Below are 60,948 nucleotides of genomic sequence, written 5' to 3'. Positions count from 1 at the left end.
TGGACAGGCTTTAATTATCACTTCAGAAAATCTTTACCAATCTGTACTTTTGTACGAGATCTGTAATCTGTACCGTACAGAATATGTACCAAAAATTCTGTAAATCTGTACGTGTGAGAGCGATTTTCCATCTGTCCTACAGTCAGTTCACACTACATTTTATTATGAAACACATTGGAAAAGTTATTTTTCCATTAAAATTTCACTCATGTAGACGATTCAAAGATACGCTTGGCATCCAAGTCATCATTTGCATCTAATAACGCCAGCAATTTTCCGGAGCATTGTTATCTAAGTATCGAAAATAATGGTACTGGAACGTGGAAACCCATTTTCTTGCAGATTTAGACAAAACACGAGGCTTCCCATAAATACTCTGTATTTGAAATTCGCTAGGAAATTTTTTTTGCGTTGCGTGTGTTACGATTCGCTTTCGTTTGACAGACTCCAAGCTGAACCCCGTAGCTTATTAAGTAAAATGAGGTTCGGATCATAAGATGGCGATACCATCCAGAAAAGAAAGTTTAATCATGATTAAAATTGGTTTATTCCATGCCATTTGAGAATCGGAACTTTGAATTCGTCCCCGCTTGTCTTTTCTTAATAATTTTATATTTTTGCTAGTACATCATTTGTTCGGTAGTTTTTCGCTTACATGCTACGAGTTTAGGTATACATTGATTCCTTAAAGGTTAGACATAAGTTATTCATTATTTTATGCGATTCTTATTTCTCCGCGCTGTTTTTCGTTTTCAACACAAATTGTCGTGTAAGTATACTGAGTAGGTTATAATTTAGGACTTGAACTAGTACGAAACACTCGATCTCTCTTTCTCTCTTTCGCTCACTCATTCGTGTAGTATTTTGACTTGTTTGGAGGCAACCCCTCCGAGGAAACCGGGGACCCGCCTTTACAGTTCCTCGAGACACCGCGAGTTGGTGAGCATAATCCTAGTCAGTCGCCAGACCTGCTTGGAGGCATTCTCCAGCGCACCCGGCGATTTGCCCTTGAACAGGTCCATATTGGGCAGGAAGTAGTGCGGACAGCGACGGCACTGCAGACACGATATCAGCTGCAGGAAGATACCGTTGATGCGGTCGCCCATACAGTTCTCGTCCCATTCCATCTCGCGCGGGTGCTTCTCGCACTCGTACAGCAGCAGGGTTTTCATGATGTAGGACGTGACCGGATTGCCGGGCAGGTCCAGGTGCCGATCGCGCAGGGTTTTCAGGATGCTGAGACAGCGCCGCCGGCAGCCACCTGCGGGAGAGGACAAAGAGGACAGGTTAATCATTTGTAGCTGATTGTGTAAAATTAAAAAGGCTGCCGAAATTGGGAACGCTTCGTTGAATATTGATTCTTCTTAGAAAGTCATGTCAATCGTTGTTACGATCCAAAGTGGTTCGAAATTAAAAATTTATATTGTAAAATTATTTACACAGATAAGAGCATTAGCGGAATCGCGATGTTTTGTTCAGAATTCGTAACATTTTTGTTAGTTTTGGTAGTTTGAACCGGTTTTCTGCGATTATCTCACAAAACTGAACTCTATGAAGGAACAAACTCTCAGAATGCAAGTCGGAAGAAATTTCTTTGACGAAAAATCTCCCAACAAGAACAAGAATCGGATCATAACTCCTGGCATGATATGTGTGACGCTAACCACTCAGCCACGAGAGATCATAACGGGTGTTAAATAAAAAATGAGAATTTTCTCAATACCTTTCAGTAACTCAAATAAAGAGCGTAAAATTTTCTTTCTCCAAGAAAATTGCTCTTTGGGCTCTCTAGAAACAGTAGGCGTGTTTGGTTTTGCTAGTTTGAATTTAGTCAAAGCAAAGATGGCGTCGAAACAGCACGTGCTCCGCGAACGCATTGTACGGTTCTACGAAACGCATTTCCAGCAAGGAAAAAAGTTCACGGTTGCACATTTTAAGGAAGAAAATGTACCTGTCAGTACGGTATATCGTATACTGGGTTCCCTGAACGTAGAGCGGAAGGTCGGAAGTGGTCGTCCGGTGACGATAATGACGAAGCAGAGGAAGACATCGTTAAAGAAGCATATGACAACAAGGACGCAACAGTGACGCCGGTCGGAAATATGGCTGCTCCCACGTATTGATCCATCGGACCCTCAAGATGGAAGGAATCGTCTGCAGGAAGAAGACGAGGTCGCCGGGGTACACGGAGGAGCAGATTGAGACGGTTAAATCACAGTGCCGGTGGATGATCAAAAACTACCGCGGGACGTCTTTCGTTCTGGACGACGAAAGCTATTTTCCGCTGTCCAAAACGCATATTACAGGAAATGATAATTACTACTCCAGCGACAAGTCATCCACACCGCCTGAAGTGAAATACAAGTTCAAGCATGTTGTACATCGCCATTTCCGACCGGGGCATTTCAAAGCCTTGGTTTAAGCCGAGCGGACTGGCAATCAACCAACAAATCTATCGAGAAGAGTGCCTCGATAAAATCCTGCTGCCGTTCCTGAACGAGCATCACGCGGATGGGAAGTACGTCTTCTGGCCGGACAAGGCGTCTCCCCATTACGCCAAGAAGACGCTGGCGTATATTGAGGAGAAAAAGATACCGTTCGTACCGAAAGATCGTAACCCAACAAACTTGCCCCAGTGCCGCCCAATAGAGGATTTCTTTGGCTCACTCAGTGCCCTAGTGTATAAAAACAATTGGAGGGCCAAGAACACGAAGCAACTGACTACAAGAATCCGGAATTGTATCCGGGAAATGGACGTAAGTGCCGTACAACGTTCTTGTGAGAGAATCGCGACAAAGTTGCGTCGAACAGCAGACCACGGCCCTTACTCAAACATTCACTGACATTTTTTGAAGAAAATACATTATGTTATTAATAAAAAATACTGAAATCGATGAAAAAAAAATTAAATTTTTGTTATAAAGGGTGTGTCACATCAAATTGCATCACGGAAAAAACGCTGTAGAAATTCGCCCAGTAGACCGATCCTTTTGAAAATTTTAGACAGTAAAATAAAAACTATTAAACAACTTTTGGCATTTTCTTTTTATTCATACTTCGAGCCCAAGCCCGTATGCTCGCACCTTCCTCTTTACCCCGTCCATAAGGTTCTGTACAACGTCAGGTTGTAGTTTTTTTTTAACAGATCCATTTTCTCTTGAAGTCCGCCTCCGATTTGACAACTTTTGGGTTCTTCCGGAGGGCCTGCTTCATAATCGCCCAATATTTCTCTATTGGGCGAAGCTCCGGCGCGTTGAGCGGGTTCATTTCCTTTGGCCCGAAGGTGACCCCGTTGGCTTCGTACCACTCCAACACGTCCTTTGAATAGTGGCACGAAGCGAGATCCGGCCAGAAGATGGTCGGGCCCTCGTGCTGCTTCAATAGTGGTAGTAAGCGCTTCTGTAGGCACTCCTTAAGGTAAACCTGCCCGTTAACCATGCCGGTCATCACGAAGGGGGCGCTCCGCTTTCCGCAAGAGCAGATCGCTTGCCACACCATGTACTTTTTGGCAAACTTGGATAGTTTCTGCTTGCGAATGTCCTCCGGAACGCTGAATTTGTCCTCTGCGGAGAAGAACAACAGGCCCGGCAGCTGACGAAAGTCCGCTTTGACGTAGGTTTCGTCGTCCTATACCAGGCAATGCGGCTTCGTCAGCATTTCGGTGTATAGCTTCCGGGCTCGCGTCTTCCCCACCATGTTTTGCCTTTCGTCGCGTTTGGGAGCCTTCTGAACCTTGTATGTACGTAGGCCCTCCCGCTGCTTGGTCCGCTGGACGAATGAACTTGACAAATTCAGCTTATTGGCGACATCCCGGACCGAACTTCTCGGATCACGTCTAAACTGCTTAACTACGCGCTTGTGATCTTTTTCACTGACGGAGCATCCATTTTTGCCGTTCTTCACCTTCCGGTCGATGGTTAGGTTCTCGAAGTATCGTTTTAGTACTCTGCTGACCGTGGATTGGACGATTCCCAGCATCTTACCGATGTCCCGATGTGACAACTCCGGATTCTCGAAATGAGTGCGCAGGATTAATTCACGACGCTCTTTTTCGTTCGACGACATTTTTCCAAATTTACGAAAAATGGACAGTGAAGCATGGCCAACGTGATCTATACACTCTTATCTGATTATAAGCGAAAGCTGAAGATATAATTCCTAAAAATTAAATTTCTACAGCGTTTTTGCCGTGATGCAATTTGATGTGACACACCCTTTATGTTATTGAAAAAATTTTATATTTAACACCCGTTATTGAAAAGAACTAAAATATAATAATTATACTGGGTTTTAATTCAGAAAGCACGCGAAGTTGAGATATTTTGATTAAGATTATCTACTATTTATGATGGTATCATTTGTAATGTACGATCTGGTGACGAACAACCAACAACCGAGGAACCTAACGTGCCTAACGTATAATTTGACAAACTATCCAAAACAAGCCCTCCTCCGATGCCTATTGGCATCGCCTATCATCGTCCTGATTGTGCCCGGAAGTGCTCACATCTCAGCTGTCAGGGGGGTCTAAGAATTGCTCTTTTCAGCCACTCATCCTAGTCTAAGACCAACGTATTTAGATAGTGACCAGGTATGCTATAAAGGTCCTCGCGTTAGTAAATAGCGTGCAAAATTACCTGAATTTGTGTGGATTTTTTTTTATCTTTTATAATTTAATGAAAAATGAATATATATTTCTTCCCAAAAAGCTTCATATTTAATGTAGAAATATATGTTCTACACGATTTCATACATTTTTCCAATGAATTCACAATGGAAAATATGATTTACCAACGTTTCTCTACTGCAGTCTGATACGGCCGACTTTAAACCCAGCATCGTATACCGTACATATTCGTTTATGCGAACTACTATATCATACTATAAATCATCAGCAGCGATTGAAAAACTTGAATTGAATGAAATTCTTACTCTTCTTTCTGTATTTTCGTCGATCAAGTGCTAGATAACAGGGAAGCGAGATGTGAAGGTTGCTAAATGTTATAACATTTCGGAAGATTATTTTCCCATGAGAGAAACATGTGTTCTTCGTATCATTTTCTGAGCTGTACCATTTTTTTTTGCATTAATTATTCAACCGAATGTCACATATTTTAAACAATAAGTATTTTCCTGTTATTTTGGTATGCACAGAAAAATGAAATGTGGAGAGAGCAAAGAAAACTCGAAAACGTAGATTTGATAGCAGGAGTATGATGTGTTGAAATACATAAAATAAATTTTTGGTTCATTTTATTTATCAAGAGACTATGGGCCTTATTCCCGTATACACTTCACGGTGAAAACGAAATGGTCGACACGTCATTGAACTTCGTTTCACGAGTTAAAGATGCGTGAAAGATAATATTGGGTTTACAGACAGAATTTTCCAATAGAAATGAGAATGGACAACTTTGTTTCCTTCATGTGGTAAAGTAATCTCAAAATCAAAAATCAAAAATTATACCTGAAGATTATTTTATATCATAATGATAAGTTTTAGTGGGAATATCGGTAAGTGTATAGAAAAAAAGGGTTAAGTTAGGGTAAGAAAGACGTGCTTCAGGTAAATAAATAACGGAATTTAAAACTGCGCTCTGGCCAGCTATTCTGATAGAGTAGTAAGCCAAGTAAAAACTAATTTTGTACCCAGATGTCAACCCCATATCGTTGTCGCCGCGGATACACTTCATTCCGTTTTCACTGTGAAGTGTATACGGGAATAAAGCCCTATAATTAAACCCTGATATCATTCAAACACTAACAGTACTGAAATATTGATAAAATTATACATTCCTATATTATAACATAGCGTTTATTCCGGTTTTGTGTGTGTATGTATTAATGTATATCTATTCAGGTTCCAACATTTTGAATATTTTTTCTGCTGCTTTGGTTGTTATTTGTTATTTGCTCCTAATTTGATTGTTAACTGCCTTACGGTTGGAAAACAATTGAATGCTCTTCTATGCTAGCCGTTATTATGTTAGATGGCAGGAGAATCACAAAAAGGTGTAGGGGTGGAACTTGCGGGGCAAAATTTCCTATCTTCAGAGAACAGAAAAGAGGACGCAAGAGAAACAAAAATATAAAAAGAATCGAAAGTATAATTTTTCACTAAATTGATATGGGAATGCAACTGTTATCCAATTTTTGATATTTTTGGCAACACTGTAAAAAAGTTGGAAATCCCATTCTCGTATAAGGCTGAACATTCAAACCAAGCGATTGCGAATAGTCTTTATGTTATCGATATGGTATGAGTTATTTTAGTTTCGGCGATTCCGTTCCGGTAATTTTAATATCAAGTAAGGTGTGGCCGGCACCGTTATTGACTATTTGAAGTTCGAATCGTCGGAACTTGCACAGAGAAAATGATTTGCTACTTCCGAGAGCTGTTCAGCAGATTCTGCGTGTAATTTGTCCAGCAATTTGTACATTGCAAAAGACCCGTTTGTTGTCGCTTGAATAAGCCTGAATACAAAAAGTCACTCGATGTGATTGTGACGATACGTAGAATATTTAACCTCATGTGAATTGTAACAAAATCGATCCCGTTCTGAAGTGGGAGGGCGGCTTATGATGACATGTACGTCACTTGCGATAACTTCAAGACTATCGGTTAGAAAGGTTTTGCTTTGTGTTTGCTGGGATTGCCAAATGGACGGGGATTTCTATGAAATAAGCATCAATGGAATTATCTTTGAAATAACAATAAGCTATCGAACAAAAAGGTGCATATTCGATTCAAATCGAATTATGCCAACCAGGGCTCTGCATAGTCATAGTCAAGTGAGGATAGTCAGCTGACTATCTGATTGACTATATCCGTATTCAGTTGGTAATGACTTTAGTGTACCCGTGGCCGAGTGGTTAGCGTCTCACATTATCATGCCGGGTGTTTGGGCTCGATTCCCGTTCTGGCCGGGGAATTTTTCGTCAGAGACATTTCCTTCGACTTGCACGGTGGTCATTTGGCTTAAGGAATCTCAACTAAGTATTAATAAATGACGCTAGTTAATGCATACATTGAGACGGCAAAAGTTCCACAGGGAACGTTAACGCCATTCAAGAAGAAGGAGAAGAAGAACAAGAAAATGACTTTTGGCTTCTTTACGCAGTTTCTCCGCCAAAACGACTAAACAGTCAGTCGGGCGTTTAGTCGCTATTCCCCTCTACCGACTCGACTATATCATTTCGTCCTTCCCAGTCAAATTGTCTTCATTGCATTTTGAAGTGACTTCCCCCAAAACGAATTCGTTCCTCCCTCTCTCCCATGTATCACGTATGCATGCATCGATGTGGTTTGACAAGCGCTACAGTTGAGCTACATTGTTTTGTATCGTTCACGAAAATTACTCACACGTATAAAGCAGCGTGCAGTGTGTGCGCGGGCGCTATTTTGCACGCTGTTTACTAATACTAACGCGAGGACCTTTAAAGCATACTTGATAAATGTCTAAGTTCGTTGGTTTGAGTTCACGTTAGGTAGACAATAAACCGTCCATTGATGGGGTAACTACTTTTTTGCATCAGAAATCAAGTTCTCGTTCCTCTTTATATGGACGTAAAAATAAGATTGCGTACGCTGGTATGAATTTCGTTCCTAGTTCCTAGTCCTAGTCGAGTCAGTTAGAATAACCACTAGGTGGACTAGTTCTTCAGTCATCCTCGCTAGTCAACGCTAGTCAATTCATTTTCTAGTCAATTCACTTTTTGTTGACGGCGACTGCCGAAGCAGTTCTAGTCAAAGCGAAGCTACCGAGAGTAGAGTCGGTCTTCATTTTTCACCTTCGAAGATTTTGGGCCCTGATACACACTATGCTGAATGAAGTCCTGAAACTTACCCCAAAATAATCAATTTCATCTTACCCAACCCAACAGAAATTATATACTGCAGTAGCAACAGTCACTTTTAGTTATTTGTATGCGCTTTTAGAACGCTCAGTATTCATGTAAAAAATAATCGAACCATTTTTATGTAGAAGATTACATATAAAATATAATTGCTATCACTATTTTTCATTAGCGTTTCATATTATTGTTCAGAAAAAAAAAAATTTTATTCATTCACTGCATTACGTGAATAAAGGGAATGCATCACGGAAAAAACGCTGTAGAAATTTAATTTTTAGGAATTATATCTTCAGCTTTCGCTTATAATCAGATAACAGCGTATAGATCACGTTGGCCATGCTTCACTGTCAATTTTTCGTAAATTTGGAAAAATGTCGTCGAACGAAAAAGAGCGTCGTGAATTAATCCTGTGCACTCATTTCGAGAATCCGGAGTTGTCACATCGGGACATCGGTAAGATGCTGGGAATCGTCCAATCCACGGTCAGCAGAGTACTAAAACGATACTTCGAGAACCTAACCATCGACCGGAAGGTGAAGAATGGCAAAAATGGATGCTCCGTCAGTGAAAAAGATCACAAGCGCGTAGTTAAGCAGTTTAGTCGTGATCCGAGAAGTTCGGTCCGGGATGTCGCCAATAAGCTGAATTTGTCAAGTTCATTCGTCCAGCGGGAGGGCCTGCGTACATACAAGGTTCAGAGGGCTCCTAATCGCGACGAAAGGCAAAACATGGTGGGGAAGACGCGAGCGCGGAAGCTGTACACCGAAATGCTGACGAAGCCGCATTGCCTGGTAATGGACGACGAAACCTACGTCAAAGCGGACTTTCGTCAGCTGCCGGGCCTGTTGTTCTTCTCCGCAGAGGACAAATTCAGCGTTCCGGAGGAGATTCGCAAGCAGAAACTATCCAAGTTTGCCAAAAAGTACATGGTGTGGCAAGCGATCTGCTCTTGCGGAAAGCGGAGCGCCCCCTTCGTGATGACCGGCACGGTAAACGGGCAGGTTTACCTTAAGGAGTGCCTACAGAAGCGCTTACTACCACTATTGAAGCAGCACGAGGGCCCGACCATCTTCTGGCCGGATCTCGCTTCGTGCCAACGGGGTCACCTTCGTGCCAAAGGAAATGAACCCGCCCAACGCGCCGGAGCTTCGCCCAATAGAGAAATATTGGGCGATTATGAAGCAGGCCCTCCGGAAGAACCCAAAAGTTGTCAAATCGGAGGCGGACTTCAAGAGAAAATGGATTTCTGTTCAAAAAAAATTACAACTTGACGTTGTACAGAACCTTATGGACGGGGTAAAGAGGAAGGTGCGAGCATACGGGCTTAGGCTCGAAGTATGAATAAAAAGAAAATGCCAAAAGTTGTTTAATAGTTTTTATTTTACTGACTAAAATTTTCCAAAGGGTCGGTCTACTGGGCGAATTTCTACAGCGTTTTTTCCGTGATGCAATTTGATGTGACACACCCTTTAGTGTGTAGAATAGGCTTTTCTTGTTAGGATAAGTTCACATTCATTCTCATCATAGCGTCATCGAAATAAGTGCGTCGCGAATCGGTCCAGCACGCTGGCAATGAAAATCCTGCACGATTGGCTCTCAATTTGATTAAACTGTTAAATTGTCCCACATCTAAGGTGTTTGATATGATGAAACGAATTGGAAACAGAATCCGAAGTCGTCAACAAGAGACACGGCGAAAATTGAAAGAGTTGAATTTGATGATTTTTTGAGACACAGTTTGTACCGAACCGTAACGCGTAGCAAATCCCAGAGGTAAAAAAATGCTGAAGGCTGCAAAGCCGCTATAAGACGATTTCTAGGACAAAAAAAATTATACATCGTTTGATCGACAGCGTACATCCGAAATCTATTTTTTGGACATGTTTTGGCATCCCGATTTATTAAATTAAATGAGCCTTAAAATAACCGTATGGATTGTATTGGTTTTTTATAGTTTACATGATCTCGGGACTTTGACGTAGAACTACGTCTTTCAGGAAGGGTGCCAAATCAGAAAACAGGTCACGTTTTTATGAAATAAAGTTAACGTTAATAACTATCTTCACAGCGAACAAATTCTGATAATTTGCACACCAATGGAATCGGAAATTCTCTAAGATTTGTTTGATATACTATACAGTACAGTCCACCAATGCCTAAACTGTTTAAATTAATGACAACTGGAAGCATTCTCATTTTCCCATACATTTGTTCTGCCGATTTGTGTGCATTCCCAAACAGAGCTGTCAATAACGAGCAACTGACAATCGTTTCTGCCCGGTTTCAATATATTTGGTTTAAATAAGCCATCAGCGATTCGAAGCCACACCACTTCTTGTTTGGTGGTCATCGAAGCAACATGGTTGCGGCAGAGCGTCGAGTGGGAGAGGATTGTTTTCTTTACGGGTGAAGGAGGAGTATGGAATAGAATTTCTTTTCACAAAGGTCCTTCTCAGGACTAGAGGCAGAAACCGAAAATAGAATAGAATGAAAACACAGATGCGAGTGAGCTAGCATAACACAACGAGCGGATATCATTCATGCCTAATGCTGCTTTTACACACATACATACACAAGGAGAGGAAGCCCTCGGTATCGAGGTGTGCTACGACAAAGAAGAGCAGCATACGAGAATTGTTTGTGCTAGTGCGGATATGGAAGAGTATCCAGAATTTTGGAATATAGATATACACTGCATTTATTCAGATAAACGTATATTTAATGAAATTATGCTTTCAAATTCCAGCAGGGTAACCTTACGGGGTTCGATCACATCTCAAGCGAAATATAGGAGCAAAAGGGTTCATAGTTTGCGATCGACATCTGAGTGGTATCAGGAGAAAATCTGATGCGAGTTGAACCAAATAAACGATAAGTGCTGATAGCTTTCGACTCTACTCGACTAATAAATAATAATAAATAATATCAGAAATGATAAACAAGTGAATTGAATAAAATAATTCCGTAGTTCTACGTCGAAAACTGCGGTCGTGTCCTAGATACAACCCATTATAATTTTTAAATATATTTTTGAAAGCTGAGATTTTTTCACATTACATATCCATAAATCAGAGAGGCGTCATTTTTTTATTCTTCAGTTATGATCTTTCGAAATTAACCGATGATTCGAAAGATAATTTTTCCCCATTTTTTCCACCACGAAAATTCATAACTTTTGAACTACTGGACCGATTCAGATGACCGATATATCTAGTTAGAAAAAAATATTACACTTGAGGAAAAAAACGGATTTTGTCTTCGTTATTATTGATTGTAATTGTTTTTCATTGTTTACATTATTGCGGGACAAAGGGCGCCTTTTTTCATATTTTTTTCTTGAAAGCTGAGGTTTTTTTCCACATAACATATCCAAATATCAGAGAGATGATGTTTTTCGTTTTTAAGTTATGATTTATCATAGCTCACATGTTTTCAGTTTCCGTTCAATATTCTTATGCGACTAGACTACATCTATGCTACTGGAATCCAATCCTCACGCGCGCGTGGTATTTTAAAAAAGACCAACTCATTGACTTCAAATTGATATATCGATCATCTAAATCGGCCCAATAGTTCAAAAGTTATAACCTTTTAAAAAAAAGTCATTTTTGGAAAAAATGGGAAAAATGATTTATCGAACCATCGGTTAATTTAAAAAAAAAAACATAACTCAAGAACAAAAAACGCCTCTCTCTCTTCGAATTTTGGATATGTTATGTACCATGAAAACTATGAAAAACAAACACAATCAATAATTTCTAAGAGAAAATACCATTTTTTCGCCAGTATAATAATTTTTCCGATAAGACTAGCTTTAATTTGATATGTTGATCATCGAAATCGGTTCAGTAGTTCAAAAGTTATTTTTTAAGTATTTTGCGATAAGACTGGTATGGCTGGTAGGGGTAGTGGGGGCAAAGTGGTCACCTGATTGTTTGGTAGTTTGTTTTCAAAACTTCAATATTTAGTAAGATGCACATTCAGTATTTTTTTCAAATTTTTATCTCGGATCTGTTGAGGACGGCGTGAAATAAACGAAAAAGTACGTTTTTCACTATAGATCCTACGTCAAACCACATAGGGGTTCAAATAAACCTCCAAAATTTCTTATTTAATATTCTTTACAATATTTGCCATACAGCTAGTGATTTGGTTTGGGGGCACTTTTTACTCCCTTACCCGGCCAGGCCCTTTAGTTTATTCTAGCTGATATATTGGATAAATCATCAGTTTGGACGACTGTTCAAATATTCTAGGAGAGGTGAACAGATATTTTGTTTAAACTCAGCGATTAATTGGCATAGAAATTACTTCGATGTTTGGGGGCAAAGTGGTCATAGGTGAATAACAACTTACAATGTTCTGTTTAGTAAACATTCACATTCTGCTTTTAAAGAAGATCCTTTTGTGGCTTTGACCCTAGATAAATATGTCACTCCAACTAAACCAAGCCTCATTATGCGGAACGTTATGTGTTTCTTATTACGTTTTTGTATGCATGAGATAATTAAAATTGAGATTCTAAGGTGAATAGGCTAAGCTTATTTCATACATGTACCTACTATATCAAATATGATTTGAACAAATTTGGATGAAAAAAACGCCTAAATCTATCCCATTTTCGAATTTTTATAGTAGAACCCGTCTTCTATCTTGAAGAATGGAGGCTATCTGGCGTAGTGGTAACATCCATGCCTCTCACGCTAAAGGTCACGAGTTCAATTCTCCCGACATTTTTCCAAAAAAAAATGGATGTAAAAAGTGACGAACCAGCCAAATGAGTTGAAAATCACTATAATACAGATAATAAAATATATCTTGAAGAACAATGAGTTGAACTATAATATTCTTCGAGAAACGGGAATTGAGTGGGTTTGTGGACGCTGGAAATGGGCATATTCCTTAAGGTGACCACTATGCCCCCACTTCCCCTATATGCTATAGCAATATGAACGAGCGAAACAAGAGACACATTGCAAATAAGCACGCATTAAAGCTTTTCGCATACTTTGCCACATACACGGCCTGGACCGAAGAAGATATAGATTCACGTTTATTTTCTTCTTTTTACTCTTAGCAAACACTTTCCAACTTCATCTCACAATGAGGTGTAATATTATCACGTGATAAAAATCGGAGATATTTTCATACTTCTTGTAAACAACAACAAATCTGGCAATAAACAATAAAGATTTGTTAGAAAATAGTTTATTATACTCTTTCTAACGAATGTTAACAACAGTTTTCAACTGTCCATCATTCTGCTGGAATCTGATCGAATCACTCGTCCGACTTGTCCGAACCGAGCGCAATTTTACATTCTGCAATCCTATCGACTCTGTTTGAGCAAGATTCGATCGGAAATCAAATGTGTTCCGTTTGAGTGAAGTGGAAGTGGTAATGGATTTTCAGGTGAAATAAGTTCATTTTTGAACAAAAATAATTAAATAAAATCAATTTTTCGCACTAAACTTATTGAACGGAAATTGTGCCTGATAGTGAATTTATATTATAATGATAAGGTTTATGTGAAAATGAAGTTGATATAAAATCATTATCAGGGACAATTTCCGTTCAAGATATAATGACAAAGTTTCAACAAAAATACTAAGGTATTAACAGAAAATGAATACGTGTTTCAATACACCATCAAATTTTTATTTTCATTCAAAATTTAACAATTTAAAACTGCCTCCGAACTTGCGAATCTGATAGAGAGTAAACTCTTACACAAATGAGAAAAAAATATTTTGACGTTTGTTTTGCGTCAATGCAAGACATTTGCACAGCTCGATTGGATTCGAGTTCAACGGATTTAAAAGCGCAAAAAAAAAAAACAATCGTATTCCGAAATAAGGGTGATTGTAAATAAATGTTTTTTTTTGTTCTAAATTTGATCCCAACTTGTTGTTGTTGTTGTTGTTGCTCACAAACAGTTTTACTTTGTTCGTTCTCTGGATTTTCGCAGTGTTGTCTGTAAACACTTATAACTTATCAATTGAATTTTCGATAAATCACTGGAGTTTTCAGTGAATAATTTGAGCATTCTCTCTTCGTCCCGCCCGAAATTATTTTTTTTTATATGAATTCTTTCGAGCATTCTCGTTTTCTTACCAAGTGGATTCAATCGTCGAACTCTTAATTGATTGATCTTTATCATTTCCATTTTCCATACGAGAATCATTTTCGCTTCAATTTCCACCTTCGAACAAAGATCAATTTCGTTAGCGCAAAAATCAAATAGACTAACAACGCTTATCATGATGTAGTTTTCGAACATATGGGAATTAAATTTAAGAAGACCTTTCTTCAGAGTTTTCCGAAAATTTTCCAATTTTTCCCTCCACTATATTGCTCTATGGGCAGAGATAAATACAGACGGGTTCTATGGGTTTTGCGCTTATCAACTCATTTGGCTTTCCCTTTTTTATATAGATACATTCTCGCATTGACGGAGCTGATGCAACATTTATTATTAACTAGCTAACCCGACAAACTTCGTCCCGCCCATTTACTTGATTAATTCTCGAGTAATGCAGAAATTTGTGTTTTATTTGTATGGCAGCCACCCCTAAGAGAGGGGGGAGGGGTATCTAACCACCATAGAAACATTCATTGCATCCTAAAGTTTCCATATGCCTAATTTGGTTTAATTTGCTTGATTAATTCTCGGGTAATGCAAAAATTTGTGTTTCATTTGTACGGCAGCCCCCTCTAAGAGAGGGGGAAGGAGTATCTTAACACCATAGAAACATTTATTGCATCCTAAAACCTCCACAAGCCAAATTTGGTTTCATTTGCTTGATTAATTCTCGAGTAATGCAGAAATTTGTGTTTCATTTGTATGGCAGCCCCCCCCCCTTTGAGTGGGGGAAGGACTGTCTAACCATCATAGAAACATTTATTGCACCCTAAAACTTTCACATGCCAACTTTGGTTTCGTTTGCTTGGTTAATATCCGAGTAATGCAGAAATTTGTGTTTCATTTGTATGGCGGCCCCCCCCTTAGAGAGGGGGGAGGGCTCTCAAAATATCACGAAAACCTTCCCCGGCCCCAAAAACCCCTACATACCAATTTTCATGTCGATCGGTTCAGTAGTTTCCGAGTCTATAAGAATCAGACAGACAGACAGACATCACTCCATTTTTATATATATATATAGATAGATACGTTGAGCTTCGAAATTTTCTAGCTGCTCTTTCCATTCAGACCCCATCGAAACCGTTTGCACAATATCAGTGTCGGTCCCAACTCCCGAAGATACTTATTGTATAAATGGAAAATAGTCAGAAATTTGACTATTTGTGTTTTTTTTTATTTTGTAAATGGCAGTACCAGTCAGCCAGCGCTTTGCTATAATAATAATAATAATAATAATAATAATAATAATGAAGGTCCCGCCTCATTCCCCTACATAGGTTTGAGTTGGTCGATTATCTAGTTGATAATTAATTAATACATAACCAGTTTTTCAAATAAAAACGAACTGATTTAATTTGCAGATATGAAATCACCTCTTTGTGATATCGGTATTTCACTTAGCTTCGTCTATTCAAAAGTTTCTTCGGACATGTTTGTAAGAAGTCGCAGCAAATCTTTCAGTTCAGTCAAATCTCAAGAAGAAACGCTTGCTGTCCCGTCAAGCTATCCCATAGCATCTTCTGAGTTCACTGTGAACTGACTGCCAAAATTGTCAGACTATTAACCAAAAAACCTAACGTCGGCCCTTAGGGACCGACGCTGGGTTCAACGTGTTACAATTATTTTTTATCCTACAGCGATCATCTAGGATCAGCAACTCGATATGATATGCCACTCGGAGTTTGTGATCGACTTGTAGTACGAATCTCAGAAATAATATTTTTTATGTTACTTGATATATAGCCATTAAATATTCAGAATGCCAGGGAAAATCTACCGTTATAGTGGTCAATGATTCTATGAACATACTCCTTAACTCCTTGGTAAATTGTTGTATATACACTAAAGTTCGTTTTCATTCGAAAACTTTTAATCTTGTTTCCGATGATTATTTTGAAAATATATATTTCATGTAACTTTTAAAATTATGACATCGTAATCTTCTTTATTAACAATGTCTGTTCATTGTTACTACAAAAAACAAGTATCCATTCGTTCCTGGAAGACATTCACCCCTATTCCGGATCAGATTTGAAATTCACGATGTTGCATGCAATTGTTGCATTTAATGAATTCGATCTCGTTCGGATTGCAGAATGCAAAAGCCGATCTAGAACGGATTGCAAAGTTTCAAATCCGATCGGGTTCCGGCATATGGATGAAAAATTGTATAATAATTATTATTCGAATGAATCGATAATTGTAAAATGCTCCACAAACAATGAAATGAAAGAAAACTAGACATCTCTGTTTATTACACTATGTCACTATAAATATTCTCAGCGCCTGCTGAGTTGAGTTATAAAATAGAATTTGTTTTCATACCATAAAAATTGTAAAACCATTCACAAACTGAAGTTTGTTGAAATTTGTTCAGGAATGATATTTTTATACAGTTCCTATCTTTTTAAGTGATTTTATTTGCGCTCAATATTCCACCTTCAAAATTCTGTTTACAAATCTGAAATTTATTTCAATGAAAAATAATTATTCGATTCGATTCTTTGTTTTTGAGAGGCTTTAAACTTTGCATTTCATTCGCCTCTAAAATAATTATAAATATTTGTTTAAATTTTTGGTCTCAAATGTACGAAACTAAGGTAGATTCATTTTCTTCATTTGATGATTTGAGCGTCGGAAGATGAACCGGATATTGTAAAATTAACATTTGAAATTAAAATTATGTGTGCCTACAAAGGTTGACTGATGTTTAGTTTGGCAGCCAAATCCCGTCGGCTATCGAAAAAAGGCATTCCACTTAGAACATTATCACAACTAAGCGTTCAGAAATCAACCATATTCACCTTGGAGCAGTTTGTTCTCCGCCTCGGTGAAACTGAGGACCCACGCATCGCCCTCCATCGCCGAGTTCTTCCCCTGCAGCGCCACACATTCCTTCGACAACATATCGAACCCTTCCGTCTTCACCTCGGACACAATGTTCGGATGGGGCCACGGTATCTGGGGCAGCGGCCAGTGCGACGCGGACCGTGGCCACAGCCCGGCGCACTTGAAGGCCGGTGTAATTTGTACTATTATCCGTTCTCGTATCCGCAGCTTCACCTCGGTGGTGTCGGCGATCATCTTGACCGAATCCCGGTAGGCGCATTTGTCGCAGGCCTGCGCGACCAGTGTCTGAAAGCGGGAGCGAATTTTCCTCGCCGAAAGGTACCCCGAAGCGGTGATGAACTCGACCCACAGCGACATCGAGCGTTTGCGGCCATCGCTCAGCTTCAGCACTGCACATCCGGGCAGAGTTCCGTCGTCCACAAAGTTTAGCACACCCATCTGGTTGAGGTAGATGATTATTTCAAACTCCGTCGGGGATATCACTTCCAGTCCGTCGTACCGGCCGTTGTAATCGTTGAGGGAGGAAATAAACCGAGGTTCCTGTACCTCGACCTCCTTCAGCACATCCTGTACCACGCGACAGACTTCCTGGATGGTTTTGTGGATCTGCGCCTTGCGGGCTTGCACCCGATCGGCGCAGTATTTGTTCATCTGGTAGATAAGCTTCGACTGCACGGCAATCATTTCTGGTGGCACCAACATTATCGGCGATCTAGCTTAGAGCGACTTCGACAGGTTTTCAACTTGACAAACACACACACCCTCACGATCACGCTCACGTTTAAGCCCACTAATCACACTAATTGCTCGCTGTAGGCTCGATTGTTTGCACTAATTAATTTTCCATAGCTTCTTCCTGATCGCGCGCCAGATTGAGCTGAAGGAGTGAGCCACGCGCCTATTTTCGCTCACTTATTCACACATTGATCACCTCTCGCGCACACGCTATCACAGATATTCCACCTCCGGGCACCTCCGGATCGGTCCGGGTCGACCGACAATATTAATTAAGGTACCGTACCACGTACCGGTGGTGATGCTCAAACCCCCACACACCCTGCTGCTGGTTTTCTCGTGTACCGGAACGACGGGAACTACAGGCGACGCTAGAACACCGAACCGAACCCAACTGATCGATGCAACGCCTCGTACGCCACTGAAACACGGTTTGGACCGGGTGAAAAATGTTTCTACACGCAGAGCAACCTTCTTCGCCTTGTTGTGCGCCGCCGACGGATCGATCCGTGCCAGGCGAACACCGTGTATACAACCTTTTTTTTGTGTGACTGTGTTGGTTCCGCTTGCGGTTGCCGTTGGTAACCGGTTTCCCAGTCCGACACACACACACAGGAAAACCAGCACCATGTTTTGCTTCGCCAGCGTCTCTGTATTGGTTCTTCATATTCTTTGCTTTAGCTTCCTTCATTCTTGATAAATAATAAACATCGAAGTGTGCCATCCCCCTTGCGGCGGACGGATCCTTCTTGTTGGTTTGTTTGTTTGTTTGTTTTCTCGCTCGCTTGACGTTTGCTTGTATACTGCACACACACAATGTGTAACAAAGTGCCGCCGAAGCCACGCCCCCCTTTCTCTCAGCGGCTCGCTGCTCATTCCATTCGGCGGGCTTTGTATTGGTGGACAATATTTGCTGGTGGCGGAGGCATGTGCCGTTATATGATGTTTTACTCACCCCCTCTCGGTTCCGTGCGGTGTTTTTGGTAGCTGTTTTGGGTTCGGTACTTCACGCCGCTTCGTCATGGAGGAATGGGCTGAGTAAATACATATTTACGCAATGTTGCTTTTACTTGATTTATCGCTACTTGGGCGTTATTTATGGAAACATGAAGTACGAAACAGAAAAAAAAACATCATGAGCTTCGTGAGTCTCGTGAGCTGGGTTTCGATTTCAAAAGGATAGTATTTTTCGAGCCGAGATACGGAGGTGTGAGGATCCTTTACTATGAATGGAGCGGCATTATGTACGTATCTCTCCAAAAAAGATGTCTAATGTACTTTCGGTTGCAATTTACCGGAGGCTGAATCGATCGAAGAACGAGGAGAAGGTCATCAGTCTGGTTGTGATGTTTCCTCTTTTCGAATTGGTTTTGTTTCACTCTTGATATTTTATTTTATAGCCACTTTAAAGTGTCATTAAAGCCGCGCTTTTAATGGCCTCTCACTAAGAAATAGTTTGTAATTGCTCATCTTCGCTCATCCCGGAAACTTTTGTTACATTGTTACACATGAGGTGAAGTAACTTCACACATCTTGGAGGAAATGGGTCTACTGGTTTTAATTTCAGAGATAGTGACTGGTTGGAACGGTGTTTTATAGCAGCCTTTATGTGCGTCATTAAAGCGCTATCAAATCGTTAACAAGTGGATCGCATGTTTCACTTGGTTCCTATCCGAGGTTATCGATCCGTAAAGATAGGAATTAGTATCCAGCTCGGGCTGTTCGTGTGTGAGGTGATGAAGAGTGTGAATTGCTATTACTTGAATTCTCAGAGAACTACTTTTATTTAACGTGTTGAGCCCTGTTCTTGCAGTGTTTTTTATTCAGCCCGAAGAGCGCTTGCACAATTTAGTGTCGGTTTCGGTTCCCGGAATAAATCGCCACAGAAAACGACTGCAACAGAAACCACCGCTTATAAAATGTGTAGTAGGCTATAAATATTGTGGCGCGGTATTGTATTTCAAAACAAGAATTAACCGGGCAAACGTATCGCCCCAGGCAAACGTAACGCCCCGGGCAGACGTATACCGTCCGACGCTCGCTAGAGCTCGGTCGGACATTGCTAAAGGATCGTATCCTATGTTTCAAACTAACCGGGCAATCAGTGGATCCCAGGTTTGCGTGCGAGACACCGCCGCTTCCGACGGCGGGTCGGCGGTGGACTCGGATTGCGTCATCTTGGCGGCATGGGCCGCCTCGATTCCTTATCCTCGCCAAATGGGGACTTCGTCCCCATTACATTGTCCTCAGAATAAATTTCGAAAAACGAGAACAAGAGAATAAATTTATAATAGAAATGTGAGGCACATGATGTTTTTCCCGCGCCAAATATTTCTAGCCTACTACACTTTTTCTAAGCGGTTGTTTCTGTTGCAGTTGTTTACTGTGGCGATTTATTCCGGTCACCGTCGGTTTCAACTCCAAAAAATACAATAAAAGCATACAATTAAACAAAATTAAAGTAGTTAGATATTCGACTAGAAAGTAGTACTATTTCGTAACACATCTAATCATTTTTGTTTTTAGTTTAATACTTTTTTAACTGTCTTATCAACGCTTTCCTATTAAAAATAATTTTGAAAAAAAATCAAGTTGTTTTCCAAGTGCTTTTTGGTGAAAAGCTAGAAGATTTCGCTCCTGTTTAAACCAGGTTATCAGATAGAGGATTTTCAAAAATTCACCAATATTTCAGATATTGATTTGTTAGTGTCAAGTACTCATTGGCTGTACTGCACTCCTCACGAATTTTCACCATTTCAAAAACTTCTCTACTGACTTTTAAACATCTCCACAGGATTTACAAATCTCTTTTCCTTCACAATTGAAAAGTTGAATACAGGGAAACTTCGATATAATGTAGCTTTTATCTTTCAAAATTGTAAGTTTTATCGAATTGTACGTTATATCGATGCATTATAAAGAACTCTGGAACAGATCTTATAGTACTCTTTTTTGTGTTGCTGTGCAAGATCATACTATTGATTAAAGCTTGATTCATATAGAATCCAGAATCATGAAACCAATTGTATCCCGGAATTGGTTAAAGGCAAAAAAAATATAGATTATTTATTGTTATTACAGAAAAAATAATGTAAAAAATATTCTATATTTGATGAATTTTCGTACTTTTCTTCGGATACCCTCCATCGAAGTTTGGACTCTCTGTTGGTCAACTCAACGGTCATTTTATTCCACGATATCTTAATGTCTGCATCATCCCGAGCCACTTTGGCACAAATTCCGCAATTCTTTCCAACTGCCCAATTATTTTCGATTAGGCGGAATTGGCGGCAATTGAGGCGGGATTGAGACCTGTGCAATGTAATCGATCCCATTGGCACGGGGGGGCCACTGAAGCACCCTTCGATTGTAGTGGCACCTTACCAAATCTGGGTAGAACTTCACTGGACGTTTCTGCAGGTACTCTCCCTTATACATTTTCGGGTCCATTGTCTTTTTTGTGACGAAAACCTTGGTCCACAGCTGCGAATTCCTCGCTAAATCAAGAAATGCCAAATCCTGGCAAATTTATCAGCGAAAACGAATTCAGGCCTGGGAGCTGCCCAAAATTCATCTTCACACACAGTTCGTCTGTCATCAGCCTTCAAAACCTGGTTGTACAACTTTCGAGGTACAAGTTGTCTTAGCCTCCACACTTTACTTCAGCGCCCTGTTTGTTTGCTTGTAGGCACACAAATTATAATGACCTTCTCGTATATGGACTTTGATTAAAGTTGTGTTTGTGGCGATGTCGTATTCTGAGAGTTTGCGTTAATTATCTCAATATCTTCCACTTCAGCTTCCGATCGTACGTTCCAATAAGATCCGTTTTCTGATTCACCAGAACAACACTTGCATGTACACGATAACGTTTCAGCACATCATACACTGTCGATTTAGCCAGAGATTCCGTGATTTGAATACCTGACAAAACGGATCTACGTGAAATTTTCACCGTCGAAAGATTCAGGGTTTCCAAATAATTTGCTGTCAATCAAATTTGAGGTACGCCTGCTACGACCGCTGGCATAAAATGAACTGGGATTCTTACTGAATTAAACCTTAAAGGTAAATAGATAAAATGACCACTTGCACCTTCATTCTTCAGCACAAGTGTTCAATCCATATTGCAGAGCATGTAATGCAACAATGCAAATTTCATATGGAAGTCCTGATTATGAGATATGGTGTCAGACATGAAACTTCTTCTTCTTCTTGAATGGCGTTAACGTTCCATGTGAAACTTTCGCCGTCTCAACGTATGCATTAACTAAAGGGTGTGTCACATCAAATTGCATCACGGAAAAAAACGCTGTAGAAATTCGCCCAGTAAACCGATTTTTTTTGAAAATTTTAGACAGTAAAATAAAAACTATTAAACAACTTTTGGTATTTTCTTTTTATTCATACTTCGAGCCCAAGCCCGTATGCTCGCACCTTCCTCTTTACCCCGTCCATAAGGTTCTGTACAACGTCAGGTTGTAGTTTTTTTTTAACAGAAATCCATTTTCTCTTGAAGTCCGCCTCCGATTTGACAACTTTTGGGTTCTTCCGGAGGGCCTGCTTCATAATCGCCCAATATTTCTCTATTGGGTGAAGCTCCGGCGCGTTGGGCGGGTTCATTTCCTTTGGCACGAAGATGACCCCGTTGGCTTCGTACCACACGTCCTTTGAATAGTGGCACGAAGCGAGATCCGGCCAGAAGATGGTCGGGCCCTCGTGCTGCTTCAATAGTGGTAGTAAGCGCTTCTGTAGGCACTCCTTAAGGTAAACCTGCCCGTTTACCGTGCCGGTCATCACGAAGGGGGCGCTCCGCTTTCCGCAAGAGCAGATCGCTTGCCACACCATGTACTTTTTGGCAAACTTGGATAGTTTCTGCTTGCGAATCTCCTCCGGAACGCTGAATTTGTCCTCTACGGAGAAGAACAACAGGCCCGGCAGCTGACGAAAGTCCGCTTTGACGTAGGTTTCGTCGTCCATTACCAGGCAATGCGGCTTCGTCAGCATTTCGGTGTACAGCTTCCGGGCTCGCGTCTTCCCCACCATGTTTTGCCTTTCGTCGCGGTTAGGAGCCTTCTGAACCTTGTATGTACGCAGGCCCTCCCGCTGCTTGGTCCGCTGGACGAATGAACTTGACAAATTCAGCTTACTGGCGACATCCCGGACCGAACTTCTCGGATCACGTCTAAACTGCTTAACTACGCGCTTGTGATCTTTTTCACTGACGGAGCATCCATTTTTGCCGTTCTTCACCTTCCGGTCGATGGTTAGGTTCTCGAAGTATCGTTTTAGTACTCTGCTGACCGTGGATTGGACGATTCCCAGCATCTTACCGATGTCCCGATGTGACAACTCCGGATTCTCGAAATGAGTGCACAGGATTAATTCACGACGCTCTTTTTCGTTCGACGACATTTTTCCAAATTTACGAAAAATTGACAGTGAAGCATGGCCAACGTGATCTATACACTCTTATCTGATTATAAGCGAAAGCTGAAGATATAATCCCTAAAAATTAAATTTCTACAGGGTTTTTTTCCGTGATGCAATTTGATGTGACACACTCTTTAGCGTCATTTATTAATACTTAGTTGAGATTTCTTAAGCCAAATAACACGCCTTGAATGTATTCCGAGGGGCAAGCTCTTGAATACGCGTGAGCACAGTGCAAATCGAATGAAATTTTTTTTGACGAAAAATTCCCCGGCCAGAACGGGAATCGAACCCGAACACCCGGCATGATAATGTGAGACGCTAACAACTCGGCCACGGGTGCACTTAAGACATGAAACTATAATCAGCTTATAAAGAATGCACAATAAATAGATAGATTGTTTTCATAAGGTTTTTTCTCTAATTTAAATTCGGGAACCTATACCCAGAGCACCAAGAGGCCTTTGTTGAAACAAAGGCCTCTTGGTGCTCTGTGAAACACTCAGTACCTATTCCGAAAATATGTGTTGAGGCACCGATGGACTGTTCCATTTGGTTAAACCACCTTGTTGTGATAAACCTTGGGCGCTATTGTTGCCATCGGAGGCAACATTTTTTTATTGTAAAAAAATTCGGGAGAGAGTTTAGAAAGAAGTTTAGAAAAAATAATTGATGAGATAAAGTGATAGATAGTGAAAAGAGTGGAAAGATTTAGAGTTGAAGAGTTTAGAGAATTTGAAACTGAAGGTATATATTAATAGAGTTGGTGAGATGGAAACTGGAAGATTAAAGTTAGCACAGATGTAAAATTTACCTTTTTAATTAGAAAAACTGCAGAAATAATAAATTGAGAATCAAAGAACAGGGATAAAAATGGAATTGTATTAAGGAAAGTATTTATGTACGTTTATAGAATTGCTATACAAGCATGAAATTTATACTTTGTGTATTTTAGTTTTGAACCGTTTGGAAATAAATCACGAGCTGCAAAAAAGTAGTTTTTTAAATTAAATGGGACTCATAAAATTCGCGTCAACAATATGTTTATATATTAGAAATGTGTACGTTATATCGAAGTTTCCCTGTAGTTGTATGCGAGACAGAATCGCATAGTTGACGTAGGACTACCAATTTGTTTTATTCATTTCGTCACCGACGATGCAAGCAAGCGTTGTCAGCTCTTCCAAAACTTATACTAAAGTGTACTTTATTCTTAAATTGACACCGTTGACAATGCGGTAGTGTTTTCGACACCACTCTTCTGGGTTTTCTCTACGGTCCTGTATGTGTTTTTCATACTGCGAATAGCACCGAGTTTGTTAGCCGCATCCACGTTCGAAAGCCCTGGATTCGCTTTGACAGCTTTTATGATGTTCTGACGCAGTCTCTGGTTCACTGTAGCGTTTCGACGTCTCGATTGAACCTTCCGAGAAACAGACAAACGTTTCATGGAACATTTCGGCACTGCACAGACGGTGATATTGGCAATTTTCAACTCTTTTGCGACCCTTGTACCCGACCATGATCCGACTTCTGGCACTTGGAGTTTCCTGTCGATGGCCAGACGTTCTCCAAATAGTTTCAGGACATCACACCCCGTTGATATGGGGTAATCCAATAGTTCATCCATTCAGTATTCGTCTCCGGGAAAGCATTACAAATTAACGTGCCCGCAAACTGTCAACTCGATCCAATCACGTACTCCGAATTTGGGAAGCGACACTGACAATAATAGATTTTCAGGTGTAATGAACATACATTTAAAATGAAAATTAACGTCTTTGAGTCGAACTGGTATTCTATGTGATTGAAAATCACTTTTTCCTGATAATGTTTGGTGGGAATATAGAACAATTTAGAGAAAAAAGGTTAGGTTCTAAGTGCATCAAGTGATTAAATAACATAAAGTAGTTTTTTTCATTCAAGTTATAAAGCCTGTCCACGTTAATTTTCAGACACTTTTCTTTCAGTGTAGTTCATCAATGAAATCAATGAAATCAATGAAATATTTCACTTACATGACAGCTGAAACCCTCCTCTTTATTTCGATGTCCAACATGTTTACATTCTTCTTCAGTTTGGTAAAATGGCGTCGAATCAAGTGGAAGTACGCGATCTCGCCAAAAAGCTAAAACTGCCGAAAAGTACCGTGTTTAGTGTGTGCAAATCGTTTGACCAGCGCTTAACTGTGGATCGGGAGGTTGGAAGCGGAACTAATCGAAAAGTATACTCCCGACAGATGGACCGAAAGGTGGTTGCCATTATTGAGAAACATCCCAACCCTTCAGTTAGAAATGTGGCTCGAAAGGTTGGAAAATCAAAATCATATGTACAAAAAGTGAAGCAGAGGCATGGACTGAAGGCGTACAAAGTGAAAAAGGTGCCCAATCGTGATGATAAGCAAAATTTCACTACAAAAAGCCGTGCTAAGGTGCTCTACACCCAGTTTTTGCAAAAATGTTCATGCACCAGAAAGGACGATGAAACTTATGTTCTCGAAGACTTCAAACAGCTTCCGGGTCTCGCTTTTTATACTGCAATGAGAAGGAATTCCGTAGACGAGTATTTCCGGACCAAGAAGCGGTCTAAATTCCCCAAAAAGTATTTGGTTTGGCAGGCCATATGCAGTTGTGGTCGAAAATCCAAATCTTTCGTCTCTACCGGCACTATCAACAAAGATGTCTACGAGAAGGAATGTATCCAGAAGCGGTTGCTAACGTTCATGAGAAGCCACGACTCTCAAGCGTTTTTTTTGGAAAGATTTGGCCTCTTATCACTATGCAAAATCCATCCTGGAATGGTATAATGAACATGAGGTCAAATATGTGCCAAAAGCAGCAAATCCACCGAACTGTCCAGAACTTCGCCCAGTGGAAAAGTATAGGGCTCTGATTAAGCGAAAACTATTCGAAACTAAGAAAAAAGCGAATGGCATTAATGATTTCAAGAGGAGATGGAAAAGCGCCGCTACCAGCATATCTGAGGATACTGAACGGAACCTAATGGCAGATGTTCCCAAGAAAGTTCGTGAATTTTACAGACAACATAATTAACATCGAAGAAAGCTTTCCTTGTTTTAGATATAAGTCTATTTTACTGAAATAAACAATCGGTTTTGTTGTATGACGTGAATTTTTATTTTACTGGCATCATCTTGGTGTCCGAAATTTAACGTGGACAGACTTTAGTAATTTGAAACTTTTTTTAGGTCTTCTAATCTGATAGGGAATAGTTTGGGTCCCAGATTCGAATGTCGCCACTAGACACCTACACTGTACATTTGTCATCGCGGATTAAACAGCTAAATGTGACAGCAGTCCATGCCGGGAAAAAGTACAGAAGATGAAACCAACGTGAAAACCGATTTTGTACAGAAAAATGCTAGCGAAGATTGTTATCTTCTGCATTTTCGGTAATGTTTATCAGCACAGTTTGACTGTCATAATTTTATGTGTGGGATAATTTGCCATGAAATTGGTAAAATTTGTCACGGAGCGTAACTACTTTTTATTCCTCATAAAAATATAGAGGAAATCAGCTATATTCTTAAACCGTTCTCAAACGTGCTTTGATGAACCAGGTCGCGATCCGAAGAAGGATTATCGATCGAGTCCTAACCCCGAAAAGCTCAGGGAAGACCGAAACCTTTCCCCGGCGTTTGCCGGCGCTTTTGCTAATGGGAATTTAAATATATTGCACTAATATAAATCTCCCGGTTGGAGTTATTATTCGATAATTTCGATTACATTCGCAGGGTGATTTTTGTTTTGCGTTCTTATTATTTAGACTCGCCCACAGTGATTCCGTGTGGAAACGAGTCCAGAACCAAAGTCGCGGCATGGAAATCACCCAAAGAAAATACAAATATATTTCCATTTCATTCTCATCTAAAGCGACTTAAGTACATCCTTAACTTATGGGTTCGCTTATTGCCGCTCGTGCAAATACTCTGCCCGGGAACCGATCGCGATGGGGTTGCGCTGGCATGCAATTCAACACTGGAAACGTATTCGGGTACCTCAGGGATGCTGTCCTCCAAACCATTTATCGAAGCTGGTTTGTTTAATACAACGTGTGTCGTCAGCTCTGCCCGAATAATATAATTACGAGAACGAATTCAAGCACACAAGAGCCACCCTACGGAACCATTTTTCAAATCGAATCGTTTAGCAACACGCACTCTCGTTCTGCAGCTTTCTCGTCCCACCGCTGTTGTGGCTTCACTGCCTTCGATCCCACTTAAACCGCCGCCCATGGGCGACAACAACACGGTCGGTAAATTGATTTTTTATCGAACTTTATCATCCGATGCCACGGTGGTGGTGGTGATGTTGGCGGTCAAGAAAGGAATCCTTTTCGCCGGATCGTTCCTCATTGTCATTGTCAGGAGCCAGGCGTGCTGGCGCGCGGATTGGCTTTTCATTATTTTTTTCGGTGTGTTTCCACTCCGAGGCCGAGAACGGGTGCCAATAAATTCTCATTCGCGGGTAAATGGAATACCGACACAGTGTTTACTTTGTACGGCGGGCCCTTTGCTCGGGCCTCGGTGACTATCAACGCGGGACGCGATGATTTCGGTGTCTGTTGGCACTTTCCTCAGCTCCCGCTCATCTTCTCCATGTCCGGTGTTGTGTTGTGTCTTAAGATCAGTGCAAATTTTTGGTACGAAAAAAACCGAACAACCCAAAACCCAAAGAAGACGAGCGCAGCACACATTTTTCTGTCGGCCTTCGAAAAAGGTTAATGGAAATTCTCATTCCTCGCGAAACACTTTGCGAAGGCCGCAAAAAAAAAGAGTGCTCTTATTTCGTGCGGAATTCGGAGGAATTTTTGGTATCGTTTCGGGCGGAATGATTGACGCGTTTGGGAAATTGTCCTCCAAAAGGTGGGAAAAAAATGGGAAGAAAGAATGTAAGGATCTGAATATGATCGTCACCACCACACAAAAAAAAGTCTGCGGAACAGAAATCATAAAATGTGTTGCAGCTGTTGTTCCCTTGCACAAACAAACATTACAAATAATTGTTCGGTTGTTAACTTCCGTTTAGTTCCGAGGCGCCCAACCGCAATTGTTACATGTAATTTGCCAACGAACCGTTTTGTGATGAGGCAATTTATATTGCTCGGGGTCTGAACGAATGGCCAATTATCCCTCAACATGCACTTATTTGTTTTGCATTTGGAAACAGAATAAATGTGTGTGTGTGTGTGGAGCCCATTACTCCATGAATATCTGAGCCAACTGAGTAAAAACATTGATTCGGAAGCTGTCGCTTCAGCGATTGATATGATGGAGCAAGATTCTTTAAAACCAATTTAATTTTTGTGCACCATGCGTTTATGCATTTTCATATAAATATAAATCACACAAAATTGAACGATGTTATAGTAAAATAGAGAAAATTTCCTATAAAAATCAAGAATTTTGATAAAACAGAAAACGTTCAGAAAGTGTTTACAAGAGTGAATTTTATTAAAGAATAATAAGTTGCTCTCTTGGCCGTTAGCGTCATAACTAACATGCCGGGTGTTCGGGTTCGATTCCCGTTCTGGTCGGGGGAATTTTTCGTCAAAGAAATTTCCTCCGACTTGCACTGTGATCACGCGTATTCTAGAGCTTGCCACTCAGAATGCATATTCAAGGCGTGTTATTTGGCATAGAAATCTCAACTAAGTACTAATAAAAATGACGCAAGTAATACTACGTTGAGACGGCGAAGTTCCTCTAGGAACGTTAGTACCGATGAGAAGAAGAAGTTTACATAGCAATGAAATGAAAAAATTAAGCTTATTGTTGATTTCTAAAAAATGATCGAACCTTAGACTCATCAAATTTTTCACAGTAGTCTTTGTGCACGTTCTGGACGCTGCAGACCAATTCTTCTTGAACTCTGACATATTTTTAGACACCTTACCTTCCTTCTTGAACAATTGCCCTTTAAGGGGGGACCCCGTTCTGGAAAATTGAAAAAATCGAATTTTTGTGTTTTGCTTTTTTGGAAGCATGAGCCCTTAGAAATGCTGCCCTAAAAGGATTTTACCATATTTGATTTCGTTGGAAAGTTATAGCCAAAAGTATGAAGTCAACTCAAGGTATATAGTATTGCTGTACGAACTTTGAAGCGCGTTTTTCTTGAAACCATGTTTTTTTCAACTGGTGGTATCGATATCTCAGGATCTACTCGACCAATTTGGCTCAAATTTTTTATCAGCCTGTAAAATGGAATATCTAAAACGTTACGTAACCGTTTTTTTTATATGAAATTTTTCTGATTTTTTATGAGCTTCTAAACAGCGATTTTTCCTGAAAATTGCTCATTTTTAACAAAAATGGCCACCATTTTGGCAATCTTTCGAATTTTTAAAAACCCCTATGTAACACTTTAGGTATTGTCCTAAAGTTTCAAAATATTAATTGAAATTTGTTCTACGACATCCCGTTGCTTCAGAACCGATACCACCAGCAAGGTACCAATTTTCGAACAGCATCTACGCATCCAGCTGTCAACAGTGTAATAATCACTATTCGTGCACTCAAAAAATGGAAAATACTTCTTCAAATATACCTTAAATAATAACCAAAATACCCGAACACTTTACTTTATTCGTAACATCCGAAAAAAAATCACGAAAATTCATTATTTTTCCGACCTTCCAGAAAGGGGTTCCCCCTTAACGCTCAATTGACTGCAGCTGGGGACAGTTAGGTGGGTTGAGGTCTTTTTCGACGAACATGATGTTGTTTTTCGAAATCCATTCTAGAGTGGATTTGGCATAATGTGCCAATCCCAAATCCGGCCAGAATAGAGGAGGAACCTCGTGCTTTCTATAAAGTGGAAGCAATCTCTCCTTCGAGCATTCTTCCACATAAATTTGAGCAATTTGAGGGACTAAAAATCCCTTTTATGAAAAAAGTTGACGATCGCATGTCACACGTGCAAATGGCTAACCAAACGAACACTTTTTGGCCGAATTTTTCCATCGTAACAGTCGTATCCGTTAATGGTACACTCTCTCCAATCGACTTGGTATAAAATGGAGGTCCCTGCAGCGTTCTGGAATCTTCTTTAGCGTATGTTTTATCATCCATGAGAATGTACTGGTTGGGAGCTCGCGTTTTAACGCGATCTTGCTGCTCCGGTGTTTGTTTGGCCACTTTTTGCTTTTTGTAGATCTTTAGACCATGTCTCTGTTTAATCCGCTGAATCATCCCAACACTGGTTTTGAACTTCTTGATTTTAAATCACGAATAGATGCAAACCTGTTCTTCGGAATATAATTTACAACTTTTCGGTCCAATTCGGGATTACTTGGCCCGGGTTTTCGTCCACTTCTGCTGAGATCCTCGAAAGAACACTCATTACCGAACTCTGCGACGATTCGTTTAACACTTTTGGACAAACTTTTTTTTTATGCTGTTTTGTGCTATGTAACACCCTTTCTTTTTACTTTCCAAATCAATCCGTAACATTTCGAAACTTGTATTTTGATTTTTGACATGTAAACAAAGCGTGCTCTGATTACACGACAAAAAAAAGTTCACCCGTTTATGTGTAATAACGTGTCAAATGTTTAAGACTACTTTTCGATACTCTCCTTAGATGAACGTAGATTTCTGAATAGAGAGTATGATCTTGTTTCGACTTTCGATTTGCTGGTAATAATACAGAATGACAAAAAAATATGGAAATATCATACGATATGTGTATTGGGTGTAAGGGTTTTTCAGACTTTTTGAAACCAAGAATCTGTAGATACAGATTACAGTTTTTTTTTGGTTTTCATACAGATTTACAGATTTTTCAAAATAGCGATCCAATATTAGTTATGGCTTGATCTCAATAATATTTTTTCCCAACTCATCAATTTAATTCATATAGCATTCGAATCAGTCTGAATGAGAGTCATTTTGGCATTCATATGTAGAGTGTAGTACTGCTTTTCAAGTTCAATCTAAGGCGAAAAGATGCAAAAGTCTGCATCATCGGCTAGCTTTATAACACTGTTTATATTTATCCTAATAAAGTACAGTGAAAACAAAGTTCTAGGTGGGTTAAAAAACATCGTCAAATTCATAATAACTATGCCAATGAACCTGATGAACCTAACCTGAACCTAAGATTGGTTCCAAGATTAAACTTATAAATCCCTTTGCGGTCGAATTAAATTTCGACATGTGCACTGGTCGCAATTTTTTACATGATAAAGCAATGATGCTTAACTTTGTCAGATTATGAAGGATGAACAAGGATCCTTTATTTTTTGTAAACTTCTGATACATGATAAAGCAATGATGCTCTTAATTTTGTCAGATTATGAAGGATGAACAAGGTTCCTTTATTTTTTGTACACTTCTGATAAGTATTTACTGAACAATGTTCTTATGTTTATGTTTTAAAAATAGTTGCAAAAGGTTGATACAGATTTCGATACAGATTTTCTGGGAAAAAACACAGATAAAAAGATTTTTTGAGACCAAAAACACAGATTTTATTTTGGCAACCCTGATTCCGATGCCATTTTGGAATCGAAGATGGTGACTTCCGGTTCGTTAAAAACGGCTCTAAAAACCGGAAATGGCATGAATTCCCACAATAGTATTAGTATTAGTATATATCCATGGGTGGCGAAAAATGAAAAAAGAGAATAAAGAGAGGGAGATAACGATAGAGTGGGAAGAACTTAGCATTGAAGCAACGCGTGTGGAGTTAAGCAAAGAAAGTGTCAAAGTCAACGTCGTCTTGAACACGCAACTTTTCCAACTCTTTTGTAGTTCGCCAATCCATATAACGAACGGCTCTTTTCAGAGCCACCATTTGGAATATTAGATTAGTAAAATCTATGAATTTCTGAACCATTAAAAGAACTAAATTTAAAAACATTTTTCGAACAATTTCAGTCCAATCGCTCTCCTCACCCCCCCGTGTACTACGCCACTGTTTCATATTTTCCTACTATTTTGATGGTATATCCCATTAAGATTTAAAACTTTATTCAAACAATTATTTCGCTGATACCTCGGGTCCATGACTGCAGCTCTCCAATCTGGTGCTTCTCAAGTTCTTGCCAAGTCCTGCTGCAGCTATTTCAATTCCATTTTTTTCCAATAATTGTTATGAATTTCTTGTCTATTCACGATTATTCAATTCACACTGTATATTTTGCCACGTCATCCTCAAAACAGGCTTGCTTTGATCTGTTACCAATGTGGTCGATGAGAGGTGCGCCAACTGTGCCAAATCGGAGCAACCGGACAAGAAAATCATTCTTTACGAGGTGTACCAACTACACAATTGTAACAAAAATTTTCCTTTGCCGTGACTAATCTTCTTGTGGGAAAAATCCATCCTGAGCGCAAAGATCTTACCTCCCGGCTCCCTTTTGGCAGCTTTCCTTCCCTGCGTTCCGTCGCGCTAATCCATCGCACACGCATCAAGTGACTATAAATCATAGCCAAATTACTCCGCACCACGCAAACGGGTTTCCCCGTTTTTCCCTCAGAAACACCCGACACTTTTCCTTCGACAATTTTTGTTTACGCGTTTGCACACCATCCCCCTCCTTGCACCGTACCGGAAAGATCTCATTTTCTAATGCACTCTTGGCTCTTCCCCGAAACATAATCAAATTCAGATCAAGCACATTGCTGGGAGCAACCGTGAGGGAGGGAGGGTTGCTTGGGCTCGAGAACATATCCCCGGGGGTGATTCAACAAGCCGAGTCAGATTTCATGAGTTGTTTTGGTTTGTGTACAATCGACGACGTGACGCGACGACGCTGGTTTGCTGCGTTTTTCAGCGAGTGTCAATCAAGCGGGGCAAACAAAACAACGCGTTTGTTGCTTGCGTGGATGCCGACAATAATTGTCAAAGAAATGTCAAAATTTTCGACAATCGTTCGGAAAACCGGAGCTCGGAGCATTGTTCTCTGTCCCGTGCGCTCGGGGTTTAATTAAACTTCACATCGAATTACCCCGATGGATGGGTAAAACAATTGAATTAAAGTGGATGGGCGGAAATGCCAAAGCGCGGTGGATGCATGGTGTGTATCGTACAAGGAGACACAGACGGGGGGTACGGAAGCGCAGAAAGACAGTGGCAGGCAAACAAAAACAAACGGATGGCAAAACAATCGAAGCCAGAGTCAGCCAAACGTTTTTCGGGGGGTAAAACGGGTAAAACCGAACGACGTCATATTTTATCCATAATTGACATAAATTGAAACAAACGATTGTGTGACGGCTGCGAGGAAAATGAAGAAAACGGAAAGGTTTTGGGCTTCTGGTTGGTTTGGTTGAATATACTCGGGTTTTTCGGCCGCTTGCTTCTAGTTGAAGAATAAATTATTGCTCGATTTTTCCGTTTGTTTCGAGTTTTATTTGGTTGTTTTTCAAAATTCCGTTATGGCTTTCGTGTTCGAGTAAACCCTGGCGACAGCACTTATCACGCAAATCGTGGCGGTGAAAGACTTACCAGGTTTATGCATATGACCCCGGATTCTATTCATTCAAAGTCATTACCATTGGAAGCTGCATTTTTTTCCATAATTTAGGCAACTTGTGAATCGGCTCGTAAAAACAACTTTGTGTTTTGAGCCAAACAAGCCATTGAGTCTTTTGCTCGTCATTGGAAGGTGCCAACTCAGGTGAATAAGGCGGAAGATGATCCCAATTGAGTAGCTCAACCGTTTCCCTGTGCGGTACTGTTCGGTGTGACGGAGCTTTGTCATCAAGAAAAATCACTTTGTGTTGCCTTTTTTGATATTTCGGTCGTTTTCGGAGCCGAGCAAGATTCAATTTGATCGAATCAATTGTTTTTGTAATAGTTTCACAGATTCTCTTTGCGAACTTTTGCGCTTGGTATGCTTCAAATGTATCTACTTTTCATCCTCGGTCACGATTCGATGCAGAATTGACTTTCTTTTGTACATGGTAAGCAATATTTCGCAAATACTTTAATAGTTTTCTCTTTATCTATCGTTCAAATCATATGGAACCCATCTTCCAACCTTCAGGGTTTTTTTCCATTGCTTTTAAACATCGAGAATCGGTTGATTGGTCACCATTTGATTGTTCTAAGCTTTGTTGCCGTGTTTAGCCATAGTATTCGTCCTATAAGGTTGATCTGCTGAATTGAATTGTTGTAAGCTTCCACCAATATTCGATGCGAATCTAAGTGAATTTGGTGGATTCGTCTTTTAGTAAGGTTACCAAATCAAAAATCAGGTCATGTTTTAATGAAATGATGTTAAAGGTAATAACTATTTTGGCTGCGAACGAATTTTGATGGAATCGAATCAGAAATTATCTGTTTCTTATGCTATACTTCACAAACCCCTGGTCTGTAACTGGTTTTTGATGAAAAAGTAGAAGCTTTTCCCATACATTTTTACTGTTCATTTACCACAAATAAAGAGCATTTTATGCATCGCAGAGATGCAGTACATATTTACTACTCCCAATCAAATGAAAATACAATGGATAGTGTGGAGATAGGGAATATTGTAATTTATGATCCGTCGGTTTTCAACTCAGCAGATGTAAATAATCCATTTGCCATTTCAATACACGAGCTTGCCCCAGCTAGCAGACAACAGTCTTCCCTAATGCTACTATCACTAACAATAATTTTGCGCGATACAAAGGAAGAATGGAAGGGAATAAGCAAGCAGGAAATATTGCATCCTAAGCCCCACCCTTTCATGATTCTCCTGTCATGTAGAAAAACAGCTGCCCCATAGCGAAGCGATTAATAGGGACGAATGACCTTCGGGTTCAAGTTCTTTGTACCAAGAATAGAACAGAACGAAGCAATTATTCATTTTCAAATCGTGAAGTAGTTAATATAATCACTCTAGAAAAGAATAAGCAGAAAAGACGCAGAGTAATCAAATCCAATTCCAGTAAAACCGGGTTCAGACGGTGCGAGTAAGCATACGAGTCGGTCTAGGCAGTTACTGCAGTGCAGCTATTCACACCGTGTGAACACATCATGCCAGTTAGTGTCATGTGTAATCCGGCGCGCGAGCTACTTCAAAGTTTTTGGATTTACTCGCACTCGCATCCCTCAAAACGACAAAAACAGAATTTAGCGTTCGAATCAGGGATGTCAAATGTAAAAAAATGTCTCTATTTTAAAGATATTTGAAAATATGCGGATATATTTATAGACTTGAAAATTATTGGAAAAACAAATAAAACCCTCATAGTTTCTGAACGAAATCGTTGTTATTTTTTTTATGAACGCTTTCTTTTTGAGATAGTTTTCCTGAGAATCTGTAATATAGATTCATTATCAGGTACAATTTTAATTCAAAACTCACTCACAACTTGCAAAGAAAGTATTGTTCCAAGAAACAGAATACATATTCGATTTAAAAAAGTAAATTTTCATTAATTATATTAATTTTTGACGCGTATTTATTCCACCTGCAAATCTACTATTATTATTTTTTTCATAAATTGGTACACGAAGCTGACAAGGCGAAATAAATAAAATTTAAAAAAAATCCTTCAGATTGCCATTTATAGCATCACATATTTCAGGAATTATCTCAGCTATGGATGCTTTCGAGATTCTAAAAAAAATCGGCAACAATCTGAACGATATTCCAGAAGAAAGGCACATCAATGTCGTTTTTTAATTTCACTCTTGCGCGTATAGCATCCCTCATAAGTGTATCTTGGCGTTGTATTTTTGGACCAATGAAATCCAACAGTGTTTCCACTTATTCAGGTGTTTTTCTCAACACTGCTATGTACTCTAGAGGATCATCATCGTAGAGTTCCCTCAATATATTTTATTTGTTGCTCCTTTTCCTTGCATCCAATTCCTGGCCCAAATCCTTTGTCTTTCTGCTTTTTCGGATAGCGCGAAGAAACAATTTGTGACACATGGCCAGCTTGTGTATTGTTCTTGAGAGAGCAAGAATGAAACAGAAGAAAAAAAAATCAATTCTCCTTCTCGACATTCTTCCAAAAATGCAAGTAAAGTGACAATGATATTAAAAGTCACTATAACACCGAAAAAACAGGAAGTGGGTTATATCTATGGTATAACCGCAAGGGTGACGTAGGACTATCGTTGATTTAGAGATCATTTGTCTGAAGTTGAATCTGAATTCATTCATTCTGAATGAATATTTGGAGAACTTCGAAAACGAGAGCGTTACGTTGGAGGCACAAGGTTTTATGCATCCAATATTGGATACGGAAATATCCTACTGATGGGGAAGAATAATCTTCAGAAGCTATCCTGTTAATTGCGATTGATTGAAAAATCACAAAACGAAATGTATTTGGTCACAGTGTTACATGGATAGAAAACATTAAAATAAACTCTTTCACCTGAATGTAATTTTAAATACCCAGAGGAACTGGCAGATTATTTTCAGTAACGATTAGATATTTCCACATTTTCCTCGATACTGGAAGCCCACCAGTGGTTAATGCTAACTCGATAACCATCTGTTAATAGCACTTGATTGAAACATATTTGGTCACAGTGTTACATGGATAGAAAACATTCAAATAAACTCTTTCACATGAATGTATTTTTAAATTCCCAGAGGAACTGGCAGATAATTTTCCGGATCTTTCTCGATGCTAAATGGCATCCAAACGGAAAGAATTCCGCGCGTGTATGTGTGTGTGTGTGTGTGTAGCGGCTGCTTCGAGATCTTCCCGGGGAAACGTTTGTGGCATCACTCCCCTCCTGATGGATTCCCTTCTGGCCTAAGGTGCACAAACAGGCTATTGGTGACACCGTTCATCCGCGCTTTCATGATAAATGAAGAGCTTCACCACAACAGCGACAACATGCTCCAATCGCTGTTCAATCAGAACTGAGTGGATTTCCGAGCGGCGCTCGCTTATATACCGATTGGTGATTTCAATAGCCTGTTTTGAAAGCAAATCTAAGACTATTGAAACAAGTTTTTGGATCAGAAAGTAACAAGTATAGAACGCGTAGACATTTTATCTTTCGAATGAAGTGTTTATCATACCATTTCGTTCAGTTGTTTAGGAGCTATTAACACTCAAAATCTCGGTCTCCGGCGTAACGCTTTCGTTTTCGAAATTTCGATTTTACACCCCGGTATAGAAATGAAAGACGTAGTCCTACGTCAAAAAACAATTTCAACTGTTTCTACAAAGCCACCCAAACTAGTGGCTTTTTTCCGGGTCACCAAAACATTCTACTAAAGAGTTATTTATTATTTTGGAGTTATTAAATTTTGATGCCTTGTATAATAATATCCGATGTGATAAACAAGCAAATTGAATAAAATAATGACGTGGTCCTGTGTCGATAATACGGTCTTGGACATAATCTCCTATATTTTTTTTACGTAGGACTACGTGCAACATAAAACGGATAAAATGAAAGATTACTAATGCTTTTAACTCGAGCATTTCCTAACAGATCGCAAAAATGTTTGCATCAGTTGATAGGTGATGTTTTTACGTGTCTATCATAAAAGTAAAATTTGATTTTTCTTGAGATAAACAATTGAATAATAGTGAAATGTCAAGCATTATCTAAACGCGCTAAATCCCACGTTTTGTTTGACCCGTTTTTTCCATTATTTGAAGAGATACTAACGTTCAAAATCTTACACTTTTTCTATCCGATATATTGAAATAGGTTCCTATACTGAAAGGTTAGACGTCAAAATAGCGAAATACACCATTAATTAAATATTGGAGCAGCTCAAAATAACGTTTCGCACCACTCGAACTGTGCTCCCTTGGCCGAGTGGTTAGCGTCATAACTAACATGCCGGGTGTTCGGGTTTGATTCCCGTTCTGGTCGGGGGAATTTTTCGTCAAAGAAATTTCGTCCGACTTGCACTGTAATCACGCGTATTCTAGAGCTCTCAGCCACTCAGAATGCATATTCAAGGCGTGTTATTTGGCATTGAAATCTCAACTAAGTGCTAATAAAAATGACGCAAGTAATACTACGTTCAGACGGCGAAGTTCCTCTAGGAACGTTAGTGCCATTGAAGAAGAAGACCACTCGAACATTACTGAGAAACAATATTTGAGGATTATTTTCTCCTATCTCGTATTTATTGCACGACAATGGGATTAATTGAGGTGCATGAGGACACGGTTTGTGGTTATAGATCACTGTATCAAATCTAACCTCAATCCTCTATTCTTTTCCTTCTTACTCGAATTTTGACATTTTTGTAGTGTTTTTTTGACCATCTTCATTGCTATATTTTTCGCACTCACGAAGAATGTGAAATAAAAAAACTCCTGCCTGCGAATCACGTACCTCTATAGTAGCATGTGCGAAAAAGAACTCGAAACTATTGAGAACCAGAGCAGAGAGTTCAAAGCCCCTAAGGAGGACGGTTGTAATAGCTGATATTCATGGCCATTACGTAAAGAAAGATAACTCTCCGCCGTCGAGATTGAAGTTCGACACAGAGTACTCGCGGTTGATGACGGAAAATAACACCGGCAATGGCTTTAGAGAAGTTCTCTAGGTTACTCTCGGTTCTCAGGTTTGAAACAGTTGACTTTCCACCGTCGCGATTGAACTTGAAAAAGATGCGATAAATAATAGAATACACTCTGTCCAACTTCTATAAGACCACCCTGATTCTATTTTGTTGCGACACAAACAGTTAGGATTTCAACAAGATACATTCATACATTATTGAATGCTTAGAACAAGGTATATTTAACGTCAATTTCGTTCAAAAGAGTGGTTTGTTTATTTATTGTGCTTGAATATTATGATTTCAGCTGTCCAGTTTCTATAAGGCCATTTCAAAATTCATAAGTATCATCAATAAAAAAATTCAAAACGATCGGCTGATTTACATGTCAATAATTGGCAACCTTGCCATTTCGGCTAATAACCGGGGAAATTCGTGTTGGAATACTATTTACCAAATTCTGCTGAACGGATTTCTCGATATTTTTTCATGTTTCGAAAGTTCGACCTTGTGCTCTTCAATCGTGGTGTACCGTTTTCCCTTAGTGTAGATTCTGCGTACAAGGAACCCCCCAAGATTTTCAACAGGATTCAAGTCTGAAAAGCGAGCCGGCCAGTCCAAAAAATTAAGTGTTTGGCCCTTAATCCATTGCTTAGTTTCCTTGCTGGTATGAATAGTAGCATTATTTCGCTGGAATGTGATTTTTTTTGACGATATCCACGCAAAAACGGTAGGAGAGAGGATTCCAGAACATGTATGTAATCCTTGAATGATGTGAAAGCTATCTTGAGCTTTCCGGTTGCAAAAAATCCCGCCCAAACCATGCACGAGCCTGCATCAAAATTCCTGGTTGAAATATACTGTTCCTCCTCCTGTAAATCACGTCAGTACCCGTTGAAATTATCAGGATCATCCAAATTGAACTTTTTTTTCCTCAGTGAAAATAACTTATACATTGAAGAACTTTTCGCTATGGTATATAGCAAAATTTATTCACACGTCTTCCGATGTGAGATGGTGTGAGATGGTGTGAGATGAGGAGATTTAACCTTTCAAGCTCTCTTTATGTGAGGATTTTTTACCGAAACTTGACGAAATGTCACCCGAGTGACCTTTCAAGCTATTTTGAAGTATTCGAAGCTTTTCTAGCTATTTCCCGCTTATCCCGGTTAGAGAGCTTCTATTTACGTGGAGCTCTCTTCTTCTTACCGGTTTCTTGAGGATTCGTCAAATAATCGAGCACTACTTGATGGGATCGTGCAATCCTACGAGAAATTTCTCTGATGTCAACATTTTCTTGGTGAAATGCATCGAGTTGTCTTTCTTCTCTTTCCTTGTGCACTTTTTCCTTCGGAATTTTCCAGTTTTTTTGATCAAAACAACTGAAACAACGGAAAATGTAACTGGTCTTATAGAAACTTGACTCTTGAAAAATACAAAAACATTCGCTTACGCTCAGCGGTTGCACACCCACATATGAAAATCATGCAGTGTATGGTAGTCACCAATACCTACACACGAGAACATATATTGAAGCATTGTTTGTTTACAATGACACAAAGCAGCAAGATCATCACCTGGCCTTATAGAAGTTGGACAGGGTGTATGCGAAGACACGCATTTATGCGACGTTTGAGGCGGCTAAGTTCCTGATTACCCCATACTGGTTTACGGCGTGGCACGATTCAAAACAATTCAAAACTTATTGAGTGGTTTATACTGATGCGAGTTTGTTCTGCTTGATAGGCCAGTGTAAGAATCGTTTCGATGTTCAGTTCCACTGACCAAATTTAGTGTACTGGCTAGTTTCCAGACTTGTGTCTTCATTTGTCCGTGCAAGAGAGACGAGCCTGATGTTATTACTGAGGTCACTCGTAGAAAACAAAATTCTAAGAATTGTGAACTAGTATAATTTACGTGTGACTGTCTTCATAAAAATAGAGGATCATCAACGACTAGCTAATTACACGAAAAAACTTCTTTATGGTTTCCGCAGTAGTTGACAGCTTCGCACCTACTGAAAATCTTTCTAATTGACGCATAAAACAGTTTTCTGAGGGTGTGTAATCAACCGTCAGAAGACTGTTTACTGATGCTTCCATAAGAAGCTTCAGTTAAGTCCACGGTGTTCCCTTTTTTCACATCCAACCCAGAGATTAATACGCACCGGGCCAAGCTTTTTCCAGATTGGGGATTGTCCCCCGGGTGCGTCCGAACGAGTTGTTGTTTCTGTTTCCAGTTGTAATCATTTATCTTCCAGTCTCCGCAATGTCTTGCTCACCGGCATTGAAATTAATAGTGCTACTATTTATATTCTTTCTCTCCAGACTCCACTTGTATTGGATGTGTGATAAAAATCAAATTAAAAGCTGAAATTCCCAAACGCAGGTCGACGCGAATGTGTCAGACCGCGCGATCCCGGTAAGTTATGACCGCCAGATGAAGTCGGCGGGTCGCTCCGAGGTTATGTTCGCTTGGGCTGCCTTTGTCATCTCTCTCGTCATCATGACTCGTCCGAACGGAGGAGAGATATCATTTATAAATTGCTGTCTCCAGACAATTTTGAGGTTATGAGATAGAGATAAAAAAACACGACCGTTGTGTTTTTTTTTTATTTCTTGTTTTTGTGTGTTGTGTGTTTTAATTTCGATTTCTTCTAATTTTCCTCCCTTCCGCTTTATCGGTTCCTTCTGTCAAACGACCTTCGGGCATCGCTGAGTTATTGCTGGTCGCGCTACGTGGAGTCCGTATCGCATACAGGTGAGAGGATTCACTGGTTGGGAGCTTGTTTTCCCGGGCAGGCAAGCTTCCACATGGAGATAATGGCGAGGCCAATTAATTCTAGACGACCGGATCGGATCCCGCTAGCAGCAGCAGCAGCGCACACACACGCACCCGGTAGTGATGATAGGTGGGTTATTATCCAAAAAAAAAGACTGTTTTCTTCGTGACGTTTCGTGCGGTTTATGGGCTTCTCTCTCTTGCGTCGTCGTTTTCACTGGAACTCATCTCCATAATTTCGTCGTATTTCTTCAGTTCTGTTCACAATGTCGTACTGTCTCCGGTTGAATCGGTCGGAAATTGACCGTTTAAATTGAATTAATTTGCTGTGGTTATCTGCGCCCACTGGACCCCAAACATCTGGGCGCATGCTAATCCGGTAATTGGTGGTCGTAAATAAACACGGCGTTGAAGTTTTTGTTTTGTTTACATCTTTATTGTTTTGTACTGCATTTGTGACTTACCATACCTTTTCCGGTGAAAATTCGTTACGTAGTTAAAGGAAGAATTAAACTTTGAACCGACGGGGAGCGAATGACAGCTAGCCATGATTAATTGGCCGTTTTAGTTTTGTGCTGACGGAATTTATTGACCGACTTGTCTAACCGATATGTGACAGTGAGTTATCTTCATCGTTCCCAATAGTGGCTACCCGTCGACCGGCTTCAATCCATCGATTGTGCCATCCATTTTGAGAAATACCGTATGTACCCACATCCGAGTCTCTCGACCGAGTCACCGACGACTTACCGCTTTGATTTATGTCCGTATTTGATCCATCACCAGGGTTTGTTTTAAAACCCTGGTCGATGCGCGGCATGCGCTTACTGCGATCGGGTTGAAGAACAGCATGACTTTCCATTTATTGTCTTGTTCGGGGGATCATCGCCTACTGCTGCGACCGCGGCAAAACGAAACGAGGCGAAAGGCGGAGGGCGCTTGGTTTTATTCTGTTTATTTTTATAAATAATCTCCACCGGTCGCGTCTCTCTAAATACCTGCGTCGATGCGAGTTCACACAAAGCAAAACTTGAAAATTGAAAAGCAAACAAAAGCATCCCACTGAGATCGAGATCGTTTTAATATGATTAATACCGGAGTGTCTCATTTATTTATATTTAATAAATTATCCCTGTTTATGGCAGGCGTTTCGTTTTCGTTCGATGCTTGGTTGCTCGAACCATTGCTTTTCCCGCACTTCCCGCTTGCGAGCTGGTCTAGACATTGGTCGGGATCAATTTCACCGGGATCCAGTCTCTATCAGTTGAGATTTGAATCTGTCAATTATTGAACATGAGCAAGGGTTTGACATTTACGTTGTGTATGTGGTCAGCAGGAGAGTATTGTTCTCCTAACTTTGAGGTCTGTTTAAAGAAGTATGAATGGTCGAGTGAAGATATACCGTTTCGTATCAAATTCCGAACACTTAAGCTTTGTTTACTATTAAATAGTGTCTCACTACTCAAAATGGTACTCGTACGCCGTACGTATTTCGATTCTTGAATACAATAGAGCCCTATTTTCACTTGAATACAATAACAAAAGGCTTAAAAATTCCTATTTCTGACAGAAAACTATACAAATTTTCAATTATACAGCCATTCCATGCCAAACCGATATAGCGGTTCTCAGATATTCGTGAAAAGTGATAGTTTTGTTCTTTATCGCAAAACATTAGACCCGTTTTTTTATTTTTTTCAGTAGGGTGACCATTTCCATTTCAGGGTTGTCCGAAAAATCAACTTTTTTTCTCTTTTTCCCAAAAATGAGTTTTTTTTTCTAAAATTCATAACTTTTGAATTCATAAACCCAATCATAACTCAAAACGAAAAAAACGTCTCTCTGGTTTCGACATATGTTATGTGAAAAAATCTCAGCTTTTCAGAAGAAATATAAAAAATAGAGCGCCCTTGGTCCCGAGACTATGAAAACAATAAAATACGAATGCAATCAATAATAACGAGAACATAATTCGAATTTTCTGCAGTGTAGACCAGGTGATTAGCTTTAATTTGATATATTGATCATCTGAATCGGTCTAGCAGTTCAAAAGGTATGATTTAAAAAATTAAAGTCATTTTTGGAAAAAATAGGAGAAAGTTTATTTTTCGGACAACCCTAAAATGGAAATGGTTACCCTAATGAAAAAATAAACAAAGTACGGGTCAAATGTTTTGCGATATAGAACAAAACTTCCACTTTTCACGAAAATCTGAGAACCACTATATCGGTTTGGCATGGAATGGCTGTATATTTGTCTCAAATTCCGAACACCATTTTTTTGTCATTAACTCAAGTTTCGAACAGCAAAAATGTGCAGGTATTTTGTGGCATAAGGTTGAGAGAATATGTCGCCAAAACGTCGAAAGAAAAAAGTTCGAAAAACAAAAAGACGATAGAACACAGGGTCGACAGAACGAAAGATAGAAATCAGAGAGACATAATGTTGAAAAGACGAAAGGGTGAAAAGAAACATAAGGTTGAAAATACAATTTTTTTTTGTTTTTCAAATCTACGTACGTTTATTTTAGCAATGAAGTTTTTTATTGTCTTTTTAGTTGAAAACTTGATAAGAAAAATAGAAGGTTGGTATTTAAGACACTACCGCATTATCAGCGTAGGACTACGAAATTATTGTCAACGAAAATGAACATTACAGCAACTTGAGAATGAATTCTCTAGTGAATATATTTGGTAGCTATGACAAGGATCGATGATCGAGCTTGCACTGAGATGCGCGAAAGCTTCGCGAAGCAATAAAAAGCCATTTTGAGCATATTGACGAATTAACTCTGAACATTAACATGTACTGTTGATTTCTTGCTGTCTAGGATGAATCTGAAACACTCAACTTATTGAAAAGTAGTTTTTCAGCATCTCTTCGAAAAATTTAATGCATCATCCCAAAAACATCATTTCATAGCAAAAAGTAATACAAATCTATTAAAAATCTAAATCTGTTTCGGTTATGGCTCAAATATGGATTCAAACAACTTGTTTGTAGAAAATTTCGATCCGAGCTCCCAATTGACAAAATTGGACCGCTGTTTGTTTTTTCTTCCCTTCTTTCATTATTCCATTCTTTCTATGTATCGTGCAAATCCTTTCAGCATCAGGAAGGAATGTTGTCTGAGCGGTCTGTGAATTGTGCGGTTGTGGCGGCTGTGCTCATGCACTTCTCGAGTTTTCAACGCAAACTAGCGTTGTCCTTCCCTTTTTCTCAATATTTTTTTCTTTCCATTCGTTATTAATTCCACTGCGCTGATGTCCTCTTCGCAGGCATTTTGAATTTACCCGTCGAGACGTGTACCGATTAGGAATTGCCCTCCAACTTGACGCGCAACCCGTCACAGCCACCCTCGCGGGGTTTCTCACCTGTCGAGACGTGAACCGATTAGGAAGCGCCCTCCAACTTGACGCGCGCCCCGTCACAGTCACCCTCGCAGGATTTCTCTTCCCAACGGAGCGCCGATTAGGCAGTGCCCTCCAACCTGACGCGCACTCCGTCACAGCTACTCTCGTGGGGTATTCACCATTTTGATCGTGGCTTCATCCTTGATGCTCGTTCCTTCGAAATGTTCGCGGTGTTCCTCCATCCAGGCCACGATCAGGCGTTGTCAGGTAGGCCTTTTGCTGTTCTCCGCGGCAGTATCCGTTTACCTGTCGAGACGTGCACCGATTAGGAAGCGCCCTCCAACTTGACGCGCGCCCCGTCACAGTCACCCTCGCAGGATTTCTCTTCCCAGCGGAGAGCCGATTAGGTGGTGCCCTCCAACACAACGCGCACCCCGTCACAGCTACTCTCGTGAGGTACCATCTCTTGCAACAGCCGTCGCCGTTGTTCACCTTTCACCGTCGGACGTTGTCAGCACTTTGGTCAGCCCTCCACCTTCGCTGCAGCTCCGACATGATTTGTGTGATTGCACTGCTCACGGCATTCCAGATCATCTCGTCGCGACACATCTCCTCCACAATATTCTCGACATGAAGTGCAGGCAGCCCCTCGCGCCTTTCGATGAACCTGGGACAGACAAAAACGACGTGCTCCGGTGTTTCCTCCATATCTCCACACTCCGGACAGAGGGGTGAAACTGCGTGCCCGAACCGGTGTAGATATTGCCTGAAACAGCCATGCCCAGACAGAAACTGCGTCAAGTAAAAGTTAACTTCACCGTGTTTCCTGTTCAACCAGGTCGAAAGTACCGGTATCAGCCTGTACGTCCATCTACCATTTTCTGCCGTATCCCATTCATACTGCCATTTGTCCAACGACTCCGCTCTCATCAATTTCCGGATACCTCTGCTTTCCCGTCGCTTGTAGCACTCGCTATCTTCCGCCAGAGTGATGCAGATGGGAATCATTCCGGCGATTACACACACAGCTTCTGTCGAAATGGTCCTATAAGCACTTACGACTCGCATGGCCATGAGTCGGAATGTGCTGTTCAGCTTCCTCCGATTTCGGTGGGGTTCCAGAGCCGCCAACCAGGCAGGGCCACCATACCTCAGTATCGACGAAGATACACTTGCCAAGAGACGCCTCTTGCTGCTGCTTGGGCCAAAGCTATTTGGCATTGTTGTGGACAACCCTATTTTGCCGCGCTCGGATACGTTATTCATCCGACGCAGCTCAGACCGCAGGGCTCGCGTGCGACAGCATGACTGTCACTGAGCGATGCTGGAGATGCGCATATATGTGTTTTTAATGTGGTTGTCACTTGTTGTTTACATTGTTATTGTTGTGGAGAGTCATTGTTTATCGTCCATAGTGAAATGTATCGTTTAGTCATGTCGTGAATAAAGTTTGTTTTTATTTATTGTACCGTGCGCGTTTCATTATCCCTGTCGTGATATTGTCCCAGTGCAAGTCCAGGGTCCCGCGGTACAAAAGTGGCGACGAGTAATCGCGAGTGTGTGTTGTTTTTCACCGCCGGAAAAACACACTGAACATTTCGCCCCCCGCGCGTAAGAAAAGAAAGTGGAGTGAAAGTGCGATGGCGAGCAACGACGACGGACAGAATAGTGTTGACCCCACGGGTGTGATAAACAATCAACGGCAACAAAACCAGCCGATTATCCCCGTGCCGGCGGTCCACTATCAGCAGCAGTTTATTCCCGTCTCTGCCGCCCAGCAACAGCAGTACGCGCCCTTCCCGCCCCACCAACCGCAAGCACAGGTCGGTAGCGATGTGTTCGTGCAAATTTTGCAAATGATGCAGCAGCAGCACCGAGAGATGATGACCCAGCTGATTCAACAGCAGCAGCAAAGTGATGAGAAGCATGAACGCTTTCTCCGTACGATCGCATCGTCAATCAACGTGCAGGTACCACCGAATCCGGAACAGATTCTTGACTCTTTGGCCGGCAACATCAAGGAATTCCGGTTCGAGGCCGACTCCAACGTGACGTTTGCGGCTTGGTACTCGAGATACGACGATCTCTTCGAGAAGGATGCTGCTAGATTGGACGGTGAAGCAAAAGTTCGTCTTCTTTTGCGAAAGCTGGGTGCATCGGAGCACGAACGGTATGTGAGTTACATTCTGCCTAAACTTCCGAAAAATTTTAGCTTCCTGGAAACAGTGGCCAAGCTCAAGAGCCTGTTCGGAGCAAAAGAATCGGTGATCAGCCGTCGCTACCGATGCCTGCAGATAGCGAAAAATCCTGCAGAGGACCATGTGGCATTCGCTTGCCGCGTAAACAAGGCTTGCGTGGAGTTTGAGCTGGGTAAGCTCTCGGAGGAGCAATTCAAGTGCTTGGTCTACGTGTGTGGTTTAAAATCGGAGAACGACGTCGAGATTCGCACCCGCCTCCTCACGAAAATAGAAGAGAGAAATGACGTGACATTGGAGCAGCTTTCGGAGGAGTGTCAGCGACTGTACAACCTGAAGCACGACAGCGCCATGATCGAATCTCCGTCCACGTATGACCAAGTACAAGCGATAAGAAAATTTGGTGGGAAGCGGTACGAAAAGCATGACCGTGAGTCACCGAAACATCCTTCCAGTGACACCGACAGGAAACCAAATTCGCCATGTTGGTTTTGCGGTGGATTCCACTACGTTCGGGACTGTAGATACAAGAGCCACAAGTGTTCCGAATGTGGCCAGTTCGGGCATCGTGAGGGGTACTGTGCCAGTGCCAAACCCCGAAAAACTGGAAGGAGGCGCAGGAAGCAACCAGTGTCCGCCAAGGTGGTGGTCGTCGATGTGTGCAGTGTGCAGCAACGACGCAGATATGTCTCCGTGGGCTTTTCCGGAACAAAAATTCGCCTGCAACTCGACACCGCCTCAGACATCACCGTCATTAGCAGGGAGATTTGGCGGAGCATTGGCAGTCCTGCGTTATCGTCAGCAACGGTGAAGGCGAAGACGGCATCTGGCAGCATACTATCGCTCGATGGGGAGTTCGAGTGCGACGTCACCATCGGAAGCAGTACACGACGTGAGCTCATTCGTGTAACCGAGAAGCAGCTGCAGTTACTCGGATCCGATTTGGTCGACAGTTTCAACCTTTGGGCCGTCCCTATGGACACCTTCTGTTGCCACGTGTCTGGAACGCCAGTGTCGACAGGTGCACTCAAGTCGTCTTTTCCAGAGGTCTTCAGCGAGAAGCTCGGCTTGTGCACCAGAACAAAAGTGAAGTTGGAGTTGAAAGAAAACGTTCGACCCGTCTTCTGTCCGAAGCGTCCGGTAGCTTACGCTATGTATGATACCGTTGATCGCGAGCTCGACCGGCTAGAGAAATTGGACATCATCACCCCGGTCGATTATTCGGAGTGGGCCGCTCCGATCGTCGTAGTCCGCAAGTCCAATGGCTCCATCAGGATTTGCGGAGACTACTCAACGGGTCTGAATGCAGCTCTCCAATCACAGCAGTATCCACTTCCACTTCCGGATGACATCTTCGCCAAGCTGGCTAAGTGTAAAATCTTCAGCCAGATAGATTTGTCCGACGCCTTCTTACAGGTGGAAGTTGACGAGCAGTACCGTAGTTTGCTGACGATCAATACGCATCGTGGTCTCTACCTCTACAACCGCCTGCCGCCGGGTTTGAAGATCGCGCCTGGCGCATTTCAGCAGCTCATCGACACAATGTTAGCCGGACTGAAGGGCACTTCTGGCTTCCTCGATGACGTCATCGTCGGCGGAGAAACTGAAGAGGAGCACGACCTCAATCTACGGGGTGTCCTGAAGCGAATCCAAGATTTCGGATTCACGATTCGTGTTGACAAGTGTTCGTTTCGCAAGCAGCAAATCCGATACTTGGGGCACATCGTCGACAGTCGCGGGTTGCGACCAGATCCGGCGAAAATCGAGGCGATCACCAAGCTGCCGCCTCCAGCCGATGTATCCGGTGTGCGATCGTTTTTGGGGGCCATCAACTACTACGGCAAGTTCGTCCCCAACATGCGCATGCTACGCTACCCGCTCGACAATCTCCTCAAGGTGGAGACGAAGTTCAGCTGGAGTCCGGAGTGCCAGAAAGCGTTCGACCGGTTCAAGCAGATTCTCTCGTCGGATCTTCTCCTCACACACTACGATCCGAAGCGGGAAATCATCGTTTCTGCTGACGCTTCATCCGTTGGACTTGGGGCTACCATTAGCCATAGGTTCCCAGATGGAACCATCAAGGTGGTCCAACATGCATCCAGGGCGCTCACGAAGGCAGAACAGGGCTACAGTCAGCCCGATCGCGAAGGTCTGGCCATCATCTTCGCCGTCACGAAGTTCCACAAAATGCTCTTCGGACGGCACTTCCGTTTGCAAACCGATCATCGCCCGCTGCTTCGTATCTTCGGCTCTAAGAAGGGAATTCCAGTGTACACTGCGAACCGCCTGCAACGCTTCGCCCTCAACTTGCTGCTCTACGACTTTGAGATCGAGTACGTGTCCACTGAGAAGTTCGGCAACGCAGACCTGCTCTCCCGGTTGATCGACCAGCACATCAAGCCTGAAGAGGACTACGTCATCGCGAGTCTCAATCTGGAAGAGGATATTAGGTCAGTAGTAATCAATACGGTTAAAGTGTTGCCTCTCAATTTCAGAGTCGTTGCGCAAAGCACCCAAGCAGATCCGCTGCTCCGTCAAGTCCACCGCTACGTTCAGAACGGCTGGCCCCAGTCAACACTCGATGGGTCAGAACTTCGCCGGTTCCAATCAAGGCAGGAATCGCTCTCTGTGGTGGATGGGTGTATTTTGTTTGCCGAACGACTCGTCATTCCGTCGCTGCATCGGAAACGGTGCCTCGAACAGCTGCACCGTGGCCATCCGGGCATGCAGCGAATGAAAGCCATCGCTAGGAGCTACGTGTACTGGCCTACGTTGGATGCCGACATCGTCAGCTTCGTCAAGGCATGCCAGCAGTGTGCGTATGTAGCTCGATCACCTCCTCACTCTCCACCGGTGCCGTGGCCCAAATCGACCGCTCCGTGGCAACGCGTCCACGTCGACTTCGCCGGTCCAATCGAAGGCGACTACTACCTGCTCGCTATCGATTCGTTCTCTAAGTGGCCCGAGATCATCCGAACGACCCGCATCACCTCTGCTGCGACCATCAGCATCTTGCGTGGGTTGTTCGCGCGGCTGGGTATGCCCGTAACCTTGGTCAGTGACAACGGTACCCAGTTTACCAGCGCCGAATTCGCCGATTTCTGCGCTTCCAATGGCATCGAGCACCTTACGACAGCACCGTTTCATCCACAATCAAATGGCCAGGCGGAACGATTTGTGGATACCTTCAAGCGAGCCGTCAAGAAAATTCGAGAGGGGAGAGGATCCATTGAAGAAGCACTGGATGTCTTCTTGCTGACGTACCGAAGCACGCCCAGTCGTGCTCTGCCGGATCAGAAGTCGCCATCTGAGATCATGTTTGGTCGCAAAATCCGAACGTGTCTCGAGCTTCTGCGTCCACCACCGGTACGTGTCCCAGTACCAACCGACGATGACCGCAAGCAACCGAGGTCCTTCAACCGAAACGAGACCGTGTACGCCAAACTATATGGTCGTACCGGTTGGAAGTGGGCTCCTGGTGTCGTCGTCGAGAAGATCGGAGACGTTATGTACAACGTGTGGGTCGAAGATCGCCGAATGCTACGCTCGCATATCAACCAACTTCGGAGTCGCCTTGCTGCTGGCGCGATACCGAAGCAACCCACTGTACATGCCACCTTAAACCAACATTCGCTGCCGCTGGACATTTTGCTGGATGCCTGGGATCTCCCAAGCCAATCACCAGGTCCATCTTCACCAGAGCCTGTCTCCAGTGCTGAGAGAACCATGGTAGATTCCGGGCCGACTCTTGCAACGTCTACGCCACGTCATGAGGTCTCGGCGTTCGTCCCGTCATCAGCATCGTCATCATCAACAACAACAACGCCAACATCGACAGAGTTCGAGTCCGCTGTCGAAGTAGAACTAGCTGTAGACATCCCTAGGCGCTCTTCACGACTACGAAGACCGCCAGTAAGGTTTGATCCGTACCACCTCTATTAAGAGGGGAGATGTTGTGGACAACCCTATTTTGCCGCGCTCGGATACGTTATTCATCCGACGCAGCTCAGACCGCAGGGCTCGCGTGCGACAGCATGACTGTCACTGAGCGATGCTGGAGATGCGCATATATGTGTTTTTAATGTGGTTGTCACTTGTTGTTTACATTGTTATTGTTGTGGAGAGTCATTGTTTATCGTCCATAGTGAAATGTATCGTTTAGTCATGTCGTGAATAAAGTTTGTTTTTATTTATTGTACCGTGCGCGTTTCATTATCCCTGTCGTGATATTGTCCCAGTGCAAGTCCAGGGTCCCGCGGTACAAAAGGCATGATCCTCGCCACCACGTTGATGGCCTTTGACGCCTTCCCACATGCATAGTCGACGTGCTGGTTGAAGTTCAGCCGGTCGTCGATCATGACTCCGAGGTACTTCACCGCCCGCTTCGAAACGATGGTATGTCCTCCGACCGATACCTCTGCCCGCAGCACTGCCTTACAATTGCTCACTAACAGCACCTCGGTTTTGTGATGTGCCATCTGGAGCTTTACGCTGTCCATCCAACTACCGATCATGTCTACAGCCTCAGTCGCCAACATTTCCACCTCCTGAAGCGTCTCGCCGATTACCGTTGTTACGATGTCGTCCGCGAAGCCCACGATCTCCACACCTCTGGGTAGCTTCAGCCTTAGAACACCGTCGTACATCGTGTTCCAAAGCGTAGGACCTAGGATGGAGCCTTGTGGAACTCCCGCCGAGATATTCTTCACTATCTGTCCCCTGTCTGTGTTGTATACCAGGATCCGATTCTGGAAATAACTCCTCAGTATCCTGTACAGGTAGCTAGGGACCTTCAATCTGTGTAGCGCCTCGGCGATGGCCTCCCAGCTGGCACTATTGAAGGCGTTCTTCACGTCAATCAAAATCACCGCGCAGTAACGGTCGCCTCTTCGTTTTTGTTTAAGCGAGACCTGAGCTTTCTCGATAACTGTCCGAATAGCGTCCACTGTCGACTTTCCTTTCCGGAACCCGAACTGCATTTTCGACAATCCGTGGTCATCCTCCGTGCATTTCACCAGTCTGTTGAGAATAACCCTTTCCAAGAGCTTTCCCAAAGTATCCAACAAACAAATAGGCCTATACGACGCTGGATCTCCAGGTGGCTTTCCTGGTTTCGGGAGCAGCACCAACTTTTGTATCTTCCATTCCGCAGGGAAGAGACCGTCATCCAGGCATTTCTGCAGCACCACCCTGAACATGTCGGGGAAAGCAAGGATCGCCGATTTCAGGGCCACATTGGGGATTCCGTCGGGGCCGGGTGCTTTTTTCAACTTTAGACCTTTTGCCACCGCGATGAGTTCTTCGTTGGTGACTTGTGCGTTCTCTGCTTCGTCCTCACCGTACAGTGTGGGTGGCCACGTCGGTGGGTCGTGCTGCGGAAAGAGTCCATTCACAATGACCTCGAGTTTTTCCGGACATAATTCCATGGGAGTCGTTGAACTACGGAATTTCGCCATCACGATTCGATATGCTTCACCCCAAGGATTTGCGTCGACGTCTCGACACAGCTCCCTATAGCAGTTCGATTTGCTCCTACGTATCTCTCGTTTCAAGGCGGCTCTGGTCGCTCGGAAAGACGCGCGGTGCTCCTCTCTCTCTACATCGGTTCGTGCCCTCTGGACTCTTCTTCTGGCTCGTAGACAGTTAGCGCGGAGGATGCTGAGTGTCTCGTTCCACCAGTAGGCTGGACGTCGTTCATTCGTCGGGTTCAGTCTTCTCGGCATCGCTGTATCGCATGCCCTCACCAATGTTCCTGTCAGCCCGTCGGCGCTCAGATTAAGAGTTCTGCTGTCTATGCGTAGTGCTTCGACGAAAAGCTCCTTGTCAAAAACCTTTGTCCTCCACTTCCGCTCAAAGGTTTTTGTATTCCGTACCGCTGCGGGATTCCGTTGGCCGACACTATACAGGATTGCCTGGTGGTCGCTGTGTGTGTATCCCTCCGACACTCTCCACTTCGTATTAGCCGCCAGTGATGGACTGCAGAAAGTTACATCGATGATGGATTCGCGGCCGTCCCTTCGAAAGGTGCTGCTAGTGCCTTCGTTCAGAAGTGTGACGTCTAGTTTTGCGAAGGCTTCTAGTAGGCTGTACCCCCTGGCGTTGGTGCATCTGCTTCCCCACTCCTCAGCCCAGGCGTTGAAGTCTCCTCCGATGATGACTGGTTTGCGGCCGCTGACCTTATCCGTGAGTACGTCCAACATCTCGTGAAACTGCTCCGCTGACCATCTTGGGGGTGCATAGCAACTACACATGAAGATTCCGTTGATTTTGACGATCACGAAACCTTCCTGTGAGCTTTCCACCACTTCTTGGATGGGGTACCTTCCCATCACTAGTATTGCAGCCATCCCTGCTTTATCCACCACCCATTTTCCGTTATCGCGAGGAACTCGGTACGGTTCTGCGATCATTGCAACGTCGCATTTAGTTTCAGTTGTTGACTGCCACAACAATTGCTGTGCTATGTCGCAATGATTGAGGTTGAGCTGGGTAACCTCCATTACTGCGAACCCGCAATCGCCTTTTTGTACGTCGGACATTTGAAGCTACCTGTGACGTGGTCGTTTCCGTCCTCCTCCTTGCACAACATGCACCTCGGTTGCTTGGTGCAGTCTCTAGCAACGTGACCTTCCGTCCCGCACTTCCTGCACAATTTCGATCTGTCAGGACCACCGCAGTTTTTCGCCTGGTGACCGAAGCCCATGCATTGAAAGCATCTCTCCATTTGCTTGGCCATACGAGGGGGAGCTTTCATCGGGCACACGGACCACCCCACTTTTATTTTACCCTTCTCCACCAGTTTATTCGCAGCTTGTTTCGAGAGCCGTATCGAGGCCGTTTGTGTCCCACCGTATGCCTTTCTCAGTCGGATTGTCATTGGCACATCGCCAAGGTCACATTGTGACTGTAACGCAGTTCTCAATTCCTCAACAGTCGTGATCTCGTCCAGATACCGGCACTCGATGGTTGATTCCTGAGAGAGAGCTCTCACCTTCGCCTCCTCCCCTAGTGACTTCTCAATGAGTTGTTTGAAAGCGGAGCTCTTAACCGCTGGATCTTTTTTAAGCTCGAAGAGCATCTCGCCTTTCTGCGTGCGCCTAGTTTTCACGACGTTCTCGCCCAGTGTCTGCAACTCCGGATCGTCTCTCACTTTCCGAAGGATAGCTGCATACGATACTCCTGCTGACACTTCAACGATCAAAGCATCGCCCTTGATTCGCTCCACTCGAGGTCCGAGTTTCTTCTTTTCCTGCTCAACTTTTTTCTTCTTCTCCTTCTGTTTTTTGCGTTTTTCTGCCTGGTTATCGACAGTACGCCATTCACTGCTTTCACCTCCTTTCGCGTTACTCAGATCGTTCTTGGCCTTTTTCAGCTCTTCTTCTTCTCCTGGGGTGTCCCTCCTTCTCTTGTCCGATCGTGTGTTCAGAGGACCCTTCGGCGTCTCAAGTATCTCGACGGGTTTCTCATTCGCCTCGAGCAGAGCCTTTTCAGCACCCTCTGCTCTCATCTGCAGCTCCTTATGCTCGCGTTCAGCAACCATGACGACCGATCTGATGCTCGTCACCAGATGTTTTATTTTTAAGTGGACATTGTTTTTGTCCTTTACGAACTCGTAAAGTTCGTTGACCTTTTTCCTAACGTCCGTGATGCTGAGCCTCCCAAGTTGCCCTTCTTGGGATGCGCTTGAGGTCAGCGTAAACAACTGGCTCTGTACGGAGCCAAGATCTCCTTGGAATGCTTGGGCAGCAAACACTTCTTGTGGTTTTGTGTTGCTTGTACTCGTTGTGGCTACTCGAGTGACAGGTGACCTCAGCATTCGTCCGCTTCTCGCGAACACATTCTCCTCTCCATCGTTTGTTGGTGTGTTATTGCAACTATTCATATTTTTCTGGGTCCCAACTTCGGGCCGCTATCTCCGCTCGTTGTACATAGTCGCTACCAGTGATCCCATGGTTATCTATGCAAGCAGTGAGGCCATGCAGGGGTTGACACGGTCCTTCATGGGGACCGTGTTCAGAGCCAGATCAGCGCAAGTCAGGAATGTGACATCTGACGCCTAGTACCTAGTGCCTGGGCCTAGACGAGCATCGAACGTACCCGAAGACTTGCCAAGTTATTACCGGGACGGGGGCAACCGCACTATTAGCCCAAACGCCATTTCAGGACGGTGTCACCCTTCCTTACTCAGGGAACAGGATAGTACGACTGTCAGCCTTTAGCGTCGTGTTGAAATCGTTTCCGTATCGTGTCCGTTTTCTATGTCGTAACCAGTATGTCGTAATCAGGATCTTACTGGCGTCAATCCTGATGTGCTTGGCACTCCTTTCGTGGCTCCTGTACACGGTATTTCCCCCGTGCAATCTCCAATAGGCTTTACCGCGCCCTTACTCGCGTTGTCACCCGATTAGTCGCCTCATACGACAGGGACAGGGACCAAGACCCGAAGTGCTATTCTAGGCCGGCAACTCCACGGCCATATATCTGTAAGGGTGTACCTCAAAGAACGTAGGTATCTTTAATATTCGATTATTTATAACATCTAGGTTCAGTACATTTATTTTTTAACATGAAGTGTTCGGTATTTGCTATGTTCGGAATGTGAGTCAAAACGGTATAATTCTATAGATCATTGCAAAGTTTACATTTTGTCAAATATATAAAGAGAATTTCTAATTTTAAATGTTCCCACACAACATTTTTCATTTTTTTAAGTACTGCTGTGAGTGGTCTCAATGTCAGTTTTGAGCGGAATCTGGTTGTTTACAGCGTCAGTATGAACAAGTTAACTTTTTTCTGCTCGGGGATTTTTGATATGGATAATTCTATTGGTCACAGATATGGTGTGAAATTTTGTGTTACAAACAAAATTTCTTATGCCGAAACGTTGAAAATGTTGAAAAACACATTTAAAGACTCAAATATGTCGAAAACACGGGTACATGAAAGGTATAAGCCATTCAAAGATGGCCGAGAAGAGATGAACGATGCACCATTTCAAGGACGACCATCCACTTCTTCAACTGATGAAAACATCGACAAAATAAAAGGAATGGTGTTCGTCATTTAAGTTTGAGAGAGCTAGTCCATGAACTTAATATCTCTCACGAGATCTTTCGTCAAATTTTGACTGATGATTTGGGCATGAGAAAAGTCACAGAACGACTGGCACCAAAATAGCTCAATTCTCATCAAAAATGTCATCGCAATAAAATGATTGAAGACATGTTGAGCGATCAAACTCTGATCCCACGTTCATCCAACGCATAATTGTTGGCGACGAGACATGGGTGTACTTTTTCCTACTTCTGAAACCCCAATTACCGCTTCGTGGGTCCCTTTTGACAGTATTGAAGACATAGAAAACTAATTCGCTGCATGAATTGAAGCAAATATATTAGGATGTCAAAAAAGTCCTGCGGTATTTTTTTCGAATTTTCATTTGTTCATAAAATTAGTTACAATCATTTGTTTTAAGTCAAATATGCGCCGATGACTTGTTCCCAACGAGATGCCAACTTCATAATACCCCTGTTGTAGAAGCTCGCTTCCTTATTGGCAAAAAATTCGGATAGCCAATTTTCACAGGCCTCTTTTGTGGCTAACTTCTGACTACCTACCACTTGGTGCAAGGTCCGGACTATACGGCGGATGCAAAAGAACCTCCCATCCGAGCTCCCGGAGCTTCTGGCGCGTCACCAAAGAAGTGTGTGGCCTGGCGTTGTCCTGATGGAAGACAATGCGGCCTCTGTTGATCAAAGATGGCCTCTTCTTCATGAGTGCTACCTTCAAGCGGTCCAGTTGTTGGCAGTACAGGTCCGAATTGAGCGTTTGGCCATAGGGAAGCAGCTCATAATAGATTATTCCTTGACAATCCCACCAAACACACTGCAGAACCTTCCTGGCCGTTAATGAGGGCTTGGCCACCGTCTGAGTCGCTTCAGCGGACTTCGACCACGACCGTTTGCGCTTCACGTTGTCGTAAGTGACCCACTTTTCATCGCCAGTCACCATCCGCTCCAGAAACGGGTCGATTTTGTTGCGATTCACATGCGTCGATACGGTCAAAGATTTTTTTTGCGTCAACGTGTGTGGCACCCATACATCGAGCTTCTTTGTGAATCCAAGCTTCTTCAAATGGTTAATAACGGTTTGATGACTTATCCCCAGCTCTTGGCCGATGCTACGGCTGCTACTATGCCGGTCTTTCTCGGCTAATTCAGCGATTTTGTCGCAATTTTCGACGACAGGCCTTCCGGAGCTTGGCGCATCTTCGACGACCTCTACACCAGAACGAAAACGTTGAAACCATCGTTGTGCGGTGGAAATGGAAACTGTATCGGGTCCATAAACTGCACAAATTTTATTGGCAGCTTGAGATGCATTTTTGCCTTTGTCATAGTAGTACTGTAAAATATGTCGGATTTTCTCTTTATTTTGCTCCATATTTGCGACACTATAACTCACGAACGACTTAACCAAACAAAACACTGTCAAGGACTATATTATAGCGCGCAAAAATACCTTTCCAACAAGCTATAGTATGACTCGATACAATGAATACAACTAGAACTACGCGCTTACAACGACACTTCGCGGAAATACCGCAGGACTTTTTTGACAGCCTAATATTACACTCTGAATAAAAAATAGATTTTGTTTTCGTAATTATTTATTATATTTGTTTTTCATAGCTTATATCGTTTCGGGATCAAGGGCGGCATATATTTTTAAATTTTTTTCTGAAAGCTGAGGGTTTTTTCACGTTATACATCCGAATACCAGAGAGGTGTCGATTTTTCAAAGTTAACATGTTTTCAGTTTTTGTTCAATGTTTCTATGCGACTATGACTATAATCCAATTAATTGGCAAGTGTGTTTTTAGCTAGTGAGATTTAATTTGATATGTCGATCATCTGAATCGGCCAGTAGTTCAAAAATAATAAATTTTGAAAAAAAGTCATTTTTGGGAAAAAAGGGAAATATGTTTTTTTGAACCATCGGTTAACTTTGAAAAACCATAACTCAAAAATGAAAAAAAGCCTGCCTGGGTTCGACAAATGTATGAAAATAATAAAAAATGAATACAATCAATAATAACGAGAGCAAAGTTCAGAGTTCTGCAGGTATAGTATTTTTTCAAAAACCTAACCTCCTAAAAACGGAAATGGACACCCTAATGAAAAAAGACGGGTGGGTAATGTCGGGGACATAACTGGAGTGACGTAGGACTATACAAAGGGGACAGCTTTTGCTAAATATATTTTTTAAATACATTGTTTTATTTTCTTCTCCTACGTGAATACCTACCTATCTACCTGAAAAAAGGATTAGTTTACTGTTTACTCTTTTTGAACATGTTGGGGGTTCTGAAAAGAACCTTTTGTGTTGTGTTTTTGCTTTTTTTTACAAACTTTCTCAATTTTTTCTCACTCTCTCATAGTTGATTCTTGATTTTTTTCTGAAGGCTTTGTACTTATTAAATGTTCAACGCCAGGCATCTTTTGGCGTATGCACATATCGTACAATCAAAATGATGGCTGTGATAGGGAATGCATAGGTGGTCATCAGCTCATTCACTATCATATATTTCACTATTGAGCACATTACCGTACCTTAAACTGTGGTTTCGGAGACGAATGAATTGTAAGATTTGTATCTCCGCAAACAAAGTAAATAGAAATGAAAAAGAACTGAGGTTTTGGAGACGAACTCTACGATCTGTCGAGAATTAAACGAGCTATAAGCGTTCTGAAAAACCAACAGTAAATTAACACAGGATTAAAGTCCTTGAAAATAAGAACAGAGCAGCAGGAAATACATAGCTCATCATGTTGCTCCTTAGTTATGTTTCTATACAATGCAGATGTAACGTCAGTCAATTTTCAACATCAGTTATCAACCAAAGAAAGCAGTTCTTGCTACCGAGAAAATTCGTTAATGCCATCCTGCATACAATGTGTTGTAATTTGAGGCCACTTTTAGTTCGGAAACCATGCATGGGTTTGTGAAAACTGAATGATCAATTTAAAAGACCCCAAACCAATAAGTTCAAGAACAAGCATAAACAAAATAAATCAGTTTATATTATATGTCATATTATGTCACTTTAGAATGCATTGGTATTGTGAAAAACTTTTAATAACTCTTCTTTGAAAGGTTTAATGGCCCTGAAAAGCGCCGTGTTTTACGGTGGCTGGTTTTGCCACCAAAACAGTCTGTATAAACATACTTTTTCCTTCTTCTACCTGCTGCCGTTTTGCGATTGCGTTTGCCACTTGCTGAAACTAGTTGTTGCCATCGAACCGAATGTGCTCTGTTCTGTAGGCTGGTTTTCTTATTGTCGTAACCGCTATTAGGTACAGTGTTGTAAACGGTCGACATTTCTCTCAACCATCACATACTGCCCTTGCTCAAGAGTTACGGCTCAATATGTATTGCGAATGTAACCAAGAATGCATTGCTCGGTTCTAACAGTCACATCAGAAATAAACGCACGGCCGCAAACACGACTATCAATTGAACGTTTATATGTTTTCTCTTTCTGTCGACCGTACCCAGAAGAGCGATGAAAATATGCTATTTCCATTCTACCATTCGTGCTCATAACCATCCCTCAATTCCGGCTAAGGGGCTGTCCACATACCACGTGGACAACTTTAGGGGGGGTAGGGGGTACGAAAATGTCCACGATTGTCCACGGAGAGGGAGGAGGGGGTTCAGATAATGTCCACGTGGATACATAAAATGAATATTTTTGAAAATACATTAAGATCCATAATCAATAAAGAATAAAATCTGCTCTGCTTTTTTATCAAATTTCAATCTTGTCGCCCCTTGCGAGTACTCCGTATTTATCAATAAGAGACCATATTTTTTCATATTGTTTTTTCATACTGTTTCGCTGAAATGTGTATTTTGAGAGTAACGCACATGAACTGAGAGTGATGGATTTATTTACATTGGCAGAAGAGGATCATACATTCCGCCAGGACGAAGATACCACCAAAGTATGTTATGGCGGATTTACATTAGGGAGATCTATAGCTATAGATGGATTTATTCACGTGAAAAAAGGTTGTTAACAGATGAGAATAAATATGATACACTTATTCGAGGTATATATAACTTGAATAAATTCACCATATGTAAACGCTTGTGAATTTCTCACTGGAGAGAAATCACTAAAGTTGGATGCAGTTCTACTTCAGGTGAATAAATTCACCGAAAATATGAATATATTCATTATAGAAGTTCACGCTAGTGTAAACGGTTGATGCGATTTCTATAAATCTACAATATATCGGTTCCATACTTTTGCGTCTTGTGTCTGGTGAGATTGGAAAGGAATTCCGTTTAATGTGCTTCTACAGAGCTTCGATAGATTCTAACAAGAACTGCTTATAACTAAACGAAACTAAAGTCCAGAATCAACTAACATAATTAGCCAATAAAATAGACGTCATATTCCATCAGGACAATGTCAATCTTCCTTCTCTTTGACACCCTGGCCGAAAATGTTAGGTTTGCCTGAGAAGTGCTATTTCACCCGCCATCATCACCAGATATTGCACTTTCCGGTTATCAATTTTTCAGGCCACTTTTCTTGAGCGCAATAATTTCGGCCCATTGGGTAGCATGGAAAAGAACCTTGTCCAGTTTTGACGTAGGACTACGTCTTTCATTTCTATACCGGGGTGTAAAACCAAAGTTTCGAGAACGAAAGCGTTACGCCGGAGACCGAGATTTTGAGCGTTAATAGCTCTTAAACAACTGAACGAAATGGTATGATAAACACTTCATTTGAAAGATAAAATGTCTACGCGTCATATACTTGTTACTTTTTCATCCAAAAACTTGTTTCAATAGTCTTAAAATTGCTTTCAAAACAGGCTATTGAAATCACCAATCGGTATATAAGCGAGCGCCGCTCGTAAACCCACTCAGTTATGATTAAACAGCGATTGGAGCATGTTGTCGCTGTTGTTGTGAAGCTAATTTCGTTTATCATGAAAGCGCTGATGAACGGTGTCACCAAGAGCCTGTTTGTGCACCTAAGGCCAAAAGGGAATCCATTAGGAGGAGAGTGATGCCACGGTTCCGCTTGAAACATCGGAGCAGCCGCCACACACACACACATACACGCGCGGA

General features: G+C 42.0%; 3 protein-coding genes across 3 annotated transcripts; 2 read left to right on the top strand and 1 right to left on the bottom strand.

Moving 5' to 3' along the window:
- Positions 1–537: 537 nt before the first annotated feature.
- Positions 538–18,059, bottom strand: LOC129762530 (protein mab-21). The gene is made up of 2 exons (XM_055760918.1): positions 16,804–18,059; positions 538–1,261 (listed from the first exon to the last, which is right to left on the bottom strand). Exons 1-2 carry the CDS (start codon positions 17,549–17,551, stop codon positions 912–914), a joined length of 1,098 nt encoding a protein of 365 aa, XP_055616893.1. The 5' UTR covers positions 17,552–18,059; the 3' UTR covers positions 538–911.
- Positions 18,060–46,245: 28,186 nt separating this feature from the next.
- LOC129761639 (uncharacterized) lies at positions 46,246–47,696 on the top strand. The gene is made up of 2 exons (XM_055759374.1): positions 46,246–47,493; positions 47,562–47,696. Exons 1-2 carry the CDS (start codon positions 46,246–46,248, stop codon positions 47,694–47,696), a joined length of 1,383 nt encoding a protein of 460 aa, XP_055615349.1.
- Positions 47,697–47,728: 32 nt separating this feature from the next.
- Positions 47,729–50,883, top strand: LOC129775284 (uncharacterized protein K02A2.6-like). The gene has a single exon (XM_055779831.1). It carries the CDS (start codon positions 47,776–47,778, stop codon positions 50,740–50,742), a length of 2,967 nt encoding a protein of 988 aa, XP_055635806.1. The 5' UTR covers positions 47,729–47,775; the 3' UTR covers positions 50,743–50,883.
- Positions 50,884–60,948: the final 10,065 nt, after the last annotated feature.

This window comes from Toxorhynchites rutilus, chromosome 1, assembly GCF_029784135.1.
Source record: "Toxorhynchites rutilus septentrionalis strain SRP chromosome 1, ASM2978413v1, whole genome shotgun sequence".
Lineage (NCBI taxonomy): Eukaryota > Metazoa > Arthropoda > Insecta > Diptera > Culicidae > Toxorhynchites > Toxorhynchites rutilus.
Note: the sequence above shows the minus strand (reverse complement) of the source record. Positions and strands in the feature narration are given on the sequence as shown.

Excerpts from the sequence above, each read along its gene's own strand:
- LOC129762530 (XM_055760918.1), bottom strand. The coding sequence starts at position 17,551 with ATGTTGGTGCCACCAGAAATGATTGCCGTGCAGTCGAAGCTTATCTAC. Across the intron at positions 1,262-16,803 it reads GGAGAACAAACTGCTCCAAG|GTGGCTGCCGGCGGCGCTGT; the intron begins GTGAATATGGTT and ends CCTCTCCCGCAG.
- LOC129761639 (XM_055759374.1), top strand. The coding sequence starts at position 46,246 with ATGGCGAGCAACGACGACGGACAGAATAGTGTTGACCCCACGGGTGTG. Across the intron at positions 47,494-47,561 it reads AACGACGCAGATATGTCTCC|GGAGATTTGGCGGAGCATTG; the intron begins GTGGGCTTTTCC and ends CGTCATTAGCAG.
- LOC129775284 (XM_055779831.1), top strand. The coding sequence starts at position 47,776 with ATGGACACCTTCTGTTGCCACGTGTCTGGAACGCCAGTGTCGACAGGT.